Consider the following 62,224-nt stretch of genomic DNA (forward strand, 5'->3'; position numbering starts at 1 on the left):
GGTCAAGGACACAGCAGTCTCACACCACAGCTCATTTCTTCTGAAGAAACTGTTATGATTTCCATCTTTCTAGAAGGAAATTATTTCTTTTTCTTGCTTCTAATTGTGCAAAATAAATAAAAATTACTTGTAAATATGCTTGACCTGTGCTGTTTCTAGCCATCCATTGTGCGAAGCTCCAAATATAGAATGAATCATAGAATCACAGAATTGTTTGCTTGGAAAGGACCTTGAAGATCATTTCCTTTCAACTTGTGCCATGGGCAGGGACACCTTCCACTAGACCAGGTTGCTCTAAGCCTTGTCCAGCCTGGCCTTGAACACTTCCAGGGATGGGGAATGACATTTCAGGTTTTTGAGGACTGTACCTCATGAATACTTTGTGCTCCTTAAGGACTTATGAACAGCCCATGGCAGGAAATCTAAACAAGTTTAAAAAGGAAGAGACTCTTTTCCAACTAAGGAAAACAGGCTCAAGCTACCAAAGTGCTCCTGTTGGCAGCCAGTCCTACCTTTCCAGAGGGCTCAGACTCAGATGTGGTGCTGCCCTGTGATGTCTCACTCAGGGCAGGAGTCACAGCCCTGGTCCCTCTGTTCACAAGCAAATCCAACTCAATGCCAGAGATTAATTGCTGAATTATCACTTACTCCTGCTTGGAAAGTTACCCTCTATCTCCTTCTGAAATTTAGAAGGATTACCCACCAGAAGCAACAGAGGCTTGGAAGCAGTTGAATAAATCAGGCAATAATGTAAGAAAATTAAGGCTGAATCAAAATACTGAAAAGCTTGCAAGTAAAACATCAATGCCTAATGATGAAAGGAGAAGGGAAAAAAGATATGGGAAGATCTTTCCAGAGCAAACATGAAAGATAAATGGTACAGCAGAAAAAGCAAAAAGAGGGAAATAGTAATCAACAAAGACTTGTTTATTTGAATGTTCTGGGTGTATATATATATATTTTCTTTAAACATGATCAGGTTAATAAGGGACAGATGAGACATCACTTTAGAATCTCCCTTTATTGATAATGTAGGGCACATTTACAGAATTACTGTCTTTGATACATGGTTTTCCTCCTAATATCTATTACTGATTTCATTTTTCTAAATGCTAGAAATTAGAAGATAAACTGAAATTATGGGGTGCCAGCAGTTGTATCTGGTATCAGAATTCAAGGCTGTATTTCACACATAGACCATTCTTACCCTACTCTATACAATTACCCCGGAGAAGTTTTGCAGAGGAAAGCAAACAGAACGGAACGGCTGCCGAAGCCTTTTGTGTATGAGCTGCCAGTGCTGATAAGGAGGTGATTAAATGGAGCGGCTGCTGAATTTCCCCACGGCCGGAGCTGCCCCAGCGTTTCTCACGGAGCCGCTGCCCCGACAGCGGCCCCGGGCCCGCCGCGGCTCTCGGCGCTCCGGCCGCAGCGGCGGGGCCGGGGATGGAGGACGGTCCGATGATCCCGGACACATTTCACCTCAGAATTCAAGTTTCCCTGCGCCCATGGGCAACTTCTTGTGCCTTCCTCCGAGGGACCCTCACGGTTAGCTAAGGTTAAAGCTAAATAAAGAGATAGCAGCAGGAGCTCATGGCCGACACAGTATGGCCACTTCCACCACTAAACCGACACCTATTTATACCTGAGCTTCTATTTGGACAAATTTAGCTTCTGAGCTCTGCGGACAGCGGAACGGTCCCTCAGGCAAGAGGGGCATCAGCCACCTGTGCGGCCGCGGGGGCAGCGGGAGGTGGCATGGAGAGGCCGGGGGTACACGCAGAGCCGGGGGGGCGGTACGGAGAGGCGGGGGCCGGGGTAGCCGGGGCAGCTCTGAGGCTCGGGGCAGCCCCGGGGTTCGGAGCAGCCCGGGCAGCGCCGCCGGCGCGGTGCGAGGGCGGGGTCCGGCGAGCGGCCCCTCAGGCCGGCAGGGCCCCCCCGTACCCATCATGCCCCGCGCCGGAGCGCGAGCGCCGCTTTCCCGCGAATTCAGTTCAAAGGCGGGGGGGGGGGGGGGCGCGCGCCGAGCGCGCGGACCAACCAAACGCTTCCAGAACCATCCGCGCGTCACGCGGGGGCGGGGCCGGCGCCGACCAATGGGACGGCGCGGCGCCATCCCCGCAGCCAATGGGCGCGCGCGGGGGGCGGGCGCGCGGCGGCGGTCGGGCTCGGCGGCCGCGGCGCTGAGGGGAGCGGGGCGGAGGAGACTTGGCGGAGTTGGAGCGCGGCGCGTCCCCCCCCCGCCTCACGCACCCGCCCCGGCCGGCCCTGCCCGCCCCGCTCGCTCTCCGTCCCGCCGGGGCCCTCCCGGGGCCACCCCTATGGCTCCTCAGAAGCACGGTGGAGGAGCGGGGCCCAGCTCGGGCTCCGCTGGCGGCGCCGCCGGAGGAGGAGGTGGCGGCGGAGGAGGCGGCGGGTTCGGGGGCTCCGCCGCGGCGGCGGCTCCCGGTGGCAAATCCGGCGGTGCCGCGGGCGGCGGCGGCGGCGGAGGAGGCAGCGGGTACTCGGGCGGCTCCTCGGCCTCCTCGGCAGCGGCGGCGGCGGCAGCGGCGCTGCCCCCCGTGAAGAAGCCGAAGATGGAGCAGATCCAGGCCGACCACGACCTCTTTCTTCAGGCCTTTGAGAGTGAGCACCGGGTCGCCGGAGGAAGTGGGGGCCGAGCCGGCGGGACCGGCCCGAGCCGCCGCGGAAAGGGCGGGAGGAGGAGGGGAGGGCTGTGGGGAGCAGGGGCTTCCGGGGGTAAACACGGCCGGGGGATGGAGGGAGGGAGCGGGGCCGGGGGAGGCGGGGGCCGGCGGGTCCCGGGCGGAAGCGCGGGGAGCGGGGCCGGTGTGCGGGAGGGCGGCGAGAGGCGCCCGGGGCCCGCGGCGGAGGGCGAGGGTGTGTGTGTGTGTCTGTGTGTGTGTGTGCCCGCGCCCAGCGATGAACTTGGTTCTCACAGCGCTTCCCATCAGGCTTTCGGGGCGGCTGGCTCCCTTCCCTCCTCCCGCAGCCCCTGGAGGCTCTGGGCACTGAGGGGCGAGGGGGCCCTTTCCTCTCTGGCCTGCGCCGTTCGAGCCCCTTTCAGGGGCAGGACGCGATTAAGAGTTCACTGTACTTGGTTTTTCTTTGTTTGGCAATAATTTTCACTTAGTCGAGGTTTCGCGTTGGAAATCGACCTTTGCGACCCAGGCATTCCCCTTGTGGGAGCACCGCATGGGTGGAGAGTCCCCCTGAATTCGCTAGAAAGTTGTTTGTGGAAATCTGGTTTAAAAGCACAGTGGACCAGTAAACTTAAATTGCACTAAAAGATTTCTGTGCAGCTGCCAGGATTTGAAGGGAATTTTTAAGGCCCTACTTGAAGACACGATCCTGTTTTGGGATTGGTGCTGTCAATGCTCACACTTGCTGTAGGCGGTGACAGTGTTGGAGTTTTTGGTGTAGTGTGGAATAAAGCATGGCCCAGTCCTTGTAAGGACGCTCTGTATTCAGTAAATACTGTGCTGCAAATGGGTCAAGTCACAGACTTGAGTTGTAAGAGCTTTTTCTCAGTGCCCGAGATGGAAAAAATTCTTCTGGTTGTGCCTGAGTGTGTCAGACAAGGGAAGCACAGAGCCGAGCAGGTGGGGATCAGGAGGAAGCTACAGTGTAGCTGTACATACAGATATACATAATATGTTAACCCCGTGTGCAAATATCATGGGAAAACTGCAGCAAGTAAACACCGGATCAAAGAAATCCTGACACGTGTAGTACTGAATTGCATTCTTCCTGACTGTTTTTGTCCCTTTTCAAGGTCATGTGCTAGGAAAAGATAAAAGATTTATTTTAAGCTTTTGCTGAGTAATACAGACTTGTGAGACATATGTCTCTCTGCAGGTTGAAGAGAGTGTTTCAGAATTTTTCCACTTGGGAAAATTAATGTTGAAGCAGCAATGTGTTGCCTTTAAATTAAATTCCACCCTTGTGAATGTGACTTAATGTTTTCATACATTAAGAAAATATAATTATGTCATGGGCTTTTTGGGACTGAAAAACATGGGATGTCTTTTCAAAGTTGTGAATACTCTGTATATTCACTTTGTGGCAAAGTGCACATATCTTAATTACTTTCTTTTATCTTGATATGAAAAATACGGATTTTGTTGTGATAATTTGCATTAAGCAGATTTTCAATGGCTTTCTTCAGGCTTCTAAAAGGAAATACTGTGATCATTTTAAGAGTTCCTTCTCTAACAGTAATAACATCTCTTTAATTATGTGTTCTATGGGGTCTTACATTCATAACTGTAGAAATAAGGCTGAATCATATCTTTAAAAGGGCTAAAGGATATTAAAAGCTGTCCTTTTCTACTTCTAATTACAGAATTCCACACAATAAGGTTTCCAGCTATTTGAAATAAATGTTTTGCAGTTGTATGGAAAGAAAATTCTATATTTCTTTAGAAACAAGCTTTGTTTGCTTTATGTGGGACATGGAGGCAGAGTTACCAGCCTTAGCATGGCCATTAGTACATTGTCTGTTCTCTTTTTTCTCTCCACTTGATGTGTATTAAGTAATTTATAAGCTTTTTGCTGATGTTACTTTGTGACGTTGGCTTTTATTTCAGTTCAGATAGGGAGTATTTCAGTTTAGTTTGGAATTCTTGTTAGAAATAACCTGATGCAGACAAAACCCTTCTTGTTCTGATTTAATTGGTTAAAACTAAACTGAAGGTCCTTCTCTTGGCTGTAGGCAAGTGTTGATCCTTTGGACGTTGGCTCTCAGACCTGTTTGAGATGATGCTGTGCTTTAGTGTCCATTTTGTGAACAGCTGAATGATGTTCTCTGCTAAAACCAGCATTCATTTCCCACCTTAGAATGATCCACAATGGATCACAGTCAATGCCAGTCCCTGTTCTTGTTTCAGTACGTGCTGCAAGTGACCTTGGTACTTGCCAGAAGTTTAAAGCAATCAGAATCCAAATTATCTGGCTGTGTAAATTTATTGTGCTCTTTTGGTATCACAGCAGATGTGTTCATTGACTTCATGAGGAAAACTTACCCATATGACCATAGGTTGTGATACATTGAGGTGTTTTTCTGCCCACTGGTGATAAAAAGTCTGTAAGAAGCCCATTTTGTGGAAAGCAGAGCAGAGTTGAGTTGTGACCCCTGATTTGTGGCACCTTAAACAAGAAGTTGCTTTGTGCTGTAGGGTTGGTGAAGTAACCTTGAATGTGATAACCTGGAGTTATTTGGACATTGTGATGCTTCACTTAATGGCTTTTGTGATAATTGTTTCAAAGTAATTGCCACACTAAGATACTTTTTGTCATTCTAAGACTCTTTCTGGAGGTGTAAGTTGCATTGGGTAACCTGTGTTCCTTTTTCTTAGAACCAACCCAGATATACAGATTTCTACGTACCCGGAATCTAATAGCAGTGAGTAATTGGTTTTATCACTCCTTTACTTTGCATTTGTAGAAAATTTTAATTAAAGCATAACCATTTTCTATTTTTTCCCCCCTGCAGCCAATATTTTTGCACAGAACTCTCACTTACATGTCCCACAGAAACTCCCGAACAAATATCAAAAGGTAAAATTGTTTTTGTAAAGTAATCCTAAAATGTTCACCAAGTAGCAGAAGTCCAAAAAGCAGTGGAGGGTAACATCCTGTTTTCTTTTTGAAGAACTTCACAATGCATACTTTCAATGTACAGTTGATTTCTGAGACCTAAGAGGTTTTTTGCAATGTTAAGTGTATGTGTAGCTTTATCCATGTGACTTCTGTGGATCCTGGGAGTATTCAAATGTGGAGAGCTATCTGCAGAATCTTAACTCATTCTCCCGTGTTTGTTTTCTATTTTGGAGGAGAGCTTATTAAAAAAAACCCAAACAAAACTGTGTTACATCCCAGCTCGTGTAATCAATGGTGCTTAATCACAATCACATGAAACATTGTATTTTAAAGTGTAACCTAACCAGTTGCATTTGAAAAAATCAAAACCCAAATACAAAACTATTGGCTTTGTTAATTAATTTTGAAAGAATTCAGTAATTATTTCTGTAGTTATTTTAAAAGCTGGAAAATAAAGCAGGTCTGTTTATAGTGTTTTAGAAGAACTCCAGCAAATACTTTGAAGAGGTTGCTTTGAGCTGGATGCACCTGAGAGATGAGGTTCAGTTCTGATATTGCAAAATAATCATTCCTGTCGTGTGAGGTGCTGCAGCTGCCTGTCAGGGGGGCTGAAAACACAGAAACACTGCACAGGGACATTATTTATTAGCAGAATCACAAGGCCCTTCCAGTTACTTCCCCTCCACTGAAAATCCTTTGTTGGAGTTTAGAATTCTTTTGTAACCTGAACATTTAGTCTAAAATATTTTAGCACCAAAGTTCTTATCGCTTAGAAACAGTTGCTGTGGGACTTAAGTACAACAAATGTGCAACAAATTGTGATTATGCAGGCAACTCTAATTTATACTTCATATTTATATCTAAGGGAGGTAATATTTTCATGATCTATTGATCAATGGAATTAGCATATTTTTAATTAAAGGAACTGTTTATGGCAGTATTGGATCTCTTGGATATTGTTTAATGTTCCTGCTATGAGTTTTAATGCCACAGTTAATGCCACAATACAACTTTTTCTTAAAACTGAATCCATGACACACAACTTAGGAGAGGTAATGATCATATTTACTGATTTTTTTAAACTTAAAGTTGCAGCTTGCTTTTTCTTTAAAAAGTTATCAAAACAAATTTTTTGCTTATTTTAAAGTGAGTCAGAGCAAAATGCTAAGAAATTATTTACAGGCTGTTTTGTTTTTTGTGGTTTAGTTTTGTTTGGTTTTTCTAACTAGAATTGTACTACAGAAAGTTCTTGCTTATAACTTAATTAATTATTGATGGAATTTGTATGTTAGCTGAAAATGTTCTGTTGGATATCTGCTATACTTGCTGAGAAGCAAGAGACAATTCTTTGCCTGTGCACTGTTATCCACTGTTCCAAATTCCAGTTGCTTCAGCTGCACAGGTAATTCTTGATTTCTGTTTGAAACAGACTCATTTGTATCAGTTCCCTCAACACTTTGTCTTAGAACTGTGAGTTTTGTTGGGAGGTGTTCTAATAACAGATTATAGCTGTTTCTTTCAATAGTTCTGTCAATGCTGACTGATTGAAATCATGCTTGTAATTAATTTTAAGATTAAATAAAAAGTGTGAGTATGTTTTCTTTATAAAAACACAATAATGCAACAGGAGTGAGTGAGCATAGTTGAAAGTGAAAAAGACAGAAAGTAATTGTGAGGTTTGTTCCCCCTGGGTTCCCTCTGCCCTTTCCATGCTCCCTCACTGCTGTGGCCCTTCTCTTTCAGCCCACTTAAAACCACAGAAGTTGTAATTTAAAGGTAGTTTTGACTTAGATAATGGTGAAAGAGTCTTAGCTGGGCTTCCTGAGGGGATTAGCAGGATCCTTGTTTGCTGATCTGTGCTGGCAAATACAGATATGCTCAGGGCCTCAGTCACTGTTCTTCATTCAACACAAGTAGTTAAGGTCTATGATCTCGTTGTTTTGGTGAAAAGGGGACTTTAAAGAGAGAAAATATCTGAACTGGAGAAGATCATCCTGAGGTTTATATTAAGAAAAATCTGTGTTTTGGTTTCAGTGCAGTGGAAGTGTTAGTAGAGTTCTCTTTGCAAAGAAGTCTTTTCTGGAACTACATCCCCGTTAGCCTGCTAATTATCCATGTATATTATCCATGTATATTATGTGAATTATCCATGTATATTAATTTATTCCCCTAGAACTCCTCAAGGTTGCCATTGTTCAATTCCTCATAATCTTGATTGCCATTTCAGTAAACAGTATCATAAGTAAACTATAAAGAACTAATCTCTGAATTTAATAGACCTTACTTAAAGAGTAGTAACTATGACTCCACATCTTTTACCTCCAGCTCTATGATAGTCTGAGAAAAATGCCAGACAAATTTATCACTTGGAGGTAGGGAACTAAAACTGCAGTTTTACCAGGAAATGATCTATTGATATTGCTCCACATGTTTAATACTGAGGAAGTGTTTAGAAAACCTAGGATGCTTAGAGCATAGGAAAATGGTCAGAGGGATTTGTTAATGGGCATGTGTCAACCTGGGCTGAAAAGGTATTGAAGCTGCTGCTGGGAGAGGTGATGGGCTTTGGTCAGCTAATAGACTTTGGGTCTGTCTTCAGGTGGTAGTGTATTATTAGGCCAAATCATGGTGTTGGAAAGAAGGTAGTAACTGGTAATAAAATTGCTTCACATACAGTATTTGGATAAAGGAATGATTATATTATTTATTGGCAAAATAATGGCATGCTATGATGTGACTTCTAATACTTTGCTAATTATTACTTTTCTTGTCTGGAATAAGAGTGGGTGGAGAAAGGAATGCACAAGATGCACATACTTGTTACACAAGTGAATGCTGTCCTGAAAATCCTGAGTGTGAGGGATGGTTATTATAAAAACTTGATTTTGTCTGTTTTGCATGGGAGCATGGGAACATAAATAGTAATTTATTTTAAAGGAATTTCTGCTCTTACAAGTTAACTTCAAAGGCAAACATTTTTTACTAGTTGCTATTTTTAGTTTCTTGGAAAGATTTCTTTTTTTTTAGGAAGGCTCTCTTGTTTTGACTAACCTGAGTCTGGATTTAGCAGAGGCTGTGCCACTGTTCTTTTTGGATCAATAATGGTCACATACTAAATACAAGTTGGGTCAGATGTTAGTGTATTTTATGGAAGATTGTTAACTTTCCCCCATTCTGGGATCATGTTTGTCTCTTCGCTGGTTTTTGGCTCCTATTCTGCTCATGACATACCTTTGGTCTAAATCTGTTTTAAGCAATTCCTCAGGCTGGAAAAAGCCCTCTCAACTTGCTGTTCTGCAGAACAGTGGCTGATTTTGATGAGCAAAGTGCACCCAGAGACATTTTTACCTTAGAATCTGAAACTTTTAATAAATTGCTCTGTTCTTAAAATCTCTTGCTTTAAAGTTGAGCACTGCAGTGTTCATTTTAACAGTCCCACGTTTTAGTGTAGGTGAGTCAGTTCTTATGTGATGACTCTTGGGCTGAGCAGAGCTTTGAATCAGTGATTGTTTACTACACAAATCATAATTGTTTTTCTCCTTGTTATGAGTGCAGCCCTGTAGTTTTTGTTGCCCAGTGTTGCTGTTTGGTGCCCATGTGATGTGTAACTCAATCATTCTCGAGCATGACGTGCTGACTGCAGACAGAGTGACATCAGTGTTTCTTCAGTCAGGGTATTTCTGTAGACAAATGCTTCCCACTTCCCCAGAGCATGGTGTTGTTCCCTGTGCAAGAAATGCAGTGTTTGGCAATGGTTTATGTTGTTCTTATACTCCATTTTTCTAAGGTATAAATGTACAGGAAAGGTGCCCTCACACTCCTGTGTTGTCACTGTAGTCAAGTGCAATTTTGTGGGCATCTAGATCCAAATGTTAACTTGCCTTTAATGAAAAATGGAGAGACTGTTCTGTAACATGCTGAATAACTTCTGCTCATCAGTGAGCTTTATTTAGCAATGAACATGAAATTGTATGTATGGTAGAACAGGCTGAACATATGAGCAGGAGCAGACTGATGTCAGAATTACAGAGAGGAAAGATTTGCAGTGATTATTCTCTATGACATTGTTGTCATTGTGCTCTGTTTCCTGTCAGTGGGTTCCAAAGGTTGCTTCCAAATTCATTGCTCTTTGCATTGTGTCCATTTAATAGAAATGTATGGAGAAATAAGGGTTTGGGGTTTTAATTAGGCTTTTAACTCTTTTGTCCTGTAAGGTTTTGAGTGATTTTCATTAATTATGCTCAAGATTGAAATAGTAATGACTGAGGGGCTGACATGTCAATTCCTGGTACGTGTAAGTGTCAGTAAAACAGGAAGATTGTCTTTGACAGAGCTGAAATGTGGTTAAACATGTTCTTTGTAAGGGTTTCAATATGTTGCTGTTAAATGAAACTTCTGAGAGCAGTAGGATTACTGTTGCAAGCTCTGGGTTTATGTTCTTCTTACTCCATTTTTCTAAGGTATAAATGTACAGGAAAGGTGCCCTCACACTCCTGTGTTGTCACTGTAGTCAAGTGCAATTTTGTGGGCATCTAGATCCAAATTTGGTTTCAGAACAGTGGAAGTGTTAGTAGAGTTCTCTTTGCAAAGAAGTCTTTTCTGAAACTACATCACCGTTAGCCTGCTAATTATCCATGTATATTATCCATGTATATTATGTGAATTATCCATGTATATTAATTTATTCCCCTAGAACTCCTAAAGATTGCCATTGTTCAATTCCTCATAATTTTGATTGCCATTTCAGTAAACAGTATCATAAGTAAACTATAAAGAACTAATCTCTGAATTTAATAGACCTTACTTAAAGAGTAGTAACTATTTTTATGGATTTACTATATATTACTTTTCTTAATTGTATTTTGCTCTCTATATTGTGTTTAGTTGCTTTGTTGAAACAACATAAGAGTATCGATTTGTGTGTGTTGGTTTTTGTGCTTTCAAAACTGTAAAAAATTCCTTGTATTTTTGATACTGCTTGAGAAGCAGTTGTATCCCTTATAGCCCAGGCATGATACTAGGTCTAAAAAAGTATAAATGTGTCTAAAGGGTGTTTTCTGAAGAGAAGGCTAAAATGGTTTATAAAGACAGATTACATGGAAAATCAAGTGAAAGCTCAGGCTGAATACATTTTCTTGCTGTAAGCTGTGGGTATAGTGGCTGTGTAAAACTATTCTTTTTGCTTTTCCCTCACAGGAAAACATTCAAAGTAGATGACATGTTATCAAAAGTAGAGAAAATGAAGGGAGAACAAGAATCTCACAGGTACTGTCCTGCTGTATATTTATGTGTGTGGGTACAAATGAGTTCATGCATGGGCTGTGGATCAGAAATCCTTTAGACTGATAAAGTGCAAGTGATAAAGAATCATTACTGGTAGTTGCTGCTGGAAATGTTGCTTGCAGAATCTTCAAATGTGTGTCTGTGTGCTGGTCACTTAACTTGGAGAAAAACAGTACTGGGATAAACTTTCAGTATTTGTTGTGGCATCTCTTAAAATGTGTATAGAAACCTCAAATAGGTATTTGCCTTAACTTTGTTTTTTTAAGAGAGTCAGTTGTGTCAATAAGTAATCTGTGTGTGTTGGAATTAAAAGTTAAAAGGGGGTGGATTTGGGAAAATACAAAGTTTTATTGCTTGTAGTTTATGTTGTTGTATAGTTGCTATTTTTAACCTGTTCTTTTCCCACAGTGTTTTCTAATCACTAGACTACTTCAGAGGCAGCTGTGCTATATACAGTGTTTCACACTATATAGTCTGAAACAAACTTACAAATTTTGTGTTCTAAGAGGTTTTATGGATTTACTATATATTACTTTTCTTAATTGTATTTTGCTCTCTATATTGTGTTTAGTTGCTTTGTTGAAACAACATAAGAGTATCGATTTGTGTGTGTTGGTTTTTGTGCTTTCAAAACTGTAAAAAATGTTTTTTAATGTGGAAAAGTCACATGGGTGAATGATGTAAGTTGGTGTTGATAGAGTCCTTTGAATGCTTGTGCTGTTGGGCACTTGTGCTGGTCATCTCAGAGCTCTTGGGAATGTTTGTGTTTAAAAATAAGTGTGGAGTGTCAGATTGTGTCTGCCTGAGAAGTGAAGGTGCACAAAGTTTTGTCTGGTGGGACAGATTATGTTTTTTTCAATGTGTCCTTCAGAAATACTGAGTGGTTTGGGGACTGTTTTTAATCTAGATTTATGAATACCTATTTCAACAGAAATATGCCCTGAATTTTACAATTTGAAATAAGATGTGTCTATGGTCAGCAGAATAGTCTAGGCTGTGGAACAAACCAGATGCAGTTATTATTTTGATTGCACATGTTATGAGTGATTTGGACTTGATTAAACTGATAGCCTTTATTTCTAAAGGTGCAGGTTCCCCCTTGCAAAATTCTCATTACTATGCCTAAAATACTTGTTGGTTTGGTTTTCTTTTAATTTACACCAAGCCTGTGGTTCAGGGTGAAATTCTAGAAAATCTCCACCAAAACTGAGCTCTGTTGCTGATGACTTTCCAACAGAAGTGTTTGCCTGCCTGTGAAGGCAGGATCTCCTCTCTTCAGGCAATGTTCTCCTACTGTGGTGTTTATTTTAATTTTTTTTAATGTATCAAGTCATGGAGTACACAGAATAAGTCTGTGTAGAGAAAAGTGGTGTTCAGTTCTGCATCAAGTGCAATTGCTGTATCCAGGCAGTTTCCAAGTTAAGAGGATGGAACTGAATCATCAGAGTTCTGTACTGAGCATCAGTGAAGTGGTTGCTGTGAGAAGAAAACATTTATTTGTTCTAACATTTCCTTTTTTTCCCCCTCCTGTTTAGCTTGTCTGCTCATTTGCAACTTACATTTACTGGGTTCTTCCATAAAAATGGTATGTTTGCCAATTATTCATTCCACTGTTAATTTGTATAACACCTCTGAAATTAGTGGAGATCTGTGAGGGGAATATTTGAATGTTTTTACTCTCTGCTGTTTGGATGCAGGTTTTAATTGACTTGTTCAGCCTGTCTCATTAGTTCTAATTCAGTAGTGCTTTAGAAATGCCGTGGTGTAATTGTGATGTTAAGAAGATAAGCCTTCAGGCTTTTAGTCAAAACAGTGATTTTGAGAAATCCTTCAAGCCATCACCCATTCAAACAGAAACAGACCTTGAGGAAAGTGATTCTTTCCCAAAGAATGTGATTTTTCTGGGAGTGTGTCTTTGGTGTTTGAAGTAGCTTTAAAAAACACCACGGCCCTCAAATAGTTGGAAGATTCAGTGGCTTCTACTTTAAAGTAGAATTGTAAGAAAAAAATTGTCAAGTTGAGTCTAGAAATGAAGGAATGCCATGCCAATGATTATGGAAATCATATTTTAGTGACTTGAGGTCATTCCACGGTGTCCTTCAAGCACATAAGGATTTGCCTCTCAGTATCAGAATTTTGGATTTCCTTGACCAGAATGACGTGTTCTGTTGCTCTGAGAGTAAAAACTGTTTTTCCATTAAAATAAAATGAAATTTCTAGATTTTTGGTTGCCATTGCTGATCACACCACTGGCAGCAGCTGCCTTGAAGATTCCAGGCTCTAGGAAATTTTTTGTGCAGTCTCTGAAACAAAGTCTTATTTTCTAAGACCTTTTTTCCAAGTTTGAGAGTCCTTTAACAGTTATTGTGCATTTATTTAGCCTTGCATAATATATAAGGGGGGGTGGTGTAATTTTGTTGTTTTCCTACCTGATAGCCTCTAGATCTTAAGCCCAAATTTTAGGTTTGCAAGTAAAGAAAAAACACTGGGAAAAATAATTCAACTCATCTGTTATTAGCATATTCTAACTGTCTCTAAATCTACCCATAACATTTTTCTCTGTTATAAAAAGGTAACAAGCTTGCTGTTTTAAATTTTAGAGATCAGCTATGCCTTTAAATCAGCCAATATGAGAATAATTAGGATATATTCTCAAGTGGAAATTTGTAGTAAGTTTGGGGAGAGTTGAAACTAAGCATGTGGTTAGAGGTCTTTGTACCTGGGATGTGCCTGTGGTTAAAATGTAATTACAGATGGATTTATATCATTGAATAGATCTTCACTTTTTCAGAACTTAAAATACTTTTCTGTTTAGATAAGCCATCACAAAACTCAGAGAATGAACAAAATTCTGTAACTCTGGAAGTACTGCTGGTGAAAGTTTGCCACAAGAAACGAAAGGTAAAAATGATCTGACAAATTATTAATATAATTAATAAACATTAAAGCAAAATGTTTAGCTGCTTCTAGAATATCTAGCACTGCCTTATAGTGATGCTTCTGTTGAAATTAGCCTTTAAATTTAAGAACTAATGTATTCAACTTGTTTTCTATAGGATTTTGCACTGCTTTATGAGAAATGAGTTTCAAAAACAATTCAGTTTTGTTGATTGAATTCAGCCTGTACATCACATCCACTCGTGTATTTCAGCCACTTCTGGTTTTACCTCAGTTTTTGTGTCACATCATTCAAGTTTTCATTCTCTTGTGATGTCCAGAGGCTTCAGGAAACCAGGCAATCACAAAACCATCAAGTAGCCTGTGCCTTTCAGAGTTTAGGAGTAAAAAGGAACAAATTGTAATTGTTTCAAATTCCTCAGTCATCTGCCAACTCCTCTCTTCCCTTGCTTTTTCTGTACCTGTGTTTTTTACTTGATTTCAATTATTGCAGATTTTAGCTGCCATGAATCATAAGCAATTTTATATTTCTTTTTAAAGCATCTTTGAACTTGCTTGCAGTTTTAGCTGTACTTATTTCACATCAGTTGGCAAATTATTTCCCCAGCTACAAGAATATGGGAGGCTCAGTAATGCTTTAGGTTTTAACTAGAAAGGGAAAGATTTGCAGTCAGAGCTGTGTGTTCTGTGTTCTTTCCTAATGCTAGGCTGATTTGACAGGTTTTTAAGAATTAATACTCTTTCTATCCAATTTTGTTAATTCTTGTAGTATGGATAAATGTAGTGAGATCAGGAGGTGCTAATGGTTATTCCAAATGTTTTGCTGCAAATTTCATATTTAGGCCATCTTGGCTTGTTTTCCCAACTCTACACAATGTTCAATGATCTCTTTGAGAGGTAATTGAATATAATAAATCCTAGGTAAGTGGTTCTTTATCTCACAGATAGCACAAAATGCACTTTGAAATATTGCAAGGAGAAGATAGAAAGCCTTTGAAAAAAATATGTATATAACCAAAACATTTAATTTCTTCAGGTAAACAGAATTAAATTAGTATTAATGACTGTTCTACAATCTTTTTAAGTGCCTCATGTTAATGTTATTTTATTCACATAGAGAAAGATGTCTGCTGGCAGAAAGGGATATAGAATGCCAGTTTTATTTGCACTTAAAAATATCTGGGTTTGCATTTAAAATCTGGGATTGTTCCAGGTTTTTTTATTTATATCTGTTACAAGACTTATTATGAGGCTTATTTTCAAAAGTTGGCAGAACAAATGCAGTTTAGAAATGGCATCAATTTAAATACTTAATGTCTTTACTTTGAAATCTAAAAACCTGAACCTTATCTCTCTTGTTTTGCTGCAGGATGTCAGTTGTCCAATAAGACAGGTTCCTACAGGTAAAAAGCAGGTGCCTTTAAACCCAGACCTCAGCCAAATAAAACCAGGCAACTTCCCATCACTTGCAGTTTCCAGTAATGAGTTTGAACCAAGCAACAGCCATATGGTGAAGTCTTACTCATTGTTATTCAGAGTCACTCGCCCAGGAAGGAGAGAATTTAATGGACTGATCAACGGCGAAACCAATGAAAACATTGGTAAGTTCAGCCTTGAAATCTCCTTTTTAAATCTGAGGGTTTATTTGTGGGCACGTGTGGAGGTGACTGGGTGAGCAGTGTGGGTCACACTTACATGGGCCAGTAGTAACTGAGTGATTGAGCTTTTATTTGTTTGCAGTCTCTTCTGAGATGGGGCTGAAAGTCAGCTGCTCCTGGAGATTGTGCTTCTGGCTTTGTGTAAATTTAACAGCACTTGTTGCTGACGTGATGCTGAAGGTGGGAGGCAGCACTGCTGGAATTGAACAGTGCAGGAGGGCCCTGTGGTCACTGAGTGTCCTCATTCCTCCACCAGCACTGGTCACTCCTGACTCACTGAGGCTGCTGTCAGTGTTTCTCAGCAAAACTAAATGACAAGCCAATAGAAAAATACCTCAGTAATAAATTTTTAAAAGTTGTTTTCTTAATCTTGTTGAGAAGTGTTACGACACAAATGTTGCAGCTTGGAGAGTACATGTGGAATGAAAAACTTTATTTCTCACTATTTTATAGCCACAAGAGGAGGAAGATCAAATCCCAAATTCTTATGCTGACAGAGTAATACAATGAAATTATAAATACACGAGAACACACCTAAAATATGATTACTGTTAAGCTAAGTGGTCTTTTATTGCATTGTCCTTCTCTATTGTATGGCACAATCAATAGCCAGTTATATTTGTGAGTGCATAGAGACTGTTGGATCTTCTGAGTCTGTGCTTATGTAAGATTGAATACCATAATTCTTCTGTGCAGATGTCAATGAGGAGCTTCCAGCTAGAAGAAAAAGAAACTCTTCAAATCGTGAGGATGGGGAAAAGACATTTGTAGCACAAATGACTGTATTTGATAAAAACAGGTAATATTGTAAAAACAAATATAGCTTCTATTAATCATTCTATTAATCATTTTTAATCATCATAATATTAGAAATTTGATAATAAGCTTAGTATCTTCTTTGTTACAGTGTAGATTGTCTTTGGCTGCATTTTAGTTGTTATTTACAATAAGAACTTATACTTATGTTTTTTTAAAAAAAACCCTACAGGTTTCATAACACATTTTATACTGAGACCTATTCAGTGACTACTGTAAATAATTCCCATCTGTGAACTTGAATATTGTCCTGGCAATTTGCATCTGTTTGTCTGTTCCTTGCCAGTTTTTGACCTAAATTCTCTGGCTCTGTTCAAGATCAGTGACAGCATAATTAAAAAGTTAAACAAAGAAAAGATCTCTGAAATACCCTTGCTGCTGACACTCTGAGTGCCATAATTTTTGCCATGCCCAGAGTGTTGCTGGTGTAGTCACAGGCCTCATTCTGCTGACAGCTACAGAAGACATCAGTTCCCATTACTAGAGGACAATCAAACAAGTAGTTAAAATTATAACAGGCCTACTCTGTCATGTAATTTAATTATTTATTATCATACTTGATGTATTTCAAGGAAGGTGGAGTGTGGTGAGCTCACGTGTCAATAGCTTAGAGCACTCTAGATCCAGTTAAAAAGATAAGGACCAGACCATTTCCTGGGTAGACATTTTGGTTGTTTGTGCTGCAAAAGATCATAGTGCAAACAGCCCAAATACAGTACATGAAAATAAGAATTGTTTCCATGGAAAGTGCAGGTCCCTGGCAGAGGTAGGTATTTACAAAAGTGGAGCTTGAAGAAAAACTCCAACTAATTCTGACAAAATGGTTGTTTATCCAATTAGGGTTTTAGAGGTATATTTTGAGAAGAATTTTGAAGAAATGTCCTTTTCTAATCTGTATCTTAGAAGTCTTGACAGTATTTTGTTCTTTTCTATTCCTGAATTCCACTGGATAACTTCAATATGCTTAGCAACATAGGAACCATTAGATGGTTTGTAGTGATGATAAGCAAGGACATTCTCAGGCATGCTGTTGTATAAATGAGTCTGATTTGCAGCAGAACCAAGTCATGCATAAAATGTATATATTTTTGGTTTTATCTTTAACATTTTTCTTTGTTATGGATGATGTTTGCCTAAGATTTAGACCTAGTCAAATAAATTTGCCTGAAAATATGTCTTTAGATTCATGGAAATTTAATTCCTGTGAAATAGTGTATTTTAATAGACAAACAATAGAAGAGTCTTTTTACACATAATCCATATTTTGTCTTGACAGACGCTTGCAACTTCTGGATGGGGAATATGAAGTGGCCATGCAGGAAATGGAAGAGTGTCCCATTAGCAAGAAAAGAGCAACATGGGAAACGATTCTGGATGGGAAGGTATGGATTGTTTTAGTGGCCAAGAAACCAGGAAATAATTCCTTTGGGAATGTATGGACATAATATTTTAATTTAGCTCTCAATTTAGAAAGCTTTGGCTACACTGAATCATTAATACAAGCAGTTGTCAACTACTGCAAGTATGGCAGCTGAGACTTCTGAATCCCTGACCTAGAAAATCAGGCAGTTTAAATGCTATTCTAACCAGTTAGACATATCAAAAAGGAGCAAACTGCAGAATATTTAATGGGAAGAAAGAGGAACCCAGACAGGTGTGAGGTTATGTACATAAGAGAAAGCTGATAAAATGCAGTGGTGAAAAGAAGAGGGTGTATGAGTGTAGGAGGAAGGGTTGAGCAGAGAGAAGTTGTTAACTGAGGTGAATCAACACTCAGTGATGCAGTGATTGTGTGTACTTACACAGTCATGCTCACATGGCCTGGGAGAGTGTGAGTTGTAAGTGATTGCAGAGAAGAACATGAAGATTCCAGATGGTTGCAAAGTATTTGTGTCTCAACATGATCATATAATTATGAAAAAAGCAGAGATGATCCAAATTATATAGTAAAAGTACAGTTATAAGGTCAACTATCCTGATCAGCCTCTACCTGCATTAAAATAAATTACATAAATTACATAGTTTATGTTCTGTGAATGTATTCTCCTGATTGTTTTTATGAAGACACTCAATTCTGCTGGTTTTTTTACTTCCCCCATTCTGCAGAGGTTGCCTCCATTTGAAACATTTTCTCAGGGACCTACACTTCAGTTTACTCTTCGTTGGACAGGAGACACAAATGATAAGTCTACAGCTCCTATAGCTAAGCCTCTTGCAACACGAAATTCTGAGAGCCTCCCTCAAGAAAACAAGCCCAATTCTGTTAAACCTACTCAGACTATAGGTAAGCAAACTTTGGTTTTGCTGCTGAATAATCATCTGCTCAACCCTTGTGTGCTTAGGACTCACTGGTGCAGCTGCTTCTGGTTATTCTCAGCAGGAAAAAGCAAAACTGAGTGGGCTTTGTTGTATCCCATATTTTGTCATTTTGTTAAGGTTAAAAGCTATACATCAGGACAATATTGAAGTGATTGTATACAATGCTCATAAAGCCTGCTGTGAAATACATTGGGGAAAATCCATCACTAGGATTTCTGAGATTGTCTGGTTTGCCCTACTCCAATCAGTGTTCTGTAAGTTTCTGGGTTTATAGGTGCCCTACTTTCAGGTGGAATAGAGTTAATTTTCTTCTCAGTGGCTGCTTTAGTGCTGTGTTTTGGATTTAGGATGAGAATAATGTTGATAACGCTGATGCTTTAGTTGTTGCTAAACAGTGTTTAGACTAAGTCAAGGACTTTGCAGCTTCTCACACCACCCCACTATGAAAGAGGCCAGAGGAGACACAGCTGGGACAGACTGGCCAGAGGGATATTCCAAGGATGGCTTCATGCTCAGTATAGAAACTAGAAGGAAAATTGGCTTAGATGCCATCTTTATTTTGTCTCACACCCAGTTGTTTGTGACTTTGTATTAGAACCTTGTGTTGGCAAGTGAAGCTCAAGGACATCTGGAAAACTTGTACAGAGAACAACAGGTTGCACCTGTTGTTTCAACACCTATGAATACACCCAGACTGTGGATTTATCTTTACTTCCCTGTACTAGGCTTCCTTGTATTTTAGAGTTTCTTGGAGACCTGTATTGTAATTTGTTAGGCAGGTTTTATGCTCAGACTTGCAAAAGAAATGAGAGTTGAGTTGACCAACTGGAGAAGGTGTGTGGGAGTTTACTGTAACAAATGTAGAGGCAGCAGGAACATGGCAAGACTGCATTGCCAGTGTAACCAGGAACCCATTTTTTTCTTCCATCAGAAAAGCTAAATGTTCCAGTAAATTGATAAAGTTACAGCCAGAGCAACCTTCCAAAATAGTACAGCCAACTCTTATGCACAAATGTATTGTAGTGTAATGTGCAGCATTGTAGGGTATTTGTTATGGTTGTGCTGTTTGCAGTGTCTGAATACCATGGGAGTGAAAAATGTACAAAACTTCTATCAGATATTCTGATCAAGATCCAGTTCATCTTTCCCAATGGGACATAAATTTGGTGTTGTCATTTTACTTTGGCATATTTCCCAAGGCAGACCAGTGAAATAAAGACATCAAAGACTTTCTAAATATGGCAGCTTAAACTTTGCTGTAATTACAAAGTTCTGAAAGTAACTGAGCCATGGAATTGGGATTTCTCTGATGTGGTACAGGCTAAAGTGTCAGGCGTCCTCTCTTTTTCATACAGACAGAAAATAAAATTTCCTTTCTTCTCCAAAATACTAAATATAAAATAAGTGCATCTTCTAAAAATTAGGTCAGTAGAGCTGAGCCTTGTTTTCCCATCTTTATCACCATTCAGAAGCAGTAGGGTCATTGCTTGGTTTCTCTTGAGGGCAGATTTATAAACCTGCTTAGTTCTGTGGGGTTTGTCATTAACTGTGTGAAATCACTTACTGTTATAGATTCAAGTGGATGGAAGAGACTCAGAAGCAACCAAGCAGTGCCATTACACATGCAAACAGTGTTCAAGGGTTAAAGTTGCAGTTAAATATTTTGTGTGTTTACTTATATTTCTGCTGCCTGTTAAGAGACTTGTGGAACTTCTGAAATTGAATTTAAGTGATGTGTTTGAATGCAGCAATATGAAAGCAGGGATGGCTTTTATGTCCCAGCTTTTAGCCATACATAAAGAATTCTCTGCTGAAATGGAGTAAGAAAAATGTTGCTTTTTACCTGAGCATTTTTAAGTTCTCTGAATGATTCTTCAGCTCTTGGGATAATCTTGTGTTGGAAGTGGGCTTGCCTGTAGGTTTGTGAAGGAAACTGAGCATCCAGACTTCCTTGTTGCTGGTAGGAGCTACTTATGTCCAAGCACATTCAAGTACCCTGTTTCCTTCAGCAGCAGTGCCCTTCTCAGGACTTCCATAGTTGGGTAAGAAACAATGTTTGTCTTTTCCTGTGCACCAAAGAAACATGTGTCTACTTGTGGTTTTTTTCAGCTGTGAAAGAATCTTTGCCTACAGACCTTCAGACAAGAAAAGAGAGAGATGTTTTAAATGAACCTCGACAGAAGTTGCGAATATTTTACCAGGTATTGGAAATAATCATTAAAGGGAAAAACTAGAATCGAAATATTGTGTGGGATTAAAATGTTTACTTGGGAGCTGGGTGGAAATTTCCATTTGCCCTTTTTATGGATGCCTCAAAAAGTCTCAGATTCACAGACTGAAAGCCATCTCACAGACTCCTCTTTATGGAGGTATTCTAGAAAACATATCTTGGGGGCACATCTGATGTTCTGAAAGACAAAGGACATTCCTTGTTAGACTTCTTGAGGGGGACAGGTGGGTCTCCAATGGGAAACAAAATTCTTGAAATACCATTGTTTCAGTACACTGAGCTCATATAGTGTTCCCAAAATCTTGCTGTGGAGGTCTCCTGTAATGACATCCAGCTTAGTTTTGGGGGTTGGAAGTTAATGAATGAAACCCATTTGGTGCTAATTGTGCTCTGCCTGTTCTTTGTTTGCACCAGTTCCTTTACAACAATAACACGAGGCAGCAGACCGAGGCCCGCGATGACTTGCACTGCCCCTGGTGCACACTGAACTGTCGGAAACTCTACAGTTTACTCAAACATCTTAAACTCTGCCACAGCAGATTTATCTTTAATTATGTTGTAAGTAATCATTTTGTAGTTCAGCACTATAAAACTCTGTACAGTCTCTCACAGATGCTACAAAGGCAGGGATTCTGTTTCCAGCTTAGGAAGTTGTAGGGCTGTATCTACAGGTTAGAAGCTGCTTTCTGTGAATGTTTGTGTGTTATGTGGAGGGGAAATACTGTCTTTGTTTCAATATATGTATATTAAATAATGCTGACCACTGGAGGCTGAATTCTAAATGTAGCTACTGTTTTTGTATCAATGTGTTCTTTGATGTGGAAAGCAATGTAATTGTATTTGGTTGGAAGTCTCTTGAAGCTCTAGGAAATCTAGAAATGTTCTTACTAGCAGTCTTTTGCTGATACTTTACTTAATTTTATAATTAGTTTTACTGGTTTTATACAAAACAGTAAAATGGTACAGAGCAAGGAAGCTTTAGTGTAATTTGCTTTTGGAGGTTAAACATTATTTGGGTGTTGTGAAAGGAAACTTACAGCCGTATCAGGTTATTGAGAAGTGATATTTAAGGTATTCAGAATTTGAAGGTCACTTGTTTAAACCTTTTGATGCATTGTCATTACTATCTGCTGAGTATTTGATCTGTGCTGCAGTATCATCCAAAAGGTGCTCGGATAGACGTGTCCATCAACGAGTGCTACGATGGCTCCTACGCCGGGAACCCGCAGGACATCCATCGGCAGCCCGGCTTCGCCTTCAGCCGCAACGGGCCCGTCAAGAGGACTCCCATCACTCACATCCTGGTGTGCAGGTAGGAGCTGGCAAACAAGCTCCGTGTGGGTCACAGAATCAGCTCTGTGTGGGTCACAGAATCAGCTCTGTGTGGGTCACAGAATCAGCTCTGTGTGGGTCACAGAATCAGCTCCGTGTGGGTCACAGAATCAGCTCCGTGTGGGTCACAGAATCAGCTCTGTGTGGGTCACAGAATCAGCTCTGTGTGGGTCACAGAATCAGCTCTGTGTGGGTCACAGAATCAGCTCTGTGTGGGTCACAGAATCAGCTAGGCTGGAAAAGACTTTGGAGATCAAGTCCAACCTATAACCTAACACCACCTTAGCAACTAATCCACAGCACTGAGTGCCACATCCAGTCTTTTTTAAACACCTCCAGGTCTGGTGACTCCACCACTTTCCTGGGCAGCCCATTCCAATGCCCAACAACCCCTTCTGTAAAGAATTTTTTTGGCCTATAAACCAGATTTGTGATCCCTGGGGATTTGTGAATCTGCAGGTACATATACACAGTGCTAAATTGCACTGTTCCAACTGTTTTGCGGAGAAAAGAAGAAACCTCACAACTTGTAAAAGTTGTAAAGCCCGGTATGCTTTATTACGACGCGCGCCGGACGCAAGACTCCCCAAAAGGGCATGCGTGCCCCTGGAGACTCCGAGTCCCCTTTTTATCCCCCCTTCCAAATGCATATGCATACAGTTTCAAATTAAGTTCATACATATTCATTCCACATGACATTTAGCACTAATTCTTCTTTATCGAAGGAATTCCTAAGTCGGGGGCAGATTGACCTCATGGTTTTTCTGTTTTTCTTTCTCTGTCTCCTTGCTGTCTCTGGAACGCGGCCTCTCCTTCAGCTTTAGCTCCACAGACCCTTCACCTCTCCTAGACACTTTACCTAGTTCAGGATGGATATTCTGTCTCACAACTAAATAAAATGTGACTGAAGGAGGATAACATCACCCATGATTTTTCTACATCTTTCCAATTGAGATATCCATTCATAACAATGTAGCTCTCTTTAACTGCCTTACCCTAAAACTTTTCTTCCCCAAAAGGTGAAATTGGAGGGTTGGATGAGGAGCTCTTGGGTAATGAGTGCCAGTTGTCAGTATTTGCCTCTGTGATGTGCTGGTGACAGCAGTGAGCTCCCTTGCAGGCCCAAGCGCACGAAAGCGAGCATGTCGGAGTTCCTGGAGTCGGAGGACGGCGAGGTGGAGCAGCAGCGCACGTACAGCAGCGGCCACAACCGCCTCTACTTCCACAGCGACACCTGCCTGCCCCTGCGCCCCCAGGAGATGGAGGTGGACAGTGAGGACGAGAAGGACCCGGAATGGCTGAGGGAGAAAACCATTACTGTAAGTATTCCCTTTGTGCAAAGTTATTTTAAGCGGATTGGGGTTTTGAAAAGATGATCTGAAGTTGTTTTAGGGAACAGTTGTGAAAATCCTGCATTTTAGGAGCAGAAAATTTTGCTGAACTAATGTTGATGGAAATTCCTGGAATCAAAGTTTGGTTTTTCAAGTATGCGTTCAGTTTGGTCCCCTTGTATTTGAACAAGTTTTCATTGTTTGTGGCTGCTTTTCTCCTTTAAAGAGGAGATGCTGGAATCAGGAGCACACAGTTTGGGCTGTATATAATAAGAATATTATTTATCATCAAAAGTCTCTACATCACATGACATTTTGCTAACTTATTTGACTGCAGAGGCTGAATTTTCTATATATATTTTTATGTGTAAGTTGAATTTTGGGTATGCTCTCACTACTTGGCAGCAGATACACAATTCTGATGGGTGTGTTTTTCTTTTCCTATCCTTCCTCCCAATCTCCAGCAAATTGAAGAATTTTCTGATGTGAACGAAGGAGAGAAAGAAGTGATGAAATTATGGAATCTTCATGTTATGAAGCACGGGTATGTTACTGTGCTTAGTTTTGATACAAATAAATTATAGTATAGATTTGGTTGATCATTTTGCATTGTAATTCACTAAATGCTTAAAATTCAGTTGGCTCAGCTGTTTAGGAAAGGGTTATTAAAGGATAATTTGTAATAAGCTTTTGACAGTTAAAGCTTTTGAAGAAGTTGTGCCTAATAGCATTTGGGCTTTGAAAAGAAAAAATATTGGACTGTGTAATAGCTGCTCTCTGCAGTTATATTGATAAATCATAGAGTATCTTTTTTGTGTTTGAAAGCGTTCTGCTTGCATAATGATGGCTTTCTTATTTGACAGGTTTATTGCTGACAATCAAATGAATCATGCCTGTATGCTATTTGTTGAAAATTATGGACAAAAAATCATTAAGAAGAACTTGTGTCGAAACTTTATGCTCCACCTGGTCAGCATGCATGACTTTAACCTCATCAGCATCATGTCCATAGACAAAGCTGTGGCCAGGCTCCGAGAGATGCAGCAGAAGTTGGAGAAAGGAGAATCGGCGTCCCCGACGGACGAGGAATCTTCCGAGGAACAAAGTGGGACAGCAAATGGATACAGTGAAAATACCATGAGAGAGAGGATTTCAGAGGTGGAAAGCATCTCAGGTGTCACGAAACAGAGCAAGAAGCAGAAGCTCTGAAGTCAAAAGTCAATTGTCATTCAACGGACAAGCATTGAAGTGACATTCTAGGGTGCATGAGCTCTATAAAGAATTACACACAGAAATACAGAGATTCCAAACAGGCACTGCTGGATGGAAATAAATGATTTCAACAAGGATATTGTTTAAACAGGGTTTTTATTCAGTTACTTATGCAAGTACTACATGTATATTGGTTTTGGTGATGTAATGACAATATTCTAAGAGTTTGAGCATGAAGAGCAATATAAAAATCTTTTTGTAATTTTAGTAATTAGTGTCTTAAGAACTTTATGGAATTTACATAATTTAAGTATATGTAAAACTGTTTTTTATATTAAGGTTTTTGCATCTGTATCTGGCTGTTTTTCCTACCATGAATTTGTGAAACATTAGGGAAAGGGGATTGGGATACAGTTTCTGCTTTTCTTATTTAGAAATTCTCCAGTTAGCTTTTTGTGAAAATAACGTCTGACTATTTGCAGTTTAACCTTGATCCTTGTATTTGAAATCATTTATCAATTGATCATAAAATACCAATCAATTTTTTTTACACTAAAAATTAGCAGAGTTGGCAAACTTAGCACTTCCTTTGTCTCGTGCCTGTTTGGAAAGATCTTGGCTTTTCACGTTCCAGACACAGTGAAGTACCACCTTGGCTTTTTGAGGTTTAACCAGCAGTTTGGGTTTCGTGGATAATTCTGATGTATTGATCGCCCAGTGTACCATTTTAAACTTGAACATTTAGCTCCTTTCTATTTTTATTACACATCTACACAGCTACAGAGAGGGTTTGGGTGCAGCCCCCTGTGCCTGGGGTCGCCCACCCTGGGTGCCATGCTAAGGCTGGAGCCTCGTGTCCGTCTGCAGGCGCTGCCCCGCCAGCAAAGCTCTCGCCTCAGCACAGACTGCAAGGCCAGGCCCTGGCTTTAGCTTTGGCTTTCGAGATGCCACTCTTGAGGGAAAAATGCACTGTAAAATTGGACCAGAAAATGTGTTGCACTTCTTATGTAAGTATTCTGTGATGTATTGTATTCAATACAGATACTAAGATGCTGACTAAACTATATTTGAGCAGTTTTGCACTGCTGTTAACACATTTTATGCATACGTTTACAGATTTTTTCCAATGGAAAGTGGTTTCACTACTGGTACAGTATCAGCACCGAAGGGTTTTATTCCAGCAAGCACTGTGGTTGAGTGACATCACCTCAATTTTTTATTATCCTTAAAATATTTCATTTTTCATATTCTTTATTTATAAAGGAACAATGCTGCTGTAAATACAGGTTTTTTTTGTTTTTTATTTCATTCCATCACCATGAAATGCAGTTCCCTATTTGTTGAAGGGGTATATAAGCTTTCTAATGGTGTCTTCAGAAATTTATAAAATGTAAATACTGATTTTGATGGTCCTTAAGATGTGTTTAACTGTGAGACTATTTAACTAATGGTGTGGATGTGATTTGTCATCCAGTATTAAGTTCTTAGTCACTGATTTTGTGTACAAAATAGGAAAGAGGGAAACTGCAGCTTTTCATTACAAACTCCTTGAATTGCCAGCTCTCTTGAGTTTTAGCAAACTCTAATTATGCCTCTGGATAGTACATCATGCATTTCTCTCTGGCTTTAATTTGCTAAAGCTGTGCACATATGTAAAAAAATAGATTATTTTAGGGGAGATGTAGTTCTAGAATTATTGCTTATGTCATTTCTTAAGCAGTTATGCTCTTAATGCTTAAAAGAAGGCTAGCATTGTTTGCACAAAAAGTTGGTGATCCTCCCAAAAATAGTAATGAAATTACTTCTGTTCAGTAAACTTTGTATGTCATGTCAATTTATAATAAAAGCTGAAAAAATCCCCTTGTTTTCTATTTATAAAGATGCATTTTCTATTTGTACCTTTGGAGATGCCATGTAAGCTGATTAAAAAGAATTTGAACGGTACACTAGATGTAAAAACAAAGATACCCAACCCCCCCAAAAAACCCTCAAAACAAGTTCAGCTGTTTAAATGAACCATTGTTTTTCATTAAATGTTTTATTTGAAATCAGCTTTTGTACAAGAAGTTCAGTAATACAAAATCTGCCATGAGGGGTGTCCAGTCATTCCATGTGCAGACACCTCAAGCAGCACCTCTGGGAACTCCCTTCTGCATGGCTCAAAATTTGGATGTGCTCTCCTTTGTCAAATTGTTACAGCTCTATTTAAGGTGTCAAATTGTTACAGCTCTATTTAAGGTATCTCCATAAATCTCCACGGCTTTAGCCAGATTATAATAACTTTCATTCTCCTTCCTTGGGTAGGACTTGAACACCTGAGAAGGGTTTAAGTTGTGCTTTACTGTACAGAAATGTAATTTTTAGAGTGCAAATGAAACATTATTTGTGTTGTCAGTTACAGAATGAAGATTTGTGTAGTTTTTACATGCAAGTGGTTAATTTTTCAGAAATTTTACAGAGTATTTGGCTTAAATGGAGTAAAGTTTAAATAAGTATCAGTTTAAATCCCATTTCTCTGGGACTGCAGACGATGGATAGTCCAGGTACTGTGGGACAAGTCAGGAACTGACTGTGGAATGGCACACACTGGAAACCTTGTTGCATGTTAGGACTCAGATCCTGAAATGCAGGTTGTGCCAGCTGGGCTCTGCAGTGTGTTCTTGTCTCTCACATTGTCTGGGTTCTCCTGATCTTCAGTGTGCTCCTGGCAGGTTTTAATGATGTTTGGTACTTGGTGATCACAACATGTTTGTGAGCCCCAGCCTGGAACCTAGTATGATTTGAATTTTTAATTCAGTGCATTAAACACTATATTCAAAAGTGCTAGATAAATTCTTAACCTTCAGTGTACATTGCTTGGAGTGTGTCTTGAATGTAGACCTTGAATTTTAGGGGCGGGGTTAAAACTTGCTGGAATGAAGCAGTTGCCCATGATTTGAAGTGTTCTGATTATTTATCAGATCAAGAAAACAAAACTCCCAATCCTTACAATCTCCCAGACCAGACATTTAGTTTTACCTCTGGGAATACAGGAGGTATTCTGTGAGGGCATTTTTGACAGTGTTGTTCCAAGTAAAAGGTGCCGTAAAGCGCGACTGTCGTAAAATTGCCGTAAAGCGCGACTGTCGTAAAACTGCTGAAAGCGCGACTGTTGTAAAACTGCTGTAAAATGCGACTGTGTAAAAGGTGTCGTAAAGCGCGACTGTCACAAAACTGCCGTAAATCGCGACTGTCGTAAAAGGTGCCGTAAATCGCGAGTGTCGTAAAACGGCCGTAAAGCGCGACTGTCGTAAAAGGTGCCGTAAACATTTTAGCCGTAAAGCGCTGACTGTCGTAAAAGCGGCCGTAAAGCGCGACTGTTGTATTAAAAGTGACGTAAAGCGCGACTGTCGTAAAAGGTGACTGTAAAGCGCGACTGTCACAAAAGTTGCCGTAAAGCGCGACTGTCGTAAATGTCCGTAAAGTCAAGCGGACTGTCGCTAAAATTGCCGTAAAGCGCGACTGTAAGGCCGTAAAGCGGTGTCGTAAAAATGCCGTAAAGCGGCACTGTCGTAAAAGGTGCCGTAAAGCGCGACTGTCGTAAAAGGTGCCATAAAGCGCACTGTCGTTAAAATCCGTAAAGCGCGACTGTCGTAAAAAAGGGGCCGTAAAGGCGACTGTCGTAAAGTGTCGTAAAACTGCCTGTAAAGCCGACTGTCGTAAAAGGGTGTCGTAAAGGCGACTGTCGTAAAACTGCGTAAACACGACTGTGAAAACGCATAAAGCTCTGCTGTCTAAAGATGAGTAAGCACGATGTCGAAAGAGCGACGTAAGCGCGACATCTGTAAAATGGGGTGCTGTAATGCCCTTATTGAGGACACTGCTTCTGCCACATCGAGGTATGCAACACACTGGTCTAATAATGGGACACACTCTGCCCACAACAGAGATCTCTATAATCAACTAAAGCCTTTTATCTGATCATCAAAACAAAACTCCCAATCCTTACAGTCCCCCAAACCAGAAATTTTGTTTAAACCTCTGGGAATACAGGAGACATTCTGTGAGGGCAATTTGACAGTGTTGTTCCAAGTTAAATATTTCTTAATTCACAGAAGTCTGGTGCCATCATCAGCGAGTGGAGCTGTTCCCTGTTACAAATCTGACTGTGGTTTCACATCCAAGAAAACAAAGGCTTTGGAGTAGGTAAGTCCATCCCTGGCTCTGACCTGCAGTTTTCATGCTGTTCAATTTGAGAGTGAAGCTGCAGCTCTGGAGGAGAAACACTTGGCATCTCGTCATGAAGAAAGCTGATGTGAATGGAATATTTATGAGAGAAAGCTGCCAAGTCAGCAACTTCACTTACTGGTTTCACAAGCTGTTTTTCCTTTAAAAGAGACCAAAGAACTGAAACAGGGTCCAGGTAAAGCAGAACTAAGGGAATGAAGTAAAGCTGTGTGTTAGTCCAACAGGGACTTTATTTGAAGGTGATTAAATCCCTCTGCTGCTGGCCAAAAACTACAGATGTGTAAGAGCTGCACCACAGAATGCACCAGTAAGAGATGGGAACAGTAAAATGGAGACAGAGACAAATCAGCTGGCATGGAATATTGAGGGAGGCAGCTCAGATGCTGTAACAAATTGTATTAAAAGGGAAAAATATTTTTTACAGAGATGTCAGTTAAAATAGGGACATAAAGGTAAGTGCATAGGTGGGAAACGTGCAAATAAATTGGGACTTCTGAGGGACAGAAGATTAAACAAATGAGTAGAAGCTCTTAAAGATGGCTGCAATGCTCTAGAAGACATATTCTTATCTTGTTAGAATGCTGTGGTGCTCAGCTTTATGCCTCAATAAATAATTTTCTAGACCATACACAGTTGAGGGATAAAACTTTTATTTAAAAAAATTCAAATTTCTCTTGACACATAAATCTTAGTTGAGGTAAGTTAATGTACTAGCTTAGGAAAACAACTTTCAGGATTGGGTTTCATAAGCCATTAACACTTTGTTGCTTGCAGGGCTCCAAGAGCTAGAGGTGCAAATTGTAAAGGAAGTGTCAAGTTTTCCATCCAGCTGACCTCTGCTGCGGAAGAACAGAATTTTCACCTTTTAGTTCAAGCCTCTTCCGCCTCCTTGCATCCTTTGTTCCTTTGGTGCTCGGGTCTCTTGCCCTGAGACTCTTCACTCCTCCTCTGTTCACAAGGTGCAGCTCCAAGAGGTGGCTGAAAGTACCTCATTGGCAATTTGGACAGCGAGGCTTGTGCCAAGTTCAAATAAAAAACAAAACCACCACAATAACAAAAGAACCATTGGCAAACTGCCTTCGTTCAACACACAGCTAAAGCCTGAAGGCAGAAAAACTTCTCATGCCCTCCCCAGCTCTCCAGGCAGCAGTAGGGGCCTCTCAGGGCCCTTCACAGTCATCTTCAGCTGCTTTTATGAATATTCTGAACAACCTGACACGGCATTGCCACCTCTGGAAGTACCTGAATTCAAAGTTTAAGCTTTATTTTCTAATATGTAAGTAAATATCCTGAAGAATCTATAGTCTGAGCAGCCCCTCCAAGAGCAGATGAAAAGGTACCTGACCCATTGGTACCTCAGGAGTGTGGATATTCACAATTTTACTTTCCATATGGTAGAAGTACTAAGTTACAACTAGTACCTGATACCTGAAGTGTGTAAGTAGAACTGCCAGCACTACTACATGGAGCAAGATCTAAGTCAGCTGCTGTCTGGAGTGCCTGTCCAGCCCTCTGAGCAGGACTGACACTTTCAACTACTGAACCTTTATGTAAAGGTACTGAAAACACTCTTCACAGGAGAATTGAACATTGAAAGCACAGGATATGCCAGTATTCTCTTTTTCTGTAACACTGAACTAGTGAAGCTAGAAAAGCCAGGAGTTCTGCAGGCCCTTTGTGGCTAACAGTGGATGATCTGACCTGCAGCAGCTCAGCCTTCCTCACTTCATTGTCTTCCTGCCCATTCCACCCCAACTCTGCCTTGTGCAGGTTCTTTGCACTCATCTAAATGCACACATTTTTTTTCTCCTGTAAATGGTATAAATACCAACAACCATTCTCCTTGTCTGAAATTCTTGTACCCCTGCTACAGCTTCTTGGGGAAAATTCAGGCAGGGTGGCTGATATTTTTGTACTGACAGTGTGAGTATGGGCAATGTTAATTAATTGTAAAATAAGCCTTTAAGCTTTAAGCTTATTATAGTAGCATAGAGGGCTAATGTAGCACATTGCCACTGAAGGAAAGGCAGTATGATTGTCTAGGCTTTATAAAAATAGTGCTACTCTAACATGATAAAATATATTTAATTTTAATTGAACTTGAGGTAAGCCCATCAGTGAATGTTACTTTTAAATATTCCTTAAATCCAGTAGCATTGCAATCTTTCGACCAGGAATAGGCTCTCTTTGAGACTGAGCCTATCCATCTTAGTTGCTCCTTAGAGGAAAAATGTGTAACTTTACATAACTTCTGAATTCCAAGTAATTTAATTCACACTATTATTTATCCCATCTTACTCCATGGAGGAGACACCTTAATTACCACCATCTCTTCAATTCTGACTGCCCCAGGTTAAATCTGTGCAGGCAGGGCCTGCCTGAAGCCCACCCAAAGCCCATCTCCCTCCCTGCAGGTGGAGCAGCAGCAGCTGCAGTCAGGCTGCAGGGCTTGGGCCATGCACCTGCACTGAACAGGTTCTCTTGGAGACTGAGCCTATGCAGTCCAGTGTCCCCAGGCAGAATTTGGGAGTGCCAGGAATCCTGCACATCACAACATCACCTGTGTTGGCACACAGTAAGAGAAGGTTGTCTCTGAGTGTTAGAAGGGCTCTGAGGAAGCACAGCTGCCAATCCACAGGGTGAGCTCAGGTACCAAATCACCGAGACTTGCTCAGACACAGGCTCGGTGTGAATTGTAACAGGGCAGACATTCAGGGAGGCTCAGGATCACATCCTGCTCTGCCTTGGTCTGCTTGAGGCAGCCGTGCATGGCCAACGTCAGCATCACCATGCAGCTACTACAGAAAACACATTCCAAGTGACAACACAGAAAACAGCTCAAGAAGCATGGAAATAAGGCACTTAGGTGAGACAGGAACAGGCTGGCTCCCTGTGAGCCCAGGCTGGCTCAGAGCTCCCTGCTGCAGAGGGATAACAGTACCATGCATGAGGAGGCAGCTGCTGCAGGCAGCCCCGCTGCCCACACAGACCCCTAAGGCAGCATCTGCACAAGGAAGCACAGCAGGACCTCACTGCTCTAAATACTGTGCTCTGAGTGGCAGAAATACAACTTTGGTCCATTACCACCCCTAAAACACTCATTTCACAGAGCAGCAGCTTTAAGCAAAGTTAATTCTACACAACGCGCGTACCCTGAGACGAGTACAATGAAATACTGACAAAAATCAAGTCTAGAGGAAAAAAGGGAAAGGTATGATGGACTGCTTAAATTAATTTGCCTACAAATGCTTGTTTCTAGCTTTTCTGGAGTAACAAATCCAATGTTTCACAATTATTGTTTAAATGAATCCAGTATGAAGTACAATATAGTGGAGTTCAAGTACTATAAAGACAGGGGTTTGTTACCAGATTGTTGTCAAACAGCTGGAAATTCAGCTATTAACTTTACAGCAAGAACAAAAAAATCCCTTTACTCACTGCTAAAAGACCAAAACCTTCCAGCCAGGGTATGAAAATGAACATCCAAAATACAAAGAGCCACAGCACTGATCAAGTACCCAGTCAAAGACCACTTCTCTGTTGTTAGAGCTGATGGTTACTCGAAGCTTGAAGTTTCCTCCCTCGTTGCTGCAGGGTCCAAACTGCACAACTTCCATGTCAAATGTCACAGTGGAGCCAGAAGTAACAGCAGGCAGCTGATTTGTCATCTCTTTTCCATTTACAAATACTGCCCCTGAAACAGTCAGCAGATCTAACAATATTTCTCATTTTCTGTACATACATCTCTCTATTTTTTGCAGGCAAATAGGGAAGTAACCCTGCTACATTTGTCTTGCCACATGGACCAGGCTGCAATAACTGCTAGCAGGAATAGATCTGTGATCTCACCAAGGATTTTTAACTGCACAAGCAGCACATACATGAAAGTTGCTCATGTGTCATGTAGGGATCTAAAGAGCCCGGGGCTGTGGGTTTTGGGAAGGAAAATTTCTCCCTGGATCAGGAATAATGTGGCCAGCAGGAGCAGGGAAATCATCCTTCCCTTATACTGGGCACTGGTGAGGGCACACCTCGAGTGCTGTGCCCAGCTCTGGCCCCTCAGTTTGGGGAGGATGTTGAGATGCTCAAACACATCCAGAGGAGGGCAATGAAGCTGGAGAGGGGCTGGGAACACAAAAACCCTGTGAGGAACAACTGAGGGAGCTGGGGGTGCTCAGCCTGGAGAAAAAGGAGACTCAGGGGAGACCTTATCACTCTCGCAGCTCCTGAAAGGTGCCTGTGCTCAGCTGGGGCTGGGCTCTTTCTCCAGGCAGCACTGACAGAACCAGAGGTCACAGTCTCAAGCTGTGCCAAGGGAAATATGGGTTAGATATAAGGAAAACGTTTTTTACAGAAAGGGTGATAAAGTTCTGGAACGGTCTGCCCAGGGAGGTGGTGGAGTCACCACCCCTGGGTGTGTTTAAAAGGGGACTGGATGTGGCACTGGGTGCCAGGGTTTAGTCGAGGTGTTGGGGCTGGGTTGGACTCTCTGATCTTTAAATTCTCCTCGCAGCAGGTGTTAGAGTGGCTCTGTGGCCCAGACTCACCGTTGGTGCTGACGCACACGGCCTGGTCCCGCTGCAGGGACTCGTCGCCGTTGCGCTGCTCCGCGCACACGCCCAGGCTGTCCCGCCGGTCCGGCTGCCCCACGGTCTCAATCCTAACAAACAAAAGGTTAAATCCAAACCTGAGACTTTAAGTCAAAACATACCATGAAATCCAGACAGTCACTCCAGACCCCTGTACTGTGCTCCAGGGCTCTCAACATTTCACACAAACTTTTGGGGAGATCCCTGGTGAATGACAAAATTCCCACCAGCTTTCCCAAGAGCTCCACTGAGCAATACTCTATTAATCTGTACAAAATATGAAGCAAATCTTTGCTTCCTGCAAACTTCTAGTGCTATTTAATAAATTCTCCACTGTCACAGCTTAGAAATGACCTTTCAAAATGATTTCCAGTTGTCTGAAGCATACAGTATGCTCAGCTGGACCATCAGCTAGCTATACCACACTACTGGTCAGCATCATGTATAATGGCAAGACAGCTGTAGCTTCAGCAGGGATTTAATAAGCATGACTGAAATAGGTTTTTTGGACCCTGGTATATTCTGCTGTAATGGGATGAGGATGGGGTGTTGCTTTGGGGTGTATTTGGTTTGGGCTTTTGTAATAAATCAGCCTGGTGCAAACCCAGCAATGCCTAGAGGGGCATTTACATGTCTGGACTCTGCTCAGTTGTATTTACAGTTTTAGTCTGGGGAAAGAATCTCTGAAGAAAATGCAAACAAGTTGTGCAAATGACCAGGGATTCAGTTCCCTGTGGGTCCCAGCAGAGGAGTGAGGCTGCACAGCTCATACACTGAAGGGCTGTTCTGGACTTGAGTCCCTTCTCTTGTACTGCCACCTCTCAAAGGTGCTAAATCCTGCTTTACAGAGAGCCTGAGTGACTCAGGTCTTTTCTAGAAAGTAAAGCAGTTGTTATTTTCATTGCAGCTTGAGAGAAAGAACAGACTGATCTTTGGTTGTTGGCAAACAAAGGAAAACTTCAGCAAAACTTTCAAGAAACAGCAATTAAAGGGGACAGTGGACTGGCACACAATGGGTTAAATCTTTAGAGGCAAAGATAAAATTGGAACCATGTTTTACTTTTGCACTCCATTAGGTTTTCAGTCCCCTGAGAATGGCACTAAGAGCAATAGCCCTGCGCTGTAAAGCAAAGGAAAAACAATTACTTGAATCTCCAAGAAGCTTTTACTTTGGAAGGGATCCACCATCTTTTCCCAAAGCAACCCTAAAGGAGATTTCAAATTCCTTTTGGTGCACAACAAAAATGCTGCACAGCAAAACCTTGTCCCTGTCCCTGCAGCCCAGACACTGGAGCTGGTGAACCCCCCCAGTTTCCATTTGCCCCAGAGCACAGAGAGATCCATCCATGGTCCGTCCATGGGCACCACAGGCACTGCCTCAGCCTCAGCCGTCAGCAGAGCTGTGCTGGGCTCCTGACAGAGTGTGAGCAGCACAGGGCATCTGCAGGGTGAGCCCAGATCACTGTGTGCCTGCCCACAGCAAAGGAAGCTTTGGGGAGATGAAGGGGATCTCACTGTGGAGAGATGTTCCCTTCCCAGGGCAGCTCCCTGGAGGCTGCAAGGCAACAGGAGGAGACCTGACCTAAAGCAGAGATGTTTTCCTACAGCTTGGCCAAATGCTTCACCTCAGGACAACTGCCACAGTTTATCTTTAAATGTAGACACAGAGCACTGTGTTTATCACAACTTCACTGCTCACTGACAAGCTGTGCCTGGGTGCTGAACACAGAGAACACAGAGCTGCTTGAGAATAACAACTTGTGTTCCAACAGCTGGAGGAAGTCAAGCACCAAGTACTGCATCTCCCAGCCCAAGAAAACCTCTCACACTTCCAAACAAGAAGCTACTCTTGGACCTTGGAAGAAGAACAAAACCAATTTTTGAGGTCTCCAATCTCAAGATTCGTGTCACGATAGCTCTTGTGGACACGTGCTTGTTTGAGCTCTGCCATCCTGAAACAATCAGGATGGTTATGGACTTGGAGAGAAGTCCATAACCAAAATGTGAAGCAAAACATTTTCATATGCTACCAATAAAAAAGATAAAAAGCACTGGACTGAGAGAGAACCAAGGGAAACCTCAAGGTTCTGCCTTTAATTTCACAGGCATTGCTGAGCCAAGAGAAGTTAAATCTAGCAACAGATTTCAAATGAAAGCTTTAGATCTTTTTATCCAGCTCAGACAGGGCAACTGAATACATCCTCACACTACAACCATCTAAAGTTAACATAATCCATTATCAGGAAGGGATAAATGAAACACCATGGAATAAGTCATGAAAGTAGCATGAACAGCCCTTTTCAATTGCCTGAGGGGGCTGCCTGCTGTACAGCAAGTAGTTTTATTTAACCAGGGAAAAGATTAAACAAAGCTTCAGAGTCTCTGAGGTCTGTAATCACAACTGACATATCCACAAGGACATTCCTCATACTCTGTTAAACAGCATCATCTCAGGGATAGGATGACAGGCAGCAAAGCTGCCAAGGTTTTTAATCATGTTCTGTGTCAGATGGAAAGCTTGAAATTCACAAGATCGCTTCTCCACTCTGGATCTTCTAGTGCCAGTTTCAAGCAGTTGTCTGACCAGCACTAATTATCTCACATGTCAGAGGCATTGCTGCCAGACTGACATCCCAACAGCACATCAGTGTTTTCATGTCAAAGGCTTCAGAGCCAGTGATTAGTCTGGGAAGGAAAGCACCCCTGACCCAAGGTTAAAAGGAGCTGGAGGCAAAGCTCCACTGACTTCAGCCAGTAACAGCTGCTACAAAACATCAGGAAGTTCAACATTCCACAGATCTGCTCAGCATGAGCTATATTTTACCATCCCTCAGGAGTTCACTCACTTTTATATAAGTGCAGGTCCTACAAAAACATCAGGTGTTTTCCTACAAAGCCAGGAAGCAGAACTAAAGGAAGGTCAGATGTCACACAGAGGCACTACCTGGACTGGAGCTGAGCTGATTTACAACTCAAACGTGCCTCAGGCTCACACACAACTCAGATGTGACAGCTCACAGGGGATGCACCAGCCACCCAGAAAGGACTTGCCTGAATGTTAAAGTCTGCCCACAGAAATAGGTGGGAGCTTTGGAGTAGAGCACACCACAGGACTGAGAATCATTCCGGAGCGCTATGTTTCTTCGGCTGCTCAAGCTGTAACCCTCCAGACCAGCTGTCCATTCTTCAAAGAAAACAAACAAAAAAAGCAAGAAAATTGTGAACCTCAACTTGGTCCTGTCTGTGCCAAATCAAGCCAGTCCCAATGTCTACTCAGTCCACCTCATGCAGCTTAAGCTATGTTAAAAGCAGGGGCTGGTTTTGCCTTTTTCTTATGGAGAGATTTGTTTTTCAAACAAATTGCAATTACAAAAAGTATTTTCCAGCTCAGAGTTCACCAGCAGTTCACTCTTTGCTGCAAACCCTGCCAAGTCTTATTGTAAGAAAAGGAAAGCCTTCATTACCCACTGCACTTAGGAATTTGTAAGTAAAGAGAAAATTTAAATTTTCCTCTCTCCAAGATAAGAGCTTGTTATGAGCTGTAGTGTAGAACGTCAGGGGTAGGACGGTGGGGATGGACGGAGATGAGAGATCTCTGCAGCCAGGGCTGGAACTTGGGGTTTATTGCAAAGGATAAAGGATGGGTGCAGGGCCCTGCTGGAGCTGCAGCCACAGCTCAGAGCAGGCCCGAGAGGAGAGAGGGGGAGAGAGGATGAGAGAGTAAAAGGGTGAGAGAGTGAGGTTCCCATTACAATACAATAAATCATCTTCTGTGTTGAATATTCTGATTCTCACTAACCAATCTAGTACAAGATACAAATCCTATAGCATTTACATGCAGCCTATAAGAATCATTACATTACCATTCTGTGTTACATTTTAAACCCTAAAAACTCCTCTTTGGGCCCCTCCTGCCAAGCTGTAGGGTCTGCTCTGACCCTTGGGCCTGTCTGCAAGCAGAGGGTGTTGTTCCATCAAAAGGGGATCACCTTCAGCAGCCACACCATTGTTTTCCAGTTGTTCAGTAACTGAGGGATCTCAAAGCTTGCTTTCATTTCAATCTCGCTTATAGTTTCTATATTCTCAAAATCTTTTGCCAGACAATCATATTTATAAGGCTTTCCTGTTTCATTTTCCCCAACACTGTAGGTCATCAAGAATCCTTATGTTGTGGTGAGGGAGAAGAAAAAATAATGCTTTCCTCCTAGCTGACATGCTTTCTAAGGCTAAGGAAGCAGCAAGCCACCTGGCAAAGGCTCACTGAGTGTCCCTGGGCCAGGGAGGCCGGGAATGCAGAGAGGGACAGAGGGACAGCTCAGGACGTACCGTGGGACACAGGGACAGCCCAGGACGTACCGTGGGACAGACGGACAGCCCAGGACGTACCGTGGGACAGAGGGACAGCTCAGGACGTACCGTGGGACAGAGGGACAGCCCAGGACGTACCGTGGGACAGAGGGACAGCTCAGGACGTACCGTGGGACAGAGGGACAGCTCAGGACGTACTGTGGGACACAGGGACAGCCCAGGACGTACCGTGGGGCAGAGGGACAGCTCAGGACGTACCGTGGGGCACCAGCGTGGTGCGGCCGGTCTGGGCCACGCTCCAGGGGCTCCACTCCTGGCGCCCGTCCCCGCGCGCGCACACGCGGAACTGGTAATCCACGTGGGGGTCCATGTGCAGCACCAGGAACTCGGGCTCCGAGCCCACGTACACGTCCTCAAAGGGGCTGCCCGGGCTCTTGCGGAACTGCAGCCGGTAATCCTGCGCCGAGAAATCTTCATCCACCTGCAGAAACGGCCCCGAGTCACACAGGGGCCTCTGGCTCTCCCTCCCCTCTGCGGGGCACAGGACAGCACCGAGGTGATCACTCACAAGGTGCCTCAGAGCAGAAAATGTGCCTTGCAGAAAGTGACATCAGTGTCTGAACCAACAGATGTATCAGAATTATCTTAGTACAGTTAGAAAATATCTAAAGAAGAAACATTTAACAGAAGGCTGTTCATTCTAGCAGAGATATAAAAAGATCCTGCAGCCAAAAGCTGAAAACAACTTTGCAGAAGAAATTCTGTGCCAGTTTTTAACAGCAAGGGAAAATTACTGCTGTCCTTCATAAACTGTTCCAGGGAATGATTTCCAGTTCTTTGATATCTCTGAGTCAAAAGATATTTACACACACACCCCTCCCTCAAAAAACCCCCCCATTATCCCCCAGGCACAACCAAATCCAGGGAACTCCTGCACAGCACAGAAAATCAGGCCCCACCTGAGAGAAGTGCCTATGGTTTAACAATCTGAGTGCACATCCTTCACCACTGAAGGGTGGCCAGCAGTGAGTGGCTGTTGCTAGAACAACAAAGGTTTGTTTGATGCTGCCAAGGAGCACAGAGCTGTCCAAAAACAACTAAACCACATCAGACCACAGTGGTTTACTCAAAAATAGTTTTTGTGTGTTCAAGAGAAAGGCTACTGGTCTAGCTAATATAATAATATTTTCTTTTTCTACCCACTGCATCTCCCTAGGAACACAAAGGTGTTTAGGGGTAAAAGTGTAACAGAGCAGGTCCAGCCTCCTCCTGGGGCTGCAAAGCAAGACAGGCAGACACAAACCCAGCACCAGCCACACACCATCTTGTCTTTAAATGACACCATCACCATAAAAACCTCTTCTTAAGTTTTTAACTCCACACTGAAGTGGACTAGTCCTTGGAAGGCAGTGGAAGAAAGTGCATTGTATGTTTTTTTTAGAAAAAACTCAAGTCTACAGGAATTTCACACAGGATATTTTACCTACCTTACACCATCGGACTAAAATACCTCCAGGCTTTTCCACAAACTCCTCCAGCTGCACAGGTGGGCGGGATGCCACAGTTCCATGCCTGAATATTTGATTTTTCAATATAGTAAGGAGGCAGTCATCCAGCTGGGCAGATAAACAAGGCACGTCAACCAAGGAAGGCACTTCTGGTAAGCTGAGAAAGGAAAGTTTGCTTAATGCGAGAGGCCAGCTTCCACAAATTCAAATTTCATCCATACACTTGAATCTGTGCAGATTTGCAAAGAGAGAACAGCTGCAGAAATTGGCACGTGCACTCCAAACTTAAAAGACTCAGCAAACATTGTGTTTCAGCCCTAACCAGACTGTTTGTCAGCAAATACTCTGAAACACAGGCTGTTCTACAGGGAGTGCCTTCATCCTTCACAAATAAACAGCCTCTATTCCCACAGAGCATATGGAGGGTGAACATCCCCTCCATTCTGTGAGTGCCAGCCCCAAAGGGTGTCTGTGAAACAAGCAGGACAGCAGCACCTCAAATGAACTTTTGAGGCAATGGAGCAGAAAGCTTCTGCTTCAAAGGAGAAAAGATCCCCTGAAAAGAAGGACACATGTGCCAGACCATGTCAGACCACCTCAGAATGTTGGTGTCTTACCTATCTAGCTGAATGTGTAAAGCTTTTTTTGTAAAGTTGCAAAGTTTCTCATTCTGTTGTCCCACATCTCCATCGACTGCACTCTCTCCTGTAACCAAACAGTAAAAACATTTCTAATGAGACAAGATCCACAGAAGGCATTCTTTGCTTCAAAGAATAACCAGTTCTGACATGAAAAACCAATTAAATGTGAAGCACTCTCAGCACCTTTGCTAGTCTTAGCTAGAAAATGCAATTACAGGTAACAATATAAAGCCTATCTAGCAACTTTTGAAGCTCTGAAAGCTACCTGTAGACACACCCATAACAGATGTAATAATTTGCCTCGGGTCTCAGACAGAAGCAGAACTGGGGTCAGATGACAAAAAAACCAGGATTATTAATCCCTTTCTCCACTAGCTTTAAATGAAGAAAAAAGCAAAGCACATTCACTGATCAGAAAATAAAAAAGCAGGCACTTAAAAGCAAGAGATAATGTCAATCATTGTTCTGTTTGCTACAATCACAATCATTGTCACAATGAATGAAATAATCTAATCCATGCAATAGTGTGGAAATAAATACAAATATTTTCCTAAGCTTTCCATATAAAGTAGCATCCCACACTTCATCTTACAGACATATGCTCCAGTCTCCTGTCTGCTGACTTTAGGGTAATTTACAACTTCAGCCAGCTCAGCCCTTTTCCAAGTGGAGGATTACACACATTACAAATCTCTGAAGGAAAGCACACGTCATAATTGGCAGCAGGAGATTTAATAACCATGGATGTTTAACTCCTCTGTGCCTCAGCTGCAGCCTGTGCTGCTCCTGCCCACAGCCCTGGTGATGCTCAGAGCACCCAGGGGAATGGGAACTGCAGCAAGCCAGCTCCTCATCAGATCAGAACAGAATTTCACACAAAAACCTTCTGCCACCACGCTGAGTCAGTAACCTGAGACTTAAAATAAAATCAAGGTGAACACCAGCTGTCCTAGAGTGTGGTGGTAGAAAAAACCCCAAATTAATCCTTAAACACAGTCACTGCTCCTGTGAGCAGGAGGCACAGAGCTGCCCAGCCAGCACAAACTCAGGGCTGAGGAGGAACTGGGAGCTTTCCCACCCCTGGGACACAGCTCAGCTCCCAGAACTGAGCTCATGCTGAAAGAAAGTTAAAGTTGAGACATGAGAACAATGCAAGGAAACTGCCAACACACTCACGGCTCAGACATGCTCCCAGTAGGTTCTCCAGCCTGGGGAAAACAGGCAAGAGTGACATTCCTTTCTGCCGAGGTATTTAGCATCAGCAGGGTATAGTCTGGCCCTTACAGTAATATTCCACATGGCCATTTTTGTCTGCCTCATCTTCAGACTTTTTAGAGAAATTTTCCCTGCACAATGGCCATTTGATTCCTCAAGTTCCCCACCAACAATAACATAATCACACTCAGCAGGACAATGTGTTTATTTCAGCTATTTCAGCAAGACAGACATAATTTACTTCACCAAAGCAGACACTTTGCTATAGCGGTACCCACAATGTATTTTATTCCAAAGTACCCTGACATACTTTTCTGTCTACCCTGGAGAGGTAGAGAATGTCTCTGCAGTGAAATAACTCTCAAATAGGTACTTCCTAGCCTTCCTGCCCTCCAGGAGAGGCTACACTGAGACATGTACACCCCAGGATTGGAGTGAAATGCTGAAATACAGATTTGTAGGAGATAATAATTATCATTGTAGGATGATAATAAAAATTTGTAGGAGATAATAATGATCAGCTCTTCACTACACCTACCCAATTCTGAACATTTAGTTTGAGACAAGTCCAAAATGAGCCAAACACAGTGATAATAATGGGAACATGCAGACTTTTGACAGAGCCACAGTGGAAGGCAGAGCTCAGACACAGCACCGGGTCGTGCCTCACCTTCCCGGAGCAGATCATCGGCCGTGCTGACCCCGTGCTCGATCAGCTTCTGGCACTCGTCCAGGGGCTTGATGCTCTCCTGCTCGATGACATCCACCTCCTGCAGCAGCGACGTCAGCCGCTCGTCCAGCAGCTTCTTCAGGGTCCCCTTCAAATCGCTGAAATGCTGCTCAAGCACATCTCTGGTGGATGTAGCGCTGTCTTTGATCTGAGTGCAGGTAACAGGAAAGGAGGATTCAGGATAAAGGCAAAGGCCATGCACATCTTTTATTTTTCTGAAGCATCTCACCCACACTTGTTGGAGAAAAGCTGCAAGAGGAGTCTGCTTTAAAAAATCACCTCTGGCAGTTAACAAATTAGTGAAGTCATTTTTAGTACATGTACAGCAGGAAGGGAGGCAAAGAAACCAGCCTGGGTGAGGGGAAGAGCATATTAGCTAAGCAAAATACAACGTGGGTTATGGGTGCTTCAATCAAGGAATTTTTCTTGTCAGAAAAATCCAAATGCTCCAAATCCTCCCTGCTGCCCCTCAAAAAAACCCCACTGCTGTAATTCTATTTAAAAAACACTCTGCCATCCTCTGGTAATCCTCCTTGCAAACAAAAACCTATCAGACTTTCAGAAAACTATCTAGGAACACTTTTCCAAGTGCTATCACTTCACTGGATTTTAAAAATCCTCATAAAACTGCTTTCTTTTCAATTTTGTTCAAACCCTTGGTGACCGGACAGGGTGAACAGCACGTCTGTTGATTCCGGAAGAACCCAACCACAGAAGGTTCTACAAGTGCTCATTAAAATGTCTGCAAACTTGCTGAATCTGGCTTTTGGGGAAGAAAACACACTTGAACATCCCTGAGCTAAAGATGCAAAAATCAGAAGTAAACATCTCCCTGTGAAACACTTTTCTAAGTCACGCACACAAGGAAATGCTGCAGCAGACTGACAGCCTTACACGTAATTTCTAGATCTTTAGAAGTACAGACAACCAACACAGGAAGTTCTCTGGTTAGGTAAAATAAATTTCCTCTTCACCAAATACTCATGAAGGTCTGCAGCTGCCACACAGCTCTGTTTCCCTTTTCTTGTAAGTTCAATGCTTGAGGAAAAAAAGGAAGTATTTAGCTTTGTGAAGGGGTGGGGCAAAGGAAGACAGAACACTCACTTCTCCAAGCATTTTACCTCCATTAGAGGCAGATACAAATTCAGCAGCTCAGCCACAGAATTAGATACTGCTCATCATGCAAAAGAGGAAATGCAAGTCCCCGAACACACAGAGCTCTGTGAAGTTTGCAGAAAATCACATCCCATTGGTCCAAAGGAAAAGGGAGCAACGTGAGTGATGCAGTCCCATCACATCAGCCAACCAGCCCTCAAATAACAAAGCTGCCACTACACAAACCCCAGAGTAGCACACTCAGCACCTTGGGAACACGGGGAACTCTTGGATGCGCACAAAACAGCAAGATGGAAAGACAGAAAACAGAAACATGCACACAGCAGGGGAATTGCCCCCAAGAGCCAAAGGGAAGGTGAGCTAACTACACACTCACTGCACAAAGGCGCATGGGCTGCCTCTCACTGCCCAGCAACACTCTGAGATGACAAGGTTTGGATGAAAGACAGCCACGAACAATTCATTTTCTTAAGCAGTCTGTGGTTCCAGTGCTGCCTAATTAAATGTCCAATGATCACCCACACACTCTGGAAGCAGGACACACACCCAGCAGATCCACAGCAAGTTTCTGCACTAACGTGATCCACTTCAGAAAAACCAACAGGTCCCCACGGAAACACTCCCTAAGTTTGGTTTTGTTTGGGTTTTTATTTACCCCTCGCAGAGCTGAATCAAAGACAGCAAGGCATCACTTCCAGCCTGCAATGTGCTGAGAGGCTGCCAGGGCAGAGGAGCCGGCCTGGCACTGCGGCTCTGTGTCCCTCCTATCTGCCCCTGCATCTCCCGCGGGTGGCTCACGGTCCCCCGGGAGCCCTGCCCGGCTCCAGCCAAACCGGCTGCCCGGGAATGCCGGAGCGCTCCCGCCCGACCCGCGGGTACGTGACCCGGGCCCTGCGGAGCATGGGGACAGCAGCCCGGAGCATCCCGGCCAGGGAGCGGCTGCCCGGGCAGGCATCCCGTGCGAACATGGGCATAACACACCCCATTAAATCAGAGCTAGCACGCCGGTACTTTGGAAGCGTATTTCTGCAAGATATTTATTCGTGCCTGGGAAAGCTCCCTCTGCTCCCAAACAACGAAGCCCAGCTCAGTCAGAGATTTCAGCTCGCGTCCCTTTCCTCGGACACGTCGCACATCTGCCGTTCCCACACGCTCCATCTCCGGCACCCCTGCCGGTTCCGGGGCGCTCATATTCCCCGGGGCTCCCCCTCCGCCACCCTGCCCACACCTGAGCCCCATCCCGGCTCTCCCGGCGGACAGGAACCAAACAAACACCGGGAGAGGAGCGGCCAGGGCCCGCCGCCCCCAGCGGGGTCCCGGTGCCCCCCGCCCCCAGCGGGCCCGCCTGCGAGCACCGGGCAGGCACAGCCCGGGCAGGGCTCCGGCCGCTCCTCCAGGGGCAGCTCCGGAGAGCCCGGTCCCGTCCCGTCCCATTTCCTCACCTGCTCCCGCGCCTGGTGCAGCCCCCGCAGCCGCTGCTGCAGCTCCCGCCGGTAGCTCCGCGCCGCCTCGATGCTCTCCCGAGCCTCCTGCAAGAGGAGCCGCACCTCGGCCTCGGCGGCGGCCTCCATGGGCAGCCGCGGCGGCAGCGAGGAGGCGGCGGCGGGGCGGGGCGGGAGGACCTCGGCCCCGGAAGGGCCGCGCATCCGCGGGGCGGGGCGGGGCGGGAAGCGCGGCGGACGCGGGAGGCGGCCCCGGGGCACGGACCGGCGGCTGGTGACGTCAGCGAAGCGTGACGTCAGCGGCGGGCAGGGCACGCGCTAGCTGCGTGACGTCACGGCCGAGGCGCGAAAACCCGACTGACAGCGGCGAAGGCGGGAGAGGGGGCAGAAGGGGGCGTGGCCTCGGCAGAGAAGGGGTGGGGCGAGCGCGCGTCAGTAGGTCCGTGTCATGTGACCGGAACAACGGGCGGCTATTGGTCAGGGGGCGCTGGTCACGTGGGAGCGAAGCGAGGCCCCGCCCCCCGTTTTCCGCGCGGAGGATCCGAATCTGGTCCCGCGCGCGCTTTTACCGCCCGCCCGGCGCGCGCGCCCGTCAGGCGGCGCCATCGGGGCCATGGCGGCCGCGCGCGCCCCCCGCCCCTGAGGCAGCGCCCGGGGCCGAGGGCTCCGCGCTCCCCCCGCCCCGAGCGAGCCGGGAGGGCTCCGCGCCCGCAGCAGCCGGGGCATGGTGGGCAGGGTCGCCGTGGCCGCGGCGGCCGCCTCTCCCGTCCTCCCCGGGAACGACGGAGACGTTCAGGTGGGGACGCGGGCCGGGGTCGCGCTGTGAGGGCAGAGAGAGGGGTCGCGGCTGGCGGGGGCGCCCCTTTGGTGTTCTCTTCTTTGGCGTTCGCCCCCCTTTGTCATTCGCCCCTTTGGCCTTCGCCCCCCTTTGGCGTTCTCCCCTTTGCCGTCCCGCCCTGGCACGGCCCGTCCGGTGTACCGGGAGCTGTGAGGGGCCGCCCGCCCCCGGCCCGGGCTCCCGGGCGCTGCTGACGCTTGGCGCGGCCCCGCGGGCCCGGCTGTCATTGAACGCGTTCGAGGGGCTTTGGGAAGAGGCGTTTTCCGCTTCGGAGGGTTTCATTTCCGAGGAGTTCAGATTCTGGTAAACCGGGAGTTATGAAAGTCTTTATGAGCCAAAGTCTTTCTTGGAGCTGTAGAAGTAAATGTTCTTTCATGGTTTGAATCATTATGCGAGATAAAAATTCTGTTGTGTTCATTTTCTTCAAGTACTCTTAAAGGTACACTGTCTTCCTAAGCTGTGTCAGATATTTACGGTAGGATAGAGATGTTGGAATTCCCTCTTAAATACTCCACAGATGCTCTGGGGAACATCTCAAGGTTGACCATTGGAATTCACCCAGACTTTCAGACTTCCAGTATTGTGAAATATCTGCAGAGCTGTTCTGAAGACCCTGTGATCCCGTTCAGTTTTGACCATCTCAATGCTTCAGAACAGGATTTTTGTTTATCTGAAAGGACAGAATATTTCAGGCTTAGATGGCCCTTGAAAACATGGAGATTTAGTTGATGCATGCCCAGTCTGAGCACATTAACATTAATTTTTGTCTTCTGAAAAAATTCTATATAAGTCATCTTAAGTTTTTTTAAAACTGAGATTCGTGTTTTACCTTTTACAGCCATGCAAGAAGCGGCGAGAGGAAGATGCTTCTGCAGAAACAATCACAAGGTATTTTTCACCACTAGCAAAACCAGTGGACAAGGCATTGTCATCACCAAAATCCAACAATATCTTGGATTATTTTAAAAAGACATCTGCAACTGAGAATGCTGCATTGCCAGTAGGAGCTGGAGAAAATAAAACACTGTTGGACGCTGATGAGAAAGAGTGTAAATCATCTTTCAAGCCATCTTTAAAGCGGAAGAGAAAAGGGAAGAAAGGCAATTTAAGTAATATGCCAAAAGAAATGAAAGAATCTGAGAATGACCTTGAAATAGAAATTAGTAGTGATGACAGCAGAGTAACTACAGGACTGCAACAAGACAGTAATGACTTTATTGCTTCTTGTACTCTAGTGGACAAAAAATGTACAGAAGAATTAGCAGAAGATAATGATCAAAGAGAGAACTTCCCAAACATTATCCCCTCCAGAAAAAATGCAAAAAACTTTGGTTGTGAAACAAATGGATCAAAAAATAGGTTAAAAAAATCAAGGAAAAGGAAGCACAAAGTAAATACTGATTTGTCTGAAAGCTCTTTATCAGAAAACCAGATTAATGAAACATATAAAAAGGAAACTGAGGAGAAGGCAAATACAGTAGCAGAGTGTGATGCTGCTATTGGTGATTCCAGTTTTGAGGTTCATATGGATGATGGGAGATCCCAGGTAAATAATTGCATAATAACAGTGTCATTTGAGGACTTCTTGAGAAGTCAGGGAGAAAATAATGTTGAAGACACAAAGCCAGCAATGGACACTTGTGGTGCTGCAAATCAAATGGACAAAAGTGATGGTGTTAGTGACCCAGAAAAGTGTGAGGAATCCCAGCAGCTGCCACTCAGAACAGTGACTGTGCTTGCACAAGTTCATTCCATTCCCCCCAGACTACCTCCCTCAAATAAGGAGCAGAAAGGCTCTAGGAAAATAGCTTCCATTTTTTTGAAGCAGAAAGGACGTGTAGGGAAAAGAGAAAGCAGCCCAGCCCCCTTGGACAGTGAGCAAACTGAACAGGTGACTCAGAAAAGAAAATCCAACGTTGTTATTGAGGAGGAAGAATTGGAGCTGGCTGTACTGGAGACTGGAGGGGCAGATTCTCTGAGGCCAAAATGTACCCAGGAAGAGAAGCATCAGTTCATGAAAGCTTTTAGACAGCCAACAGCAGATGGAACAAAAAGTGGAGTTAAAAAGGCACCTGGAAAACAAAAGCAAACTGCTGCCAAGTCGTCAAAAGAAAAAGAGGGATCTGAAGATCTTGTTCCTTCAAATAAGGGATTAGGAAGCGGGGCACCAGAAGATTTGGTGGACAAATGTACACATTCTAAACCTAAAAGCAATAGAGCTAAACCCAGAAAATCTAACAAGGTTCAGAAAGAAGGAAACAGAAGAAAGAAGGCTTCAGAAACTAAGGAAAATGATGTCTCAAACACCAGCACTTATATTGGAGAAGAGGATTCAGGTGCTAATGTTGTTACCGTGGAAAACACCTTAGATGTAATAATTTTATCAAGCCCAGAAGGGAATGAGTTAAGGAGGAGTTTAAGGCAACAGAAAACCAAAACATCAACAAATGTTACACCTAAAAAGCCCAAGGCTAGAAGTGCCTGTTCTGCAGATGAATTAAGTGCCTGCCCATTAGAGACTTCCACCCCAAAAGCACACAGACAATCCTGCCAGAAAAGCAGCATGTACAGAGCTGAGGTGATCACTGTGCCCTTTGATGGCAGCAGCCCAATAAGGTAAACCTTTTAGAGTATATTCTGCCTTTTTGCCCATTAATTGTATGCAAGTATTTGAAAATAAGACATAAAATAATTAATTTATAATATCAATATTATCAAAGTTGCATGGATACTGATCATAGTGGGTAAAAATAGAGAGGAATCAAAGCTGACTATAAATGTGTTTGTACTGAGACATCCAAAAACCCCCAACCAAACAACAAAAAAAACTCATCCTCCAGTTGGGGGATTACTTCTGTTTACAGCACTGTATTTTTAAAGGCTTTTGAAAATTAAATTGAGAGTAACATTTCCATTCATTATCCAGTAATAATTTAATAATATTTTTTCCCCAATTAGAATGAGGTTTACACGTATCAGAGCAGCTACAAAATCAAATAAAGCTGAAGCAGTGAAAAATGAAGAGTCTCACTCCAAAAACTCAAAGGTAATTTATGTAACAATTGGTGTCAGTATTTTGTCATTTCCTGTATGGGTATAATTGTGGTGTATTCAGTATTGTGTCATACAATATGACACTTCCCTGCTGCCCTATGGAAAGGGAATATACTCTGATTTATGATGAAATTTCAGATCTTAAAACATGTTTTATTAGTAAAAATCCACCTTTCATGACAGAAAAATTCCGTAAAATAGCATGCTCCTGTGCTGCAGGTTCTCAGGATGGGACACAGAAATGATGTGGCATTTAGTGCCATGGTTTATTTGACAAGGTAATGATTAGCCAGAGGTTGGACTTGATGATCTCAGAGGTTTTTCCCAGCCTAAATGACCCAGTGATTTGTGGTAGTGTTTGGGCACAGCAGAACAGCTGAGACTCAAGAATGTCTCTTGTTCCAATTTTTTCATGTTCCAAATTTTTTCACAGTTCCAAATTTTTCATGGAACTGCCCATATCAGTTCCATGAAAAAACTGGGGATCTTGCAGGGCTTTCACTCCCTTTGGAGAACTGTGATATCATCTTGGTTTGCTTGTTCTTTCAATTATTTCTTTTTAAACCAATGAAATTTTGCAACAATTACCTATTTCTATGAAAGTGAAAAATTCTATTTGCATGCAAAGTACTTAGTGAAGAGTGCTATTAATTGCTATTTCCGTTTCTTTGTTCTTTGTTAACAGATAAGCTCCACTTCTAAGAACAGATCTAAAGCAAAGCAGCTGATTGAAAAAGCAAAGGCCATCCAGCAGAACAGATCCAAAGGGAGTGAGGACTCAGCAGCTCCTGTCAGGCGCTCGTCTCGACAGCGAGCTCTGGCTGAGAAGAAGAAATTGGAAGAAAGTGATGTAAGGATGTACTTTGGGGGGATATTTTTATATATTTGTTATTGATATAAGCAACACAAATGATTCCTGCTTGGTTCTTCACAAGAAATGTTTGCAAGCCAAGGTAGATATCTGCAGTGTATTAATAAAGGAGGAGAAGCTGGGTTTCCTTTCTTACTTGATTTGCTTTCCCTCTAGGAATCAGTAATAATTCTGGGTTCAAACGTGGACAGTGTCACTGCTGCAGAGCAGAGTGGGAAGGAAAAGAAACTTCGGAGCTTAAATGATGTTTTGGGGAAGAAGCCTAAAACCTTGAAGGTTGCAAAGAACTCCAATGGTAATAAACACACTGAATGAGTTTGTTTTTTATTACAGAGACATTTTTATTATTGGCTATTGTAACTTTATTTCATAAAGCTGCCTTTGCAGTATATTACTATTTTTTTCTGATTTATCTTGTATAATATTCCAAAATATACCTTCCCTTTTTATATGAATTAATACTACATGTGTTGTTTTGCTTTTTCTTCATTCAGGAAAACTGTTTATTTGAAAAATTGTCAACATATACCATGTATTGTTGTGTCTCCTTTTTTTCCCCAATGTTAGAAAATAGCATCTGTACTGAGGAAATAATTAGAAACAAAGCTATAATGAGTTTTGTTAAAATACTCAACTTTCCCTTAAGAAAAGGAGATTCCCTGATGATGTTAAATGGAACATACAGGTAGTGAACACAGAAGCAAGGTTAGAATCTTATATCAGTGCTAATCTAATAATAGGTTTTTTATCTTTTTAAAGGGAAACTGGGATGTCAACCTTCCTGCCTAGGCAGAAATGCTCCAAACTCTGCAGGTGAACCAATTGTGATCTTTGATGAAAGCAGGTCAGTTGTCAAGAGTGCAGTTGCTTAAAAATCAAAATACATTCCAAGGTTATTTTAACATTCTCTCATTTTACAGATTTAAACACTGAAATGTGCTATAAATATTCATTACTTTTATACTGATTAATATTTTAATCCACTTGCAAAATTTTAGGGTTTCTTGGAGAATTCCTCAACCATTTTAGAACCATATTGGATGTCTGGAAATGTAGTTGGTGACTGATTAAAAAGAAATCCCAAATTGCATATAAAAATACAAAACCAAAGAGAACTTTTTTTAGATTAAAATTTTTAACACAGAATTAATTTCAAACTAACCTCATTAAAATTAATTTCAGCAGTTTTGATAGACTATTTTCAACTCATTTGGAAGAGAATGTCATTAAATTCAATCTTGCATAGCTGGAAGTTCTACTAATTCTGTCTTCTTTTCTTTCTTTTTCTTTTCTGTTTTCATTAAAGCCAAGATGCATCTGAAAATTCTCAAGATGGTGATCCATTCAGAGCAAAACGTGAATTCCTGAGGAGTGGATTGCCAGAGTCTCTGAAAAGGCAGATTGCAAAGAAGGCAGCAGCCATGGAAGCATACTCCCTTGCAAGCTCCTCTTTTAAGCCTGTTGTCCATGTGCAGCAGAAGGATGACTGTAAGCTTGTGTTAAACTTTTGGGTTTTGTTCAAATGTGCATAATCATTTCTGAGGAATTTGTGCAGAAAAGAAAAAATTTGAACAGCTTAGGACTGGAATAGTAGGTGGGAGTTTCCTCTTGTTTTGTGTCTGAGTAAGAGAACAAAACTTGAAGCTTCCACTGAGATGTTTTTGAATACAAAATTTACAAATTAAGTTGATGCTAAAGTAGACTATACGTGCATGGGTAAGGATGCAAAATTCTTAATATTTAGTCAAAAAAGTTGGTCTGTTAAGTTCCAATTTGGAGAATAAAGATTGTGTTGGACTGATTTGGGTAGAAACCATTTCCTTCTGACAAATGCAAAAGACTTTACAGAAGATAGAAGACCAGCCCATTTCCTTTCCTTAACTCTTGTTTTGTTTTTGCTGGGGGTTCTTTTGTAGGTTCTCCAATGTGGAAATTGCAATCACCATCATGTCCTCTATTAACTAAGCTGAGGGAACTGAGTACTGAGGTCACCAACATCACAAAAATCACTCTCTCACTTGGTGAATTTTCCACTGTGAATTCAAAACGAACGGGAAATTGTTCTGCACCTGTGGTGAGTACTTAAAATTCAAATTGTTTTGATATTTGTTTGGAGTTATGTTTTTAATAAATCCTGTTGTTTGAATTTGTTTCAGTCCTGTAGTTTGTTGGGGTTTTTTTTAATTTCCCTGTGTGTGAGTTACCCATTTTGCATCTTACCATTAGACAGTTCTCATCAGTTTCTGTTAATCTCTGAATTTAACAAGATATTTCCAAAGCATTCTGTGTAAAGTTTTTGAGTAATTTGTGTGTGTATTCCAGCTGTCAGGCCACCGACCAGCTTTTCCTGATGCATTCAAGAAGGATTTGCTCGATGAGATTGTGGCTTCTAATCCTCAGTTTCCAGTGAGAAAATACTACTCCAGGTTCCTGAAAAAGCAAACACAGCAGTTGGCTTTGGAAAACAGCACACAAGGTTAAGAATCTATGTTGAGAGAAAACCACCCTCACTTTCTCTGGCATTAAAAAACAGCTGAAAATTTAAAAAAATATAACTGAAGGAATAATGCTGTTGGAAATACATTGATCCTCACATTTTAGATTGTTTTGAACAAATTCTTCAAATACAGCTTAAGCAAATGTACAGTAGTAGTGGACATAGCCTGAAATTTTAAATTGATGCCATTTTTTTTTCCTTAGAAAGCAGAGATGGCACTGCAAATCTTGAGGTAACTGAGAAACATCCTGACAATTGGAAGGAAACAAAGAGGAAAAGGAAAGAAACAGAAGAACGCAGATCAAAAAGAAGAAAACCACTGGAAGGTACAGAGACTGAGATGAAATCAAGAGTTTCCAGGAGCCTTATTCCTCCCATATCTGGAGAAAAACAGGCAGAGACAGGACAAGCCACACACTTGGGAAAAAACAAGACCCAGAAACCAGATAGTGTGACAGAAGGCAGGGGTTGTTTGTCAGATCCAAGTGCACTTTCAGGTCAGTGCATTTCCTGTCTCATTTTAATCTTTCCATTGAGGAAAGGTATGTGGGATCTATGTCAGCTTTCCACTGTGATGCAAAAATCCAATCTAGTCCTGATACTCTGCTAGATGTGATCGAGTTTATTGCATGAAGAACTTTAAAAATGGACAATATTTTTTCTGTAGGTGTGGAAAAGGAAGACATGCTCTGGACAGAAAAATATCAGCCTCAAGATTCCAGTGAACTTGTAGGGAACAAGAAAGAAATTGAAAGGCTACACAGGTGAGAAGTTGGAACATGGATCATTCCTAAAATAACTCAAAACTTCATGTTACTTGGCAATGCTCAAGTACTGAGAGAGCAGTCCTTGTCTGTACTTCCCTACAAGCATCCTGATCATGGCCTTGCTGTACTTTCTGCTTTTCACAGGAATTCAGCACTAAATTCCACCTAACACTCTGTGCTTGCAGTTCAATTTTCTGTGTGTGCTTAAGTCACTGGTGTGGCTCTTACACAGAATTGAAAGATCCATCTGACAAAACAGCTCTGAATTATGAGTGAATAAATAGTTCACCAAATGACTTGTTTTTATACTGGTCAGCTCACAGAATGTAGAATGAGAAAGGGAACCTTTTCTACAAAAGAATCAAATCCTGAACGTTTCTTTGCTTTTATCTGAAAGGACTTGATAGATTTCTGTGGGGTAACAAGTGGCTGATGTCCCCTAGATTTATGTTCTGTTCCATCTTGATTTGGTTCACTTAATTCACCAGCAATTTTTATTCTTGTTTTCATTCTTTCCTTTATAGTTGGTTAAAAGAATGGAAAAAGAGAGCTGATTTGGAAGAAAAACGAAATCAGAAAAGGGAAAAGGAGGACAAAGAGCTAGAAGGTACTGATAGAATTAATATAGCTTCTCTTTTGTTGAAAGGTGGCAAAAAATAACAGTAATCCTTTCTTTTCTTTTTAATAATTCTACAGATTCTTTAAGCAGCCTTGACTTTAAAGATAGTAAATCTGATCTTGAGGAAGAGACGACCCTTTGCAATACAGTTCTGATAACTGGCCCACCAGGAGTGGGGAAAACTGCTGCAGTGTATGCTTGTGCTCAGGAGCTTGGGTTTAAGGTTTGTGCACTTCTTTCTTAGTGCATTTTTCTTATTTATAGCTCATGATACAAAAGCATTTGTAATACAAGATATTTACAATTTCATTTTCTTTCTTTTTGTAAATGAAATACCATTGCAGATATTTGAAGTCAATGCCTCTTGCCAGCGTAGTGGGAGACAGATTTTGTCTCAGCTGAAAGAAGCTACTCAGTCTCATCAAGTGGACAAAAAAGGTGTGAATGCACACAAACCTTGCTTTTTTAACAGTTGTAGCACTACCAAGTCACCAAGTAAGTGTTGTGTTCTTATTTGAGGTTCTTTATTTGGTCTGAATTATGGGGTGGGTTTTACAGAGGGGAGAAGTTTGTTAAAGACTGAATTCCCAAAACAAATTTTAGATATCAGTTGTTTTTAGAAAGAGCAGATTTAGCTTACCTGGCCATAATAGTAAGAACTGGTCTGTTGGTTGACACAACTACAGACCAAATGAAATAATGACTTTATTAAAATACTGACTCTTGGTTACGTTATTTCTGCAGTGGTGGAGCAAGTGCTGTGGCATTTGAATAGAAAGTTGAACAGAAAGCTTTTCCTATAACAAGAGAAAAGGAAAACAAGCAAAAACTCAGCAGAGTAAACCTGTATTTACCATAGATAAAAAATGGGTTTTACTTTAAATTTGTCTGAGAAATATCAGTTTGACATTATATCTCCAGATGAAATTTAATATAAAACATACCTTGCAGAAAAAATGTATTCTCCAAAGAAAGTCATTTCTCCAAGAAAACCACCACTGTCACCCAAAGGAGCAGGATTAAAACGAAGCTTGCCCTCTAAAACGCTTGCAAACTACTTCAAAATTTCTGCCAAACGTAAAGATGCTGATGGAGAAGCAACATCTGAAGAGAAAACTGGAGGTAGGTATTCCTTTTTAATAATGAATTACCTTTGGAGGTGGAAATGCTACACCTTGTATGGAGCTGTGTGGAGAAAAGAACAGATTCTCTAAGCATTTGATACATGAGGGATTTTTGAAGCCAATATCTGGAAAGCATTCATGGTTTCACTCCTCCTCCCTGCTCAATTATTCATCCATCTGCAGGAAATACTCAGAATTCACTGGAAGTAAAGAAAGATACTCAAATTACATCAATAAACAAAGAAGAAGGAGGAGAACACAACAGGAAAAGTGCAACTTCTCTCATTCTTTTTGAAGAGGTAAAATTCAGATGAAATGTTCTGTGACTGTTCACAGCCTGTAACTGCTGCTCAAGCTGTTGATGCTATGTTTGTTTCTGTAGGTGGATATAATATTTGATGAAGATGCAGGATTTCTAAGTGCAATAAAGACATTCATGGCAACTGCAAAGAGACCTGTGATTCTTACCACCAATGGTGAGTGGGGTTTGTGACAGTAATTAGGCTTTACAGACAGAAGAGCCACTTCTAATTAGAGGCTGTAAATGGGGATGGTTGAATATTGCTCCTAAATGCAAAATTAAATGAGTGGAGACTGTAAAGCAAGTATTTGAGTGTTTGAATAAAGGTACTGGCTGCTCTAATTGATAAAGAAAATAACTAGGTTTGACATAATGTCGTGACAGTTCACTGATCTCTCTTTATAGATCCAACATTCAGTTTAATGTTTGATGGCTATTTTGAAGAGATCAACTTTAAAACCCCTTCCTTGGTAAGTTTGTGTCTGGAAATGCAGGTACACCCTTAGCAAGTAATTGTCAGCTGATTTCAGTTTGAAATTTAAATCTTGGGGTAGGTTTCTATATTTCTGTTGTAACATACTTGTTTGATCAGAGACAGACACGTTTTTGGGGTTTATGTAAGGGTGTGTAGGATGTATTTATCTTTTCATGTAGGAGCTGTTTTACTGGCATGGAAGATTTATTTTCCAAACAATTTAGTAGTACTGAGAATTACAATAAGAACATCATTTAATCAATTAATTTAGTTTGTAGAATGTATTTAGATAAATATCTGATAGCTCTGATCTGAAGCTGGTTCATTCATTAAAAACTATAGCAGTTATTTTAGAAGTATTATGGGTTATTCCTTTAATACAAACACTAGTGTTCTGTGTAGCAAATAGTTTTATTTGCAGCTATGTATTAGGTGAAAAACCTAAATAAATGAGAATCTGAAGGACCTAATTATTGAGAAGGGGAAATTTCTTAATGTGAAACAGAAAACCTGTTGTACTTCTAGGCAACAGAGTTAAAAGAAAGAATGCAAGAAAAACCTTCAAAATGAATATAGTTCAGTAAAAGCTGATCACTGGTGATAAGAAGCAAGGTGTAGGTAGCCTCAGGACCACAAGCAGAATAGGTTTGTGTGTTTGTTTTTCATTATTTCTAAATTGAACTTCATTCTCCGACATAGGCTGCATAGATTGGGTAGCTTGCTTTTCCTTCCAGGTTTTAATCTAACTGTAATCTAATTTAATAAATCAATCTGCTGTATTAAAAGGCAAAATGTATCACAAGCATAAATAGAATAATTTGCTCTTGTGTGACTTGGTGCAGTGTGATTGAGGAGTTGTTTCAGTGGTCTGTGTGTGACTCTTGTTTAGATGAACTCTGTGAGCTTCCTCCAGGCTCTGTGCCTGGCTGAGAACCTGAGGACAGATGTGAAGGACTTGGCTGCTCTCCTGACCACAAACAACTGTGATCTCAGACAAAGTGTCCTGTGCCTACAGTTCTGGGTTAGAAGTGGAGGTGGATGCTTGAAAGAGAAGCATTTGGCACCTCATGGTATGTTGTTTTAATTTCATCTTTAAAAAATATCCATCTGTTCATATGAATTTGACTAAATAGAAGCATTCTTAGACATGTATGAATAAATGGTAACTTCTTGTAAGACTCCTAAATTTGGAGGGGAATGCTTCTGCTATTTTTAGCTACTTCAAAGCCTTGTATTAATGCATAAAGAACTTAATTTTAAGGGGTTTATTGCCTGTCCTTATGGTACTTAACTATCTCCCTTTCATGGCGTGAGTAGCAAAACCAGGCAAAGAATGGAATCAGTAGTAATTTTCCTCAGTTTGCAGTTCTTTGTCCATATAGCTGCTAGGCAATCCACCTAGAAGAAGCAGAGCTGAAAAAGGGATAAAAGTGGCACAGCTGGCAAGCAGGCAGGGGTAGGGACTTGATCCCAAAGGATTCAGGAGGAGTTTAGGGGTGTGAGGGAGGGACAAGTGAGACACAGCCTCCTTCAAAGGCTGCCTGGGAAGCAGGAGAGCAGGTTGGTAACGCTGACAGCAGCGATGTGGGCGTGGGGATGTCTCATTTCAGCTGCTCTGTTCCTCCAGCACCACAGCAAAAGGTGACACAGCATCCTTTGTGCCAGGAATTGAGGCAAAGAGGTGGAAAATCAATTTAATCATGCAGTTGTTCCCTTTCAAGTAAATCCTGTTATCTCTGTGCAGGAGAAGAGACAAGGAAGGCAGATAATGTCATTCATCCTGCAAAGTCTAAGGATTCCAAGGTGGATTTTTCTCAAGCTGATGATTCACATCTTCAGGAGTTTCCAAAATGTGATACAGGCTGTGTAGAGACGTTGCTTGGCCTTAAGAACATCCTCTTGCCTTCAGAAGATTTGTTTACATTTTTAAAGGTACTTTTGTAACTGACTTGGTAATACTTTGAATGATTGCCAGATAATTGAGTGCAACCATCACCAGGAATGGCATCATCTTAGAAGCAAATCTCTGAAAAGGTTTGTTGTAGAAATTAGAGAATTCTCTGGTTAGGTACAATCTGAACTGGGGTGGTCTACAAGCAAAACAGTCCCTGACTTCATAAGCACTAAGCCAGGAGTGTGAGATTTTCTATAAGAACATTTTATTTTTAAGAAATTAATTTTAATATGCTGATAAAGCTTTCATGTTATTATTTTACAGCACAAAATCACAACTATGGAGGAATGGAATAAATTGATGCAGCTTCTCACAGAATTCCAGATGAAGCATGTGGATTTTGTGTATAGCAATCTTGAACTTATTCTTCCCTTACCAATGCAAGTTCTGTCAAACCAGTCTGAAGCCTCAAAGTCTATACTTGAGAGGACTACTGTAGTTTCCTCAAAAGACAGATCTACTAACAGTTCTGGCTCTAGGAAGAGTAGCCCTGGAAAAAGGTCTAAAAAGACAAAAGCTCAGAAAAGGCTTGAGATATTGGATGATAGTGACTTATTTGATTCTGAGCTGAACTATTCAGCTGAATTCATAACTTTGCCATCAGACAGTCCTAAATCATGTGTTGAAGTGAATAAAAAGGAATCAAAGTTGTTGGTGCATAAAGAACAAAAAGAAGTTAAAACTAAAACCTCAGTAAATGAAAGAAGGTCTGCAGTTGTTTTTCAGTGTCTGAATTCACTGACTGAGTTTGTGGAAAACATGTCCTTCCTGGATTGCTGTGTAAACACGACCACCAGGGAGCCACTGGAGTTTTCTAAAAGTGAAGATTTTCATTGGACAAATGCCAAAATCAGAAATGGTCTTTGTGATGAGTTCAGTATAGAAAATACTGATTGGTGGAGCTCCCAGAGCTGTAGTGAAATAAAGGCAGCTATTGAAGCACTCAGCTTCACTAAAAGTTCTGTTAATATTTCACAAAATTTGGAATCCTTTTCAACTACCAGTAAAACACCTGAAAGTGATCAGCTGAAGGGACTTACTCTGCCTCTCTCAGACACAAGGAACTGCATATCCTTCAGTCAGGCAGCTGATTCAAGGTAAGACTTTGTTAATATTTTGGAGTGTAATGCAGTTATTTGTCAAGCAGAGCATTTCCCAGGGTGCAGGACTGTTTCAGATTTGATGTATACACATTCATACCACCATGACACTGCCTGAATGTATTGTTCATTGTGCTTTTACAACCTTAAATTAACTTCTTGTCAAACTGCAAAAAGTGATGTTTCTTGAACAGCCTGACTCTAATGTTGTTAAGGAATGCTAACCTTAGTGGAGTTATTTAAAAAATGGACAAACAGCACCACCTCCCCCAAAAGAATAATAGAACCATAAAGGAATGGCTTTTTCAAGAGAGATGGGATTCTGCAACTACCAAATGTCACCTGCTCATACTGAACTCAAGTTAAGTGTGTTGGTAGGTGTTGCTTGATGAAGACCTAACAGAATCCAAAGTAAATTCTTTGTAGTAATTTATGCTAACAAAGAATAACCTTTAATACATTGTAAAAGCCCAGAGCATGCTATCAAGTATGTCCATGAAACATTGTTTTAAACACAAGCAAGTCATCACAGGTAAAACTGGCACAATGGGTATTTAAAGCTCATTCAGGGGTCTGAACAGGAAAATGGCTCAGAGCCTTTCTTCTGTAAATCAGTACCCAGAGGAGCAATGGCAGAATGGATCTGACCATGCATGCTGTGACCAGATTTATGTCATGGGTTAGACACTGGACCTGACACTGACAAATACCAGAATATTTATTTCTGAAGACCACAGATGCTTTCAGTTGTGGTTGTACTGAACCTCACATCCATTTCTAGACTGAAGAGCTCACCAGATCAGACTCCTGATTAAGACAAGAGCTTTGGCCAAACAAACTGCTGGTCCTGATGTTCCTGTCCAGGTGCAGCTTTGTGATGCTGTGTGAGCAGCACACAATTAGAAGCTGCAGACATCTGATCCATTGGGATGCACTTCTGGATACCAATTTAATGGAGTTTTAAACCAGGGGCTTTGATCCTAAAGAAATAAGATCATCGTTGTGCATTCTTGAATAAGAAACAATAAAGCTTCGTTCTCTGTTTTAGCACTCACAAAAAAGCACAGAAGAGGCTGGCTGTCATCAAAACTGTATTTTCCAGAAGTCCTTTAAACCTGGGCAATAAGCAAGCCAGTACCCTCGAATACCTCCCCACTCTCCGCAGTATCTGTAGGTCTGAGAAGCTTAAAGAGCAAGGGAAGACTAAAAGAAGGTAAATTTGAGTTTTCCTAAATCTTGCTACATTTAATTATAGAAGGTAGTTAAGGATTTTAATAAAATATTTTGTCAAATAATTCTAGGCAAGGAAGGTGGACATTTGTCTCGCAAAATAATAAAAGTGTTGCCTTATATTTGGAAGTAACTTTGTTCCTTTAACAATCTTTTTTACTTTTTTTTAATAGGTTCTTGCATTATCTTGAAGGGATTCATCTTGAAATACCCAGGCAAACGATAAATGGTCTGTCTTTGGACTTCCCTTAAAATTGCCAACTCCAGAAATACTTTGTGCCTAATGGTGGTATTCTCACCATAGATTGTTTGGGGTTTTTTTAATTACCACATTATTGTACATTCAGAGCCATTTGTATATTAAATTTTTATAATTATTTAAAATAATGTATATATCTATTGTCATTATAGTGCTCTCCACAGCTGAAATGTGGGTTTGTTTGGTGCTTGTCCAGTGAGGGCATTCATAATATTAAATGCAAAACTATTCAGTGGGGACTTGTTGCTCTCTTTCTCTCCAATTTGTGGATCACATAGCAAGAAGTCCTTTTGTAACAACCACTTGTCCCAGCTTCCACAGCAAACTTGCTGTTTTCTGAGGAGACTGTTTGTTCAAACAAGTTTGTTTCTGAATTTGCAGTTAAAGTGATAAATAACTCCAGGTGGGAGGGGGCACAGAGAGGGTGCAACAAATCCTCCAGAGTCTAAATGACTGAAAGCAGCTCTTCACTTTGACCACAGGGAGCAAAGTCCTTACAAAGCACTCTGCCTCAATGTACATATATCTGTATACATTCCTTTCATTGTTCACAGCTGTCAGATCTGCATGTTAATCTCCTAAAAAGGTGGAGAAATTATTACTGTAGCTCAACATGGTCTCAAGAGATTTAGGCAAGATTTTGTAAATAGCAATTATCCCAGCATTACTTTGGGTACAGGAATATTTAACTACTTCTAGTCTTGTATATTGTGTTCCATTCTTAAGCTTCTTTTTTTGTATTTGACAAGACTTCAGCCTGATTATTTGTAATTGAATCCGTTTTTATACAACAATAAATTTTTGAGACTTTGCTACACTCTCAATGTTTCTATTGCATGGAAGGTAAAAGTCCTGAAACATATTTTTTAAAGTATTTTAAAACTGGAATTAGTTCAGCCATGTACTTTTCTGCCTTTTCTTTGCAGTTGGACTGTTCCTGTTCCTCAAACTGAGTCAGACTGCTGCCATGCAGTGGTGCTCCACTTACCTCAGTAAAAACAAGGAAGGCATTTCCTGGTTCTGGTCTCACCTTACATTTTCCATGTGTTAAAGATGTTCAGGAATTAGAAATATTTATGGAAACAGTAAATTATTTTAAGCTTCTGCATTGTAAATCATCTTTATAGTTTACTCTTTCCATTGTCCAGAATTATCAAAAAAACAGTGGTGGCTGTTAAAATCTTCATGGCTTGATTTTTTGTATCAACAGTCTATGCTTCTCCTGTATGATTTGTAAAAATAAATAACATTTTAAATTTTTTAAAATAATAAAGTAAAAGTGTATCTGTTCTCTGCTTTCTAAGGCCACTATCAGTCTAACTAGATTACAGTGAGGACCTCCATAAACCAGAAACAAGTCCTATAAAGCAGTATTTTGGGAAATCAGGGATAATTTGAAAGGCCCAAGTTAGAAAGCAGTGAGAGACAATTTACCTTCTTTTGAAGTCAGCTCTGGTGTTAATAACTGCCTTAAAAGTTGTTTACAGAATCTGCTGTGGTGTCCACAAGGTAAGGTGGAATTCAAATATTTCCCTTCTTGATCAGATATTTACCACATGAAATCACCTCAGGCTCTGAATGAAGGATAATCCATGTGTGATAATTTGAGTTCTGATAAATTAGCACCTTTGGATTTTTATGCATCAGGTGTGAGCATCTTTTGTAAGGTAGAATAAAGCAAGTTTCCAGGAGGGATGGGCTTGAGGAAGAGGGACCTGGGGCTGGTTTTGACTAACTCTGCTTAGAAGGAAATGTTTCACAAACTCCATTCCAGTACTGTGAAATTTGCCTACTTTTGATGCAAAACATTTTCCTGTAATAGCTTGGGACCTGGTTAGTCCTTTATGTACTGCCCCTCCAGCTAACTTCTGTGTCTTGAAATCAGAAGTAAAAACAACCCTGGAGTTTCACAATGACTCTCTCATTCAAGCACAGTAGGCACACAGCAACTTTAAAACAAAACCAACAACTTTGTTCTTCTTGGGGAAATCTCAACCAAGTTTCAAGCTTTTTTTTCTCTTTACTGTCATTCCAATATTGCTTTCCAGAATGTAAGTTAGGTGACATTATTCTACCATCCCATGAATAATATAGAAAAAAGCAGTTATGGTTGCAAGAATGAGCCAAAGGCTTAGACTGTGTTAATGCTACTGCAGAATAGAAGTTGGAGGAGGGAAGGACCCATTCAAGAGCAAGACAATCTTAAGGCTTTGTGAAATATATATATGTAAATAACTACTCCCCAAATGTCATACAAAATGTTCCTTTTATTCCACAGGAGTTGTAAGGACTCTACAAAAATTAAGCTAGCCAAAAGCTTTGGTCCTATGGCTTGCAAGATTACCTGGGGAAAATTAAATCCACGTTTACATTCCAGTATGCAACAGTTCCTAGAGGGAGAATGCTGAAAAGAGATTCTATGTGAGTAGCTGGACAGATATTTTTCAGATATTCTGCTGCTGTGTATTTCATAACTTCACAATAGTTACAAATAAATAAAAGGCATAATACTATTTAGTACCTGGAAGATGGAAAAAAAGGTTTCAGTACTTGGAACTGTTAATACACGTCTAGTGTAGTGTTTCGTCATCTACAAAATTACAGTGTTTTTACAAGATTGTAGATAAACTTCACTAAAGAAGCATTGTGTATACTACTGCACCATAGCAATGCAAATTA

General features: G+C 41.7%; 3 protein-coding genes across 5 annotated transcripts; 2 read left to right on the forward strand and 1 right to left on the reverse strand.

The window, feature by feature from the left end:
* Window positions 1-2,184: 2,184 nt before the first annotated feature.
* Window positions 2,185-26,539, forward strand: SUZ12 (SUZ12 polycomb repressive complex 2 subunit). The gene is made up of 16 exons (XM_064728639.1): window positions 2,185-2,625; window positions 5,358-5,404; window positions 5,495-5,559; window positions 10,798-10,866; window positions 12,420-12,469; window positions 13,700-13,785; window positions 15,152-15,383; window positions 16,137-16,239; window positions 17,533-17,638; window positions 18,363-18,540; window positions 20,685-20,776; window positions 21,220-21,363; window positions 21,960-22,117; window positions 23,258-23,456; window positions 23,933-24,012; window positions 24,332-26,539. Exons 1-16 carry the CDS (start codon window positions 2,322-2,324, stop codon window positions 24,675-24,677), a joined length of 2,259 nt encoding a protein of 752 aa, XP_064584709.1. The 5' UTR covers window positions 2,185-2,321; the 3' UTR covers window positions 24,678-26,539.
* A 3,001-nt stretch (window positions 26,540-29,540) lies between these two features.
* Window positions 29,541-44,707, reverse strand: CRLF3 (cytokine receptor like factor 3). Its single transcript, XM_064728676.1, has 8 exons — window positions 44,457-44,707; window positions 41,839-42,046; window positions 39,930-40,017; window positions 39,292-39,469; window positions 38,063-38,285; window positions 36,548-36,680; window positions 33,455-33,567; window positions 29,541-32,601 (listed from the first exon to the last, which is right to left on the reverse strand). The coding sequence occupies exons 1-8, from the start codon at window positions 44,658-44,660 to the stop codon at window positions 32,348-32,350; spliced, it is 1,401 nt and encodes a 466-aa protein (XP_064584746.1). The 5' UTR covers window positions 44,661-44,707; the 3' UTR covers window positions 29,541-32,347.
* A 416-nt stretch (window positions 44,708-45,123) lies between these two features.
* ATAD5 (ATPase family AAA domain containing 5) lies at window positions 45,124-60,724 on the forward strand. 3 transcript variants are annotated; one of them, XM_064728750.1, is made up of 24 exons: window positions 45,124-45,252; window positions 46,133-47,910; window positions 48,253-48,340; window positions 49,034-49,198; window positions 49,376-49,514; window positions 49,979-50,063; window positions 50,526-50,707; window positions 51,136-51,293; window positions 51,542-51,695; window positions 51,920-52,213; window positions 52,384-52,480; window positions 53,008-53,090; window positions 53,180-53,325; window positions 53,447-53,597; window positions 54,054-54,224; window positions 54,410-54,525; window positions 54,609-54,702; window positions 54,933-54,997; window positions 55,892-56,072; window positions 56,747-56,934; window positions 57,221-58,053; window positions 59,105-59,269; window positions 59,460-59,515; window positions 60,472-60,724. In XM_064728750.1, the coding sequence occupies exons 1-24, from the start codon at window positions 45,181-45,183 to the stop codon at window positions 60,594-60,596; spliced, it is 5,586 nt and encodes a 1,861-aa protein (XP_064584820.1). In that variant the 5' UTR covers window positions 45,124-45,180; the 3' UTR covers window positions 60,597-60,724. The 3 variants fall into 3 exon arrangements, with proteins under 3 accessions (XP_064584820.1, XP_064584822.1, XP_064584821.1); XM_064728752.1 differs by having other exon boundaries at window positions 51,920-52,042; XM_064728751.1 differs by having other exon boundaries at window positions 59,460-60,583.
* Window positions 60,725-62,224: the final 1,500 nt, after the last annotated feature.

Source organism: Zonotrichia leucophrys, chromosome 18, assembly GCF_028769735.1.
Source record: "Zonotrichia leucophrys gambelii isolate GWCS_2022_RI chromosome 18, RI_Zleu_2.0, whole genome shotgun sequence".
NCBI classification, from domain to species: domain Eukaryota; kingdom Metazoa; phylum Chordata; class Aves; order Passeriformes; family Passerellidae; genus Zonotrichia; species Zonotrichia leucophrys.

Excerpts from the sequence above, each read along its gene's own strand:
- SUZ12 (XM_064728639.1), top strand. The coding sequence starts at position 2,322 with ATGGCTCCTCAGAAGCACGGTGGAGGAGCGGGGCCCAGCTCGGGCTCC. Across the intron at positions 17,639-18,362 it reads AAACGATTCTGGATGGGAAG|AGGTTGCCTCCATTTGAAAC; the intron begins GTATGGATTGTT and ends CCCATTCTGCAG. Across the intron at positions 23,457-23,932 it reads TGAGGGAGAAAACCATTACT|CAAATTGAAGAATTTTCTGA; the intron begins GTAAGTATTCCC and ends CCCAATCTCCAG.
- CRLF3 (XM_064728676.1), bottom strand. The coding sequence starts at position 44,660 with ATGCGCGGCCCTTCCGGGGCCGAGGTCCTCCCGCCCCGCCCCGCCGCC. Across the intron at positions 36,681-38,062 it reads CACCACGCTGGTGCCCCACG|AATGGACAGCTGGTCTGGAG; the intron begins GTACGTCCTGAG and ends TTTTCTTTGAAG. Across the intron at positions 32,602-33,454 it reads CGTGTGCGTCAGCACCAACG|GGGCAGTATTTGTAAATGGA; the intron begins GTGAGTCTGGGC and ends TGACTGTTTCAG.
- ATAD5 (XM_064728750.1), top strand. The coding sequence starts at position 45,181 with ATGGTGGGCAGGGTCGCCGTGGCCGCGGCGGCCGCCTCTCCCGTCCTC. Across the intron at positions 53,091-53,179 it reads GGAGGACAAAGAGCTAGAAG|ATTCTTTAAGCAGCCTTGAC; the intron begins GTACTGATAGAA and ends ATAATTCTACAG. Across the intron at positions 59,270-59,459 it reads CAAGGGAAGACTAAAAGAAG|GTTCTTGCATTATCTTGAAG; the intron begins GTAAATTTGAGT and ends TTTTTTTAATAG.